At 37.9% G+C, this 72,089-nt stretch overlaps 2 protein-coding genes and 1 pseudogene across 2 annotated transcripts; 2 read left to right on the top strand and 1 right to left on the bottom strand.

Moving 5' to 3' along the window:
* Positions 1–21,213: 21,213 nt before the first annotated feature.
* LOC149142996 (protein NRT1/ PTR FAMILY 2.9-like) lies at positions 21,214–37,725 on the top strand (annotated as a pseudogene).
* Positions 37,726–52,442: 14,717 nt separating this feature from the next.
* Positions 52,443–54,424, bottom strand: LOC149142997 (phospholipase D alpha 1-like). The gene is made up of 3 exons (XM_089451646.1): positions 54,407–54,424; positions 54,155–54,254; positions 52,443–53,747 (listed from the first exon to the last, which is right to left on the bottom strand). Coding segments are annotated over exons 1-3 (1,407 nt in total). The 5' UTR covers positions 54,409–54,424.
* A 3,942-nt stretch (positions 54,425–58,366) lies between these two features.
* LOC149142998 (phospholipase D alpha 1-like) lies at positions 58,367–60,540 on the top strand. Its single transcript, XM_089451647.1, has 3 exons — positions 58,367–58,523; positions 58,931–60,217; positions 60,328–60,540. The coding sequence occupies exons 1-3, from the start codon at positions 58,431–58,433 to the stop codon at positions 60,538–60,540; spliced, it is 1,593 nt and encodes a 530-aa protein (XP_089307773.1). The 5' UTR covers positions 58,367–58,430.
* The last annotated feature ends 11,549 nt before the right edge of the window (positions 60,541–72,089 follow it).

Here is a 72,089-nt window from a genome sequence, read left to right on the forward strand (position 1 = left end):
CAAATGGCTAAAGGGGATGCAGAAAACATAGGGCTCTGTCAACTCACAGAGTCTAACCTTCCTGCAGTTCCATAGCCTATGGGAGAAAGAACTATGCTAAAGAAGCAACATTTACGTTTCATATATCTGCTGAAGAGCGGTTTAATTGTATAGATCTATTACTTATACAAATACGAGTATCACAAATTTCTGAAGAACCCTTTCCTTTTTAATTATTATTTATTTTTATTTTTTTGGATTTTTTTGGTGGGAATAGCATTTCCCCCTAATTCCCCAAGTTTACTGGCTATTTCCTTTTTAGGAATGTTTTTAGATAGAAGCAATCAGGGGAACACGTTGTCTCTAGACTCTGATAATTCAAATTTATAGTATTCTACTTAGGGCTTGTGACTGAGGAAAGATGCATTTGCCCATTTTAAATTTCTCATACAACATGGGACCCAAGTGTTATAGACATTTTTGTGCCTTACAACTCTAAGCATGAAATGTCCATAATCCAAGGGATCCTAAGTCCCTAAATGTGTTTTTCCTACCCCTAGAGGAACAAGGTCAACCAATTACAACTTCTCCCAGAAGTTCTCCACTAGAAACTGCTCAGAATCAGTGAAATCAGGATTATTTCAGCTGCTCCACTAGCTAGCTGCGTTGCATAGCACCCCAGTACACTATCTAGGTGCGTTGCAACGTACCTAAATGCACTACCAGGGTGCACTGAGCGGGAAATGACAAATGGCAGTGTCATTCCGTGACGTGGACAGAGAATGGAAGCTTCCAGAATCTTCCCCAATGACACTTGCCTCATTGAGTTCGACCAAGGATGAGTAAGAGGCTCTCAGTCTCCAAGTGGAAGCAAGAACTGACAAAGAGAGGCCACAAGTCAAATCATAAGCTGACTCATACTCTTTGCATACATCTATATATGGATCCCTCATCCCAGAGATCTAGAGGCTGGAATTTTGTACTTTGCAGAGAATTGTTGCTGGTTTTGAGATAGAGATCAGTGCATTGGGTGATTTATGCTTTGTTGGAGGTGAAGAGGCGATTCCTTTGCTGGGGGGTTGATGCTGGATCAGGAATCATCGGTTGTAACTCCTCCTGGACCTTCTTGTGATATCAATAAAACTATTTGAGTTTCTCCTACATGCTTGTGTATCAATGATGTTTTTGTTATATTTGCATGTTTAGCTTAAATCTGATCCTAAGCTATTTATGAATGTAAATCCATGTCTTTGTGTAGTTTTCCTCTTCTGTGATCTTGCAGGAACTTGGTAAAGCTGGGCAAGTAAGGGAGCAGGTAGCTGGGAGCTGTCAAAGAGGAGAGAGATTGGATCAAAGGACTAGCGCAAGACACAGGTTGGTTCATCCTATTCCTCTTCGTTTACAGTTCATAAAGAAGAATACGAAAGTAGTTTTCCTTGTTTGTTGCTAAGGTACTGTCACACCTTAGTGGGATAGGGGCGTTCTGAGTAGAAACTTTTCCCGTCAACAAAATGACGACTCCGCTGGGGATCGTGTCTAGTTAGTTTGTTTGTGTTTCTCTTGTTGTTTGTTTCATAAACACAGAAGTAGCAATCGAACTGCATTTGCCATTATCAAATGCAAAGTAGACACCTGCTACTTCAATCCTTTCACTGGATTTGTTTATGATTTGAACAGCTGATTCACAAATGATCTGATTAGTGATTACCCTTTGTGATAGCTCTTAGACCTCCTTTAAATCCACCTTCTGATTGTACATTACTGATTGCTTTTACTCGGCCAAAATCCATAGATTAAACTGCAAACCGTGACCCAGAACCCGGATAGAAGTCTCGTTTCTGCCCCAGCGCAGGCACTGTGAAGAGACTCTGCATTTCAACGCAGTTCCCGAGAGGGCTACCTGCGCTGCAATTCAGTTTCTCTGTGTAACAGGTGCGCTGATCAGCCTAGCCCTGTGCAGCTGAGGTTCTTTGCTTCATTTTTTCAGTTTTGTCTCTGATTTTGTAGCCTGTGATCAGTGTGTGTCTGTTTAAAAACCCCTTTTCTTTGCCTTAATTCCGCCTCCTTTGTACAGAAAGACTGTAGATGTTCTTTGTGTGTTTGTTACATCATTTACAGTTTTCCATTGAAAGAGTAGAATATTCATACTGTCGTCCTTGGATTTAGATCTGTCGTAAGTGTCGATTTTGATCTTAGGAGAAAGTTTGTTTGCTGTTGACAGTTGATTATGTTTTTACTTTTACCTTTGGTTTGAATTTGTCTCTTTCTAGTGTCGAAACGAGTGTTTATTTCAAAATCATAAAGTGTCGTAATCTTCTCTACCTTTTGATTTCGAAAAGAAGCTTGTTTGTGTTTTTCACTTGCATCAATATTAAGAAAGTGAAAACAAATACATGCATATGTGCATTTGCATATTGATAGTCTGTTTGGCTTGATTTAGGAAAAGTGCATTTACAGTGTGCTCTTTTCTCTTTGAGAAAAGATTGTGTCTTTCTTTTCCCCTTGTAGCTAGGATTTTCATTGCTGAAAAGAGATAAAAGCTTGCTTATCATCTTTAGATTGCATTTTAGGAATTACATCTACATCTCATGGTGATCCCAAAAGGCAAACTTCTAAGAAAGATCAACTTAAAATAAATTGAATGAATCTAACAACGCTTTGGAACTTAACGCACAACATTTAGAGGTCTAGGCTAGAGACGTATTCCGGCGTCGTAAAGCCAGGTAACTGTTGTCCTCACTGATGGTTGGGTGATTCCTCCACTTTGAGACGATAAGTGCCAGTACGGACTTGTGCTCCCATGTACCGTCGAGTATATATTGGGAGACACCTATAGGCTTAAAACCTTTTATCCATAGGAAGCCGTGTCGGCCGCCCTACTGATCGCAATGCACCGAACACAACATTCGGGAAGATTGACTGCCGTACCGTAAAAAGTATTCTGCAGTTTTGCGATTGGTTTGGTACTCCCTCTACCTAGATCTCTAGAGCAGTCCCTTTCGTTCCTTTTCAGACTCCTTAACGGAAAAGGTCCATCTGAGCACTTGTCACTTCAGGCTCATTAAAAATCGAAGGAGACTAGAGTCATCTTTTGTTTTTTCTTGACTCTTTAAAATTGAAAAAACAAGTTGTGTCCAAGCATCTTAAAATTTATTTTAAACGGAATATTCATACCCTTTTCCTACGTTGATCTTAGGTTGAGAAAATGGAGTCTACCAACCAAGGAATTCCCCTTGGTGGAAATCCTAGTCCCTTCTCCTCTTGGGGAGATGTTGGTGCATCCCATATGGCCACATTGTCGCTTCCAGGACTGACAATTGGCTTGCCGGTCTGGCTCTTCCCAACCAACGTCGTTCAGAACACCACTATTCCTGAACAATCGAATCAGCAACCAGACGAATCCAGAGTTGCCCACCAACCTTCTACTTCCTCTAATTCTTCCTCTCCCCCTTCCTCTTCGCTTGATGAGGCTAGCAAAGCCAAAAGTCAAGTTCCTAAGGAGAAGAAGGAGAAGAAGAAGAAAGAGAAGAAGAAGAAGGAGCCAAAGGCGAATGGGAGAAAATGAGTGTCGTCTAACGAAAATCCACACACTGCACCGACCAGGCCTAAATCGCCATGTGTCATTTGCAGAGGAGACCACTTTCACAGAGATTGTCCTTGCATCCCTCGGATACTAAGGGACTGGTCTCCTTGTTTACACAATCTAGTGTCATCAACCTCTGATGATCATGTTGAAAGCACACCGTCAACTAGCGAAAGTGAAGCCTTAGGACAAAAAGGGAAAGCTAGATTTCCCTGTAAACTGTGCGAAGGCAATCATGCCGTCCACCATTGTCCCTTCTTAGACGAAGCGAAGAGAGTTTTGGCTGATCGTCCGGTTTCACCGTTACAACTTCCTCCTGGATATAAAAAACTATTGCTGAGTCCATCGCTAGTTGAGAATCCAGCTGGCCCGCTCAAGTGGTCGGCTGGAGCGCCTATCATCGAAGATAAACCATCTGAATCCATACCAGATGAAAGTCAAAGGGTCGAGGCGGCAGTTGACCCGGTCTTGCCTCCAGAGGTTTTATCTTCGGATGATACAGTCACTGAAGAGAACAAGGATGACACCGTCCAAATTCTCTTCATCAGCACAGACTCCGACGAACATGGGGGCAATCTACCCATTCCCTTACCGCAGGAGGGAAGTTCGTCAGAGCCATACTCGGCCGTCTACTCGGTCCCACCTCCAAGCAACCTAGTTGTCTCCTTCGACTGGAATCAACTATGCAGACCCCATTTACCAGCGAGCATACCATTCCGAATTATCGTTCAAATATATAAAATGGTCATGACTGGTACCATCATAGATGAGGGGGCTCCTGTGAGTATCCTTTCCTCTATTGCTTGGAAAGCGCTTGGTTCGCCATCGCTGTTGCCTGAGATGAGAAATCTGACAGGCTTTGATAAAGGAACCAGTCGACCTTTAGGGATCCTTCCCAATGTGCCCATAACATTGAGAGGGAAGACAGTTCAAATGAACGTAATGGTAGTTCAAGGACCCTTGGATTATAACCTACTCCTTGGAATAGACTATATTTATTGCATGGGAGCCATCATCTCCTCACTCTTTAGAGTAATGTGTTTTCCACACGAAGGAAGAGTGGTCAAGCTCGTGGACCAGCTTTCATTTCCTGGATCACGCATCGTAAATAGTCATATACCATCCCTAAATGGTCTCTTCACGCAAGAAATGTCTCAATCCCCGGTCCGTCCTCCCGATGAGCGCGAGTAATTCGGAGGGATATGACTGAAACCCAGGGGGCATGCGTCTTGGTCTGCTTCAGCAGGAAAACTTCGGGTATAGGGTAGGTTTTCGCGGGAGAATATGACTAGTCTGTACCCCGTCTGTGATTGGAAGAGGGGTTATTCTAGAACAAGATTCTCTTGTCAAAGTTATGTGAGTTGACAGAACTGAGTCACTCACCCTTGTTTATCTCAGTAGACACCACCGAAGAAGTGTTTTGTTTGCACTGTGAATAGAACAATCTTTGGGTAACCTGTAAGAGGTAAGCTTTTCCTGATAGAACAAATGTTTTGTTTGCAAATTGAGGGGTAACCTTGAAACCATATTTTATACCTGGGGGCATGCAAACCTTTTGGAGTGCAAGCGAGGGGCAGCTATTGATTTTTTAAATTTTTAGGACCTCTAACCCTTTAAACTCGTAGGATTAGTCATCATCTAACTTGCATAAAGAAAGGATGTGGGGCAAAAATCTAAAAGTTGTCGTTTTATATGAGACATTCTTATCATATGACTGGATTAATCAAGCAGTTTTAGCACATAGTTCAAGCTCGTTAAAAAATAAACATAAGACGTGAGCAAGTGTTTCCACCCGCATTTAAGCTCATTAAAAAATGAACTATCCTCCGGTAAATAACCATCGTGAATGAAGATTTCAGCCATTAAAGCCTTGGTCGTGTTTGCACCGTCACCTCCACTTTTCCATTGGCCGATCATTCACCTCCATTTGATTGTTTACCCATTTTGAGGAACAGCTGCGAAGAGTGACTTCACTGGCCATCCTTGTGACACTGCCATGATTGGAAAATTCCAACCCTTACCTGGAATTAGCTGCTACCCATTTTATCACTCGTTCCTCAAAAGATGAGTCTTCTTTAAGCTCTTTTCAACTGACTCATGAAATATGAAAAGATTGCCGAGTTTTGGCCTTCCAGCTCGTTAAAGCGACCGGAAGTGCTATCCCTCCTCTAGATTTTAATCTTTTTGGACCTGAGGGATTATTGCACAAAAAGATCGAGCGCTTGTTTTGTTCGGCTCGTTAAAACTATCGAAAATTCATCCCTTCTATATTGTTTTATACTTTTTCAGGCTTAAGGGATTAGATGACGAAAAAGGAATCTTGGAGTTACCTTTACGTACCTTTTCAGACTCTCTAAAAATGAAAAGGACCGAGTTATCTTTGTCGTTAAACTCGTTAAAAAGATTAATAGTGACAAACTTGTCTTTAGACGAGAACGAGTTTCACTATCGCTAGGCTCGTTAAAACATAGCGATGGGTTTGCCCAAAGGGCAAATTATAGAACAAGCATATGTTATCCTCCTCAAGCTTGACAAAAATCAAGAGGTACTGGTCAGCAATGACTAGGGAAAAATTGGGAAGAAACTCAAAAAATCTTTATTGGTAGCAAGTCGCTCTTGAACATGACACTTCCACTCCGTGCCTGAGTCGGGTTGGGTTGTTTCATTCACCGGTCACATCACCATGGTCACGCCATACCATCCACATTTGGGGTAAATGCTACCAATCCATCACATAAGTGTCGCCGACATGTTCAAGAGAAGTCATCCAGAGAAGTCACCCGTGTTCCATCCACTACCATACATTATACTTCATTCCTTCATGACCGCCATCCTGAACCATATATCTTCAGATCGTTTTCACCTCCATCAAAATCATTTGCTCCGTTCCGTGTCATTGATGCGGGATTCATTAAGGCCCTTCTTTGACGGGTCGCTTCTTGTTGACACTAGCTCATTATCCAAGAAGTTGATCTAGGAACACCCCATTCAGTACTTTGAAGCTTGCATGCCTCAATGGCAAGTTTCTCACTTCCGGCGACAGGTATACATCAATGACCTTCGACCGAAATATTTTGTGTGGTGTTTGATGCCAAGTCCTTTATTCACACCATGTGAATTGTACTGCAGTACCTTGAGGGTCATCATCATTATCGGTGATTCCTCTCACGCTTGTTAATAGTTTACATCATCGACTGGTAATCAAGCGATGTCTTTCCATGTTCGACTTCAAAACATTTCTCACATGGATCGACTTGTACTTCGAGTGAAGATCGGACGAGATTGAAGACCCCGGATCTAGTTTCATCCATCCGGGCTGCGATATATATTCAGGAAAAATAAAAACATTGACATGTACAGCATTGCAACACAGATAGTCATCCTACCAAAAGGATGATGACTCCATCAGAATCATCAGTCTACCATCAGACGATTGTATGTCCTGTGTACATAAAAATGAGTTTATAGAGCTGAGCATGGGAATGCCCGCCTCAGCTAGATCATGAAAATAGTATGAAGATAATGTATTGTATTGTATCTTATTACAGGTCTCCTCCCAACATTGAAAGAACTTCGGATCCTCCTAATAAAGCATTTCACCCGATAAACGGCCTCATACTTTAGGGGGCAACTGTTATAGACATTTTTGTGCCTTATAGCTCTAAGCATGAAATGTCCATAATCCAAGGGATCCTAAGTCCCTAAGAGTGTTGTTCCTACCCCTAGAGGAACAAGGTCAACCAATTACAGCTTCTCCCAGAAGTTCTCCACCAGAAACTGCTCAGAATCAGTCAAATCAGGATCATTTTAGCTGCTCCACTAGCTAGCTGCGTTGCATAGCACCCCAGTACACTAGCTAGGTGTGTTGCAACGCACCTAAATGCACTACCAGGGTGCGCTGAGTGGGAAATGACAAATGGCAGTGTCATTCCGCGAGGTGGACAGACAATGGAAGCTTCCAGAATCTTCCCCAATGACACTTGCCTCACTGAGTTCGACCAAGGATGAGTAAGAGGCTCTCAGTCTCCAAGTGGAAGCAAGAACTGACAGAGAGAGGCCACAAGTCAAATCATAAGCTGACTCATCCTCTTTGCATACATCTATATATGGATCCCTCATCCCAGAGATCCAAGGGCTGGAATTTTGTACTTTGCAGAGAATTGTTGTTGGTTTTGAGATAGAGATCAGTGCATTGGGTGATTTATTCTTTGTTGGAGGTGAAGAGGGGGTTCCTTTGCTGGGGGGTTGATGCTGGATCAGGAATCATCGGTTGTAACTCCTCCTGGACCTTCTTGTGATATCAATAAAACTATTTGAGTTTCTCCTACATGCTTGTGTATCAATGATGTTTTTGTTATATTTGCATGTTTAGCTTAAATCTGATCCTAAGCTATTTATGAATGTAAATCCATGTCTTTGTGTAGTTTTCCTCTTCTGTGATCTTGCAGGAACTTGGTAAAGCTGGGCAAGTAAGGGAGCAGGTAGCTGGGAGCTGTCAAAGAGGAGAGAGATTGGATCAAAGGACTAGCGCAAGACACAGGTTGGTTCATCCTATTCCTCTTCATTTACAGTTCATAAAGAAGAATACGAAAGTAGTTTTCCTTGTTTGTTGCTAAGGTACTGTCACACCTTAGTGGGATAGGGACATTCTGAGTAGACACTTTTCCCGTCAACACCAAGATCAAATCTTATGTTAGTGATCACGCCAAGTAGATGCAATGCAAAATAGTTTAATTTGGTTATTTATGAAGGCATAGTATGAATTAAGAATCACAAAAGTACCAGTTAACCAATGGCAACAATATAACAGCTGAATTGACTCCCAACCAATTTCACATCATCTTGTAGATCATTAAAAAACACACATCGAAGCATTAACGCAAATAACGTTTCAGGGAATATATTGCCAAGGGTCCAAATAGAAACTCATTGGAAATATCAGGGGAAATATTGAAAATTATCCGAAAATATCAGCAAGAATAAACTTGGAACTGAGGAATTCTTAATATATCATTGACAACCTGAAAATCTTGGGAGAAACTGGAAATATCAGGAGAAATATATAGTGAGTCCTGAGCAACAGCAAGGTCTCTACTCTGTTTTTTCTCTTTACCAATCAGAGATATTTGCACCACTGCATTGAAGAAGCCACAATAAAATTATATATATTGCCAAATCAATTAATAACCTGTTTTCCTTCTAGATTTGAAAACCAAGTTATGTCCAGATGGAGAGATATGATAAGATAATTTTATTGATGTCCAACAAATAACAACAAATAGGTCAATGGGACTGCTAAATACATCCGTGAGAATACAAAGTACAAGCACTAAAGGAGCTCCTGGAAAATCATGATAAAAGCATATCTATAATATGCTGAGAATCTAAAACCTAAATCCTGACTCCTAACAGCATGGAGAAGTGAAACAAAGCAATGATGCACATACATGCAAATGCAGCAGAGAAAATTTTCACATCTATTCATCTACCATAATCAACAAAGAGAACTTGATAGTGTATAAGAATGATAGTATTCAGCATCTAGCCAACAAAATAAGAGCACAAAACAATAAGCCGAAACATCACAAGTTGATGTATTCAAAAATGGATAACCAAGACACTGTAACCACAAGAAGCTCAAGTTCATCGAACTTTCCCTAGAAAAGAACCATTCTTACACGCATCTCGATAATACATAGGTTAATCTCTTATCAATATGGAATTCATAGTACATCAGTGATCACCTAAATAAACCAGATTTGATGCAGCATCCGTGCAAGGACTCCCACGTTTGTATTGGTGTGTTCTCATGCTTCCTGTCACCTGAATTGTAACTGATGAGTGCTAAGGAGGATGTGCACTAGATCATACAAATTCCTAGATGGGACCAAACACTGCAGTTACCAGGCTCAGCTCACAAAAAACTTGGCAGAGGCAAAAACGCGAGTTCAAATCAGGTAAGCTAAAACTTGAGGAGAGATGAGCAGAAATCAGGGAAAAATAGAGAAGAAAATGAAGCAAAGAAACTCACTCTCTCAGATATATAAAAGAAGGTGGCGAGTTTTCTGACAGGTCCACAGGTCAAAAATTGTTGACCCATGAAAAACCCACTAAGTACTCATAGGTTGAGTTATTCATAGCAAGTTAAACTTGTTGACATCAAGTTTGACTCACCATCAATTTGAATCCATGTGTTTCAGCAGGCAACCCGACTTTCACCCCCATGGGTGGGTCAAACCCAGTAGGTCTGGAAACCCTAACACCTACAATTTGGGACCCTATCACCTAATAGGAGCCAAACCTTCCTATGGTTCCACGCCTTAGGGAAAAGGAACACTACTAAGGAAGAAGCATTTATGTATGTTTCAGATATCTGTTATAGTGTTGCACTACTTGGACTCAGCAAAAAAACAACAAGGGTTTGAAATCATTAACTGGGTGAAAACTCAACAAAAAGTCGTTGTGCAATGAAAATGAGAAAATCCGCCTTTTAAGTTACTTTTCTGCAGCAGCTGCTGAATTTTTGAAAAAATGGGAAAAAAATGCCTGAATCAGAATCTGTGCTACTAAATCATTTCAGACAGAACCCATCAACTAATCTGTGACTTCCGCAACACTAAACTGTAGAATAGCATCTTATTTTCATCAGATTCAAGTTTCTTCAGCAACAATCAGAATTGATTGGAATTGTATGAACAATTATCACAACATTAGAAACATGACTCTTTATAATTTATAACTGTGCGAGTACTAGCGAGTTGATTCCACTCTCCAAGGTAGTGAGCAGAGTCAAACCTTTGCCAAAACTCCTGGTCAGAGTCGGTCAGGCTCAGTTTCGGTAAATAAGTTTAAGTTCTGCTGGGCTTATATTCCTCATATTTTTTAGTGTGTGTTTCTTGACATTTTTAATAAGACAATTTTTGCCATGTCACCAAGTTGACTCTCCACATTGAATTTGCCAAGTTTTTGCCAAGTCTGGTTCATGTGACTTTGATCAGGATTTTCTCTTCCGTTGAATAGTATAAGGTAATCATTTGGTGAAGGTCCCGGGATACCATAAATTGCATCCATTTCTGGATGTATGCCTAGTGCTAACACCGGTAAGGATTTTGAAGCCTCTATGACAGTTTTAATACCTACAACAGAACAAGCTAATACAAGACATGGATAGATAGATAGATAGATAGATAGATAGCTCTTATCAAACATGGATGTAACCTGAAAAATACAGTACATCTAAATCTTCCCTAGAGACACCTTGGCATGTCTCCTCTTTCCTGCAGAAAAACAACTCCACGGAGGCAGTTTCAAGATATAAAAATATAACATACCTAAAGTGACCAGTGCAGACCAAGCCTCCATGAGAACATGGATAACTAATAAACACGGAGTTGTGATTGAGACTTGAGCTTGACCAAGTCAAAATCAAATTGCTTTTTGCGATATACATTTCATCCAGATGCATCGTCAATGAAAATTTACCCAAATTGAATAACAAATATCAGATATTTCTCTATATTAACCTTAAAAAGAGAAACTAATTATTCCTATGAAGTCGAGCGTTCATCGAACTTTCCCTAGAAAAGAACCATTCTTACATGCATCTCGATAATACATAGGTTAATCTCTTATCAATATGGAATTCATAGTACTTTAGTGATCACTTAAATAAACCAGATTTGTTGCAGCATCCGTGCAAGGAATCCCACGTTTGTATTGGTGTGTTCTCATGCTTCCTGTCACCTGAATTGTAACTGATGAGTGCTAAGGAGGATGTGCACTAGATCACACAAATGCCTAGATGGGACCAAACACTGCAGTTATCAGGCTCAGCTCACAAAAAACTTGGCAGAGGCAAAAAAGTGAGTTCAAATCAGGTAAGCTAAAACTTGAGGAGAGATGAGCAGAAATCAGGGAAAAACAGAGAAGAAAATGAAGCAAAGAAACTCACTCTCTCAGATATATAAAAGAAGGTGGCGAGTTTTCTGACAGGTCCACAGGTCAAAAATTGTTGACCCATGAACAACCCACTAAGTACTCATAGGTCGAGTTATTCATAGCAAGTTAAACTTGTTGACATCAAGTTTGACTCACCATCAATTTGAATCCATGTGTTTCAGCAGGCAACCCGACTTTCACCCCCATGGGTGGGTCAAACCCAGCAGGTCTGGAAACCCTAACACCCACAATTTGGGACCCTATCACCTAATAGGAGCCAAACCTTCCTATGGTTCCACGCCTTAGGGAAAACGAACACTGCTAAGGAAGAAGCATTTATGTATGTTTCAGATATCTATTATAGTGTTGCACTACTTGGACTTAGCAAAAAAACAGCAAGGGTTTGAAATCATTAACTAGGTAAAAGCTCAACAAAAAGTCACTGTAAAATGAAAATGAGAAAATCCGCCTTTTACGTTGCTTTTCTGCAGTAGCTGCTGAAATTTTGAAAAATGGCAAAAAAATGCCTGAATCACAATCTGTGCTACTAAATCATTTCAGACAGAACCCATCAACTAATCTGTGACTTCCGCAACACTGAACTATAGAATAGCATCTTATTTGCATCAGATTCAAGTTTCTTCAGCAGCAATCAAAATTGATCAGAATTGTATGAACAATTATCACAACATTAGAAACAGGACTCTTTATAAATGTGCGAGTACTAGCGAGTTGATTCCACTCTCCAAGCTAGTGAGTAGAGTCAAACCTTTGCCAAAACTCTTGGTCAGAGTCGGTCAAGCTCAGTTTTGGTAAATAAGTTTAAGTACTGCTGGGCTTATATTCCTCATATTTTTTAGTGTATGTTTCCTGACATTTTTAATAAGACAATTTTTGCCATGTCACCAAGTTGACTCTCCACATTGAATTTGCCAAGTTTTTGCCAAGTCTAGTTCATGTGACTTTGATCAGGATTTTCTCTTCCATTAAATAGTATAAGGTAATCATCTGGTGAAGGTCCCAGGATACCATAAATTGCATCCATTGCTGGATGTATGCCTAGTGCTAACACCGGTAAGGATTTTGAAGCCTCTATGACAGTTTTAATACTCACAACAACACAAGCTAATACAAGACAAGGATAGATAGATAGATAGATCTTATCAAACATGGATGTAACCTAAAAATACAATACATCTAAATCTTCCCTAGAGACACCTTGGCATGTCTCCTCTTTCCTGCAGAAAAACAACTCCACGGAGGCAGTTTCAAGATATAAAAATATAACATACCTAAAGTGACCAGTGCAGACCAAGCCTCCGTGAGAACATGGATAACTAATAAACATGGAGTTGTGATTGAGCCTTGAGCTTGACCAAGTCAAAATCAAATTGCTTTTTGCGATATGCATTTCATCCAGATGCATCGTCAATGAAAATTTACCCAAATTGAATAACAAATATCAGATATTTCTCTATATTAACCTTAAAAAGAGAAACTAATTATTCCTATGAAGTCGGGCTCACACATGAGACAAAGTAGATTTAGCCAATAGACATGGAGTCTCTTTGGAGACAAAAATGGGATTCAATCATTAAACAAAGTGAGTTCAGTCCTAAAGCTATGACAATCAAGAAACCTGAAAAGGAACAGAACACGAACTGGGGCTAGAGGATTTGGGAGAATAAAAAATGTAACCCCGCTGATAAAATTGATTAGTAATGTTCTATGTACTGTCAAGATGCGAACTGGAACATGAATGGGAACGGGAATGGAACAAGAAACAGGTCTCCTGACTAAGTTTTTTGGTAAAAGAGGCTCAGCCTATTAATCAACATGTGGCAGCTACCAAGCAAACGTCACAAGTTCAAATCCTACAGAGTCGCCCTATGCCCTAACCCAATAGGCAGATGCAACCTATACCCGAAAACCCAATCCTATTTGAGGGCTCTACCGTATCTATGTTTCCTCTGGATTCATGACATTCAACTTGTCGAGCAATCAAGGGATTCTACCCACCTGTGATCGCATTATGGTCAAGGTATTTCATAGGCTTCAACATGATCTATGTAAGGGAGATTTCATTTAGGTGGAACACAAGTAGTTCCAACATAATTTTCTGCAAAAATAAAAAATAAGAAACTATCGGGCATTGCAGTTTCATTACCTGGATAATGCCCATGAAATGATGATAATTCCCAAAGCAAGCCTTGATGAGCCCCAGATGATGAACTGGTCAGGCATACTCACTAACCCAAATGTTTTCCAAGCCCGTTGAGAACTGAATTCTGTTCAAACACTATCTGATTCATCGTCCCAGACATTATAAACCGTATTCAAATCAGAGCAGCGCCCATATTCCTGACAAATTCACAGTTCCCCATGCTCTCTCTCTCTGCATACATAATCACAATACCCTAGTGCACTAGATTAGGTGAAAACCCAAATACATCACGTGAGGAATAGTCAGAGACTACAGCTATGGACAAACCTTCAATCCATCGGCCGGATCGTGCTTTTTCCTGCCACTGCGTTGATAAATCCCATGTAGCAAAGGCATTTGTCCCGGCTCTCCTCTGCAGCAAACTGGCTATTTGTGTGTGCACGACAGACCAAGTGGGTAGACATACGGCAGATAATTGGATGGTAGATAATTGTTGAATCGTCTAACAATAGATCTGACGGTTAACATTAAGACAGAAAGGCATTTAGGGGAGTTCACTTCAGAGGGAAATGCCTTACGGCGTAATTAGGCTACATCATCACTGCTTCAAAACCTGTAATATTCAAGAAATTACAAATGATTCAAGTCATGGTGTGACCTATTTGTAAATGAATCCCTTCTTGAATATGACTCTGAGCACATGAACTTTGTTATGACAGATGCTAATCTTGTTGAAACAGAAGCGGAATAGCAGTCCGATCAATTTATAGGAAATATAGCCACAATAGACAAGATTTTCATTGACGCCAGCGACCTTGACCAAGTTGAAATATGTCGACTCACAAAAAGGTCGCATGAAGGGATTTTTGTCCTTGGAGAAATTCGTGTGTGAGATATATAAAGTTTATAAAATGAAAATGTACCCTGTATAGGGTAGTTTGCATCCATTGAAAACATGTCAAAACTAGAATCATCATTTCTAAAAGAAAAATATTTTTGAGTGTAGGGTAATTTGCACCAGAAAAACATGTCCAAAGTTTCCCTAAGTAATTTGATTTCATTCATTATTGTGTCTTTAACCTTATTGATATTTGTGCTAAAAGGTTAAAATTATGAAAGAAAATATATTCTTAATGTATATTTACAAATTAATGTGCACTCATTTAAAAAATGCATTCCTTTTTAGCTATTGTGCTTTTTAACCTTATCAACTATCATGTTTTTAACTTCATTGATTTTGTAAGAAGATTAACTTTGTGAATCTAAATTTTGAACTACTTTGACATATTAAGTTCAAAATCAATAGAATAAATGTTGGCATATTAATTTGGATAGAAGTGTTTATCAATTAGAGTTAGTTTTTATTAATTATAGTTTATTATGGTTAATGGTCATTAAGTATAATTTGTTGTTATATTTTAGTTTTTATTAGTTATAGTTAATTATGGTCAATAGGCATCAATCATAGTTTGATCATATTTAATCTCAGCAAATCATGATTTACTAATCTTACCAAGACGTATTGATCGTTAATTAACATAACCACATTAATAAAGTGGTTGATATACACCCATTATTGTCATTTTCTAATTTTCATAAGGCAATTGATGTATATAAAATGAAATTTGTGGAAGTATATCAACCACTTTATTAGTGCATTTGTGGAAGTATATGAACCGCTTTATTAATTGAGTTGAACCTTATTAATTTTACAAAAACGTTGACTTTGTGAGTCACACTAATATTGTTAGGCATAACTTCTATATATTAAGTTCAAAATTAATAGGATAAAAGTTGGCATATGAATTTGCATATATTACTAGCTCAACCATATAAATTAAATCACGCAGATAGACATCAATCCATAATGAGCGTCAAAATGCTTGCATCATAACACTTTATGATACATTTCACATTGTTAAAATAAACAAATAAAATTATAAAACCTAACTAAATTATAAATTTATTATTATTATTATAAAATAATGAATAAATATGTAAGTTAAACATACACCATGGATATTTTTAATTTGTAAATAAACTTTGTTACAATATCATGACTTTATTGAGAAGGTTCTCGACAATAATCACATCAAAATTCATTTGTCGACGCGTTTCGAACAAACAAGTGTGGTTCATCATCACGACAAGATAAAAAGTCAGATCTCTCTAGTTAACTTGTTGTCATGAACTAACTCTTCATCTCATCTTGACAATGAAACACATTCGTTGGTTCAAAATGTGTTGAGAAATGAATTTTGATGTGATTATCGCTAAAAAACTTGTCAATAAACTTATTATTCTTTTGTTCTTTGATTTTTCTTTTAGGACATACCCTTTTTATACTTTTTAATTTTTATAATATGGAAAACATTCGTAGAAAGCAAAGGTCTGTACAATATTACAAGGTTTAACCTTAGTCATTCAAATTTATGACTCCTATTAGTATAGGAACCTAACAGAGTGCTCCAACAACTTCTTTACAAAGATACATTGCCCATACATATGAATCGTAACCCAAACTTGAAGCACTGGGTCATACACTCTTACCCATATATAGAAAGTTGAGATATATTTAGGGAGAAGTCCAAAGATAGGAAGAGTGTACACGCTAAATAATAAGAGGAAAATTCCCAGAATAATGGTACATTTCAACCCTTGCAAAGACATCAACACGAGTTGTCTAGAATGAGTGAACTCGTCCCCCACAATGATGCATTTAGGTACACATCAATAAAAGCAAGAACCCAGAACCAACAATAAGAGAATATGACCTCGAACCTTCTAAACCAAGCAAACCTAGCCCACTAACATTAGAGAAATTTTGATGTATAAAATGGGTTTCCTAAGGAATATTATAAAAGAATAGTGGAAATAATAAAATAAGAATAAATTACTTAATTAAGTTTTGGAGGGAAAATAAATTACTTCAACTTGTCTTTTCCACTTATCTCCCTTTGATTTTACTCAAATTTCGAGCGGAAGCACTGATTGGATGAAAACATAATTTTTCATTCAAGGAGTGCCCATGTTGAAAATTTTTGATGGACCCTACTATACAAAAAATGTGAAATAGATGAAAAAATGTGATTACAATCATGTTTTTTTCATGTATTACACAATTTTCATGTAGTAGCGTCCATCAAAGTATTCAACATGGGTACACCTTGGATGCAAAATTAAATTTTGTATCCAACAAGTGCTTCTGCTCGAAATTAAAGTAAAACTATAGGGAGATAAGTTGAATATACGAGTTGAAAAAAGTAGTTTTTGTTTTCTTTTTACTTTTTTACTCCAAAAATGGTGAATCTTCCTCCATGGTTGACATCATCATATTGAATCCTATTGGTTCTTATAAAGTTGGTTTTTGTTGTACATTTTTGTTTTGAGACTCATTTTTTACCTCAAAATTCTCTAATGACATAAACTTTGACAAACAAAAATACCAAGTGATTTGTCCTCCTTAAGTTGGGAAAATTGTACCAAAAGAAGCTAGCAACCTATGCTATGTTCCTTTTTCTATGGAACTCAAACAACTTCAAGAAGAGAGATTTGGACCCATTTTCTACTCAAACACACGAGCAAATAGAATAGGAAATGCATTCTTCTTGAAGGGAACTCTTCCAACAAGATAAATCTCAAGATTTGGCGATGGTTGTCACTTCTGAGATAAAATATATAGGAAACACATTATCAGAAGATAAAATCATTTGATAAGACCCATTTTACCTCAATAGCTTCTACAAATCCTTTATTTCGTTAAAAAATAATGGTGAAAACTTAGTGATCTAACTCTTTTTAACCAACTAGGGTGTCTAGTTTCAACACTGAAGTTAGCTATCGTAGCTAGGGTTTCTCAAACCCTAAGCATATTTTCAAAAACTCTCCAACAACTCATATTCTCAAAATGCAAGTGAAATAATTGAGAGAGTCTCCTCACTATTCTCTTTTATAAACTTGTGACCACTTTTTCCACCATTTTACCATTTTAAATTTTATAAAGTCACTTTATAAAATTAAAGTAACTCTTCACTTATGTAGTAGTGTCCCCATTTTCACCTTTTAGACTCTTATAATTTTTCCCTAGTTGAAATAAGTCCCCTTATTAAGTTTTCCTTGTTTTACCCTAGGGAACCATGTTAAGTTAGCGAACTTCGTCATATGCTTCCTAAGTGGCGAGGGACATTATATATCTCTACCAGTTCTCAATGATTTATGTGGAAAATTATTTATATACTTAATTTTTTATTTCATAAAATTGTATGTAATCAACAACTTAATAATCAATTATTTTAATATTAATTATTGTTTTGTTTATATTTAGATTTTGATATTTTATTTTTATTATTTAATATATATGAAAATATAAAAAGATATTTTTAAAATTTTAATATAATATATTAATATTAAAATTTAACTAATCTAAAATAATATATTAATTGTGTTTCTTAAAAGAATATTAAAATTAAAAAAAAAAAATGATTATAATTTTTTACTATATTATATTAAATGTGTTTTTTTTAAAGAATTTTAAAATTTTTTATAATAAAATTGATAATAATTATTTACTATATAATATTATATGAGTGGTCAAATTCTTCTATGAATAATGCATTTGATTTTATAGATAGGGGATTTCAAACCAACTCAGAATAGAGATGAGCATAGTTGGGAAAGAGGCAATTGGTACCCTAATAGCCTTGGCTCCCCTGGATCATGCCTCCTCCATGAAGTGAGTGGCTTTCTTCTTGTTCCTTGGTGGGCGTAGATGTTTTTTGCAGGTCCTATTTATGCAATGCTTTTACAGGGTGCTTCAGGCCTTCTATGGGATTAGGGTTTTGAGCACCTTTGTTTCTCTCAACATTGTCATTTGGTTTGGTTTGTCGTTGTGTTTCTTTAGGGTCAAGGGTTATCATTGGTTTCTCGTTGGGCCTCATGGCCTATTCTCTATTTGGGGATTCGCTAGTCACCACCATGTTTATAGTTTCAGTTATTGGTGCCTCTACAGGTCTACCTCAAGCTTTGTGGTTCATTTTTCAAATTTCCGAATTTTAGGTTTTAGTTGTGGCTTATGGATCAACGCCTGCCCTGTCTAAGGTTTTTGACAATGGATCGTTCGAAACCCTTGATGGGATCTACCTGCAAGCCTTGCACCTTTCATTTTCAAGTTTGATGCTAGGGTTATGAAACTCATAATGTAACATGTGTGTGGCTCATTGTTTTGCACATATTTTGTGCTCCCTCTAGGACTTGTCAGCATGCCTGCGCACCCTGTTGAGCTCATTATTATGTTGCATAGTTTTGGACTATCGTTTTTTGGGATTTCACCACTGGTGGGTTTTTCTTACACCTATTCGTGTGATGGTGCCCGTCGGCGCATCTCCATATGGATTCAAGCCAGTGAGAGCATTCTTATAGCTATAGTTTTTGACTTTTTTACATGTATATGTATGATGAAGCCTGTTAGAGCATCTCCATGCGCGTCCAAGCCGGTCAAAGAATCTTCTTGTGTTTTTTCATTTTGCAGGCTTCATGCCATTTTTCTTCAATTTTATGTTGGGATCTACTGACCCACATGATAATGAATGGATATCTATTTGTTGGGCGACTTTAGCAGCTCACTGTAAGGATATTGGGTAGGTTTGTGTGCCCTTCTATTATATTTCTCGTATTTCATGATTCAGACATTAGATTTGAGATATATTTTGGTAATTATACATATGTAAATAACTTTTATATTAATAGAAACCTATTAGTTTTTTGTCTTTGAGAAAAATATAAAGAGTTTCAAATATTAATTTAGTATTTAGTTTAATTTTAACATTATAATTGGTTCCAATGATTAGTGATTGGAAAGTAGATTAGGTGATAAAAAGGTGTTTTATTTAAGCATGTTACAATTTCAAACCTTGACTTATATGTGAAAGGGACATACTTGAATACGATGCTATCGCTTACCTTGTTTTTTCCCATCTACGAGACAATTATCGTGCCATTCTCTAGGCGGATGACCAAGGAAGGCGAAGGCATAACACTCTTGCAAAGAATGGGGGTCGTATTAGTTCTTGCCATCTTGGAAATGGCCTTAGCGGCTGTTGTAGAAATGAAGTGACGAAATGTGATGTTAAGCCACAATTTCATGGAGAAATCGAGAGATGTGATTTTGATGTCAGCACTATGGTTGGTTCCTAAGTATTCTGTGGCTGATATGGCAGAGGCATTCAATGCAATCAGACAAATCGAATTTATGTATAGTCAATTCCCTGAAAATATGAAGATTATAGCGATTGTGCTCTTCTTCCTTTCCACGGGTTTGTTTAATTATCTCAGTGGTCTCATTATCAACATTGTACATATCACCACAGGAAACACCACGTTATTTTTTTTTTCAAGGTTTCTGCCTCAGTGGATTTTTCTTGCGCTTATGTTTGTGATGGGGCTTGTCGAAGCATCTCTAGAAGCATTCAAGCCAGTGAGAACATTCTTTAAGCTGTAGTTTTTGACGTTTTTGCATGTTAGGTATGATGAGGCCTGGCAGAGCATCTCTAATGGCGTCCAAGCCGGTGAGAGCATCTTTTGGCGGTTTTTTAGTTTGTAGGGTTTGGACCTTTTTTCTTCAGTTTTATGCTCGGGGTTTGCTAACTCACATTGTAGTGAATGGCTACCTATTTAGTGTGCTATAATTTAGAAATTAAATTTATGATATATTATAGCAATTACGAATATGTAAACAACTTTCATATTAATAATTTTTTTTTTTTAAATATTAATTTAATATTTAATTTAATTTCACTGTAATTAGTGATGGGAATGTACAATAGTGAATAAAAAAGTGTGTTATTTAAGAATTTTCATGTAAATGTTACACTTTCAAACCTCCACTTACGTATGAAAGGGACATACCTAAATACTCAAAGATAATAATAATGTGTACCAATACAAAACTGATATGGTTCGCTGAATTGATCCATTTACCTTGCTTATTGTACCATAGTTAATTAAAAAAGTGTGTTATTTAAGCATTTTCATGTAAATGTTACACTTTCAAACCTCCACTTACGTATGAAAGGGACATACCTAAATACTCAAAGATAATGATAATGTATATCAATACAAAACTGATATGGTTCGTTGAATTTATCCATTTACCTTGCTTAGCAGGGAATTTAGTCAAAGTCAATGTGTAGCCTCCTCCCTACTCCAGAGATCAAAATTGACTTGACTGATTAGAAAAACGCGTTAGTGGGAGGTAAACTTTTGTATTGAGAAATCAAAGTTGACTTGACTTACTTGTTAAGTACGTCACAAGCACGTGGATTTTCGTGTCGTTTAGATTGATGACAATTCTACGAAATCATGACCATTGACTTTGCTTGACCCAATCTCAATAATTATTGACTTCAATTGTCTTGACATGCTTTATTAGTTTCATAAGTCCACATCCAAGACTTCACTAAAATGGATTGGCCCACCCAGACCAAGCTATTTATGTGGTTGAGCTATTGTGGTGTCTTCCACATCAACGCATTGCTCACCAGTTTGTAGAGTCATGGCTGCCCTGAGCCAGCAAGACTTGGGTTCAGTAACACAATTACATGATCCAAGGCGTCATAAAAATGATGGTAACAATGTTGAGGACGGTGACGATTTCGCAAGTGATCGATGCAGAACCAGAGTGTCGATGGTATCGATCTTGGCTTTCTTGCCCTGCAACCTCAAGAGCTTTTGGTGTGTTCGTTATGACAGCCCAGCGGCAACCAATGCCCAAAGGTCCATGAAAGGCGAGAAAGATGAGGAGGGTTCCTTCCATCACAGAAACAAAGGAGGGTGGAAAACTATGCCTTTTATCATAGGTGAATTACTGGTATCAGATTTTTTATTTTTTATTTTTTTTAATCATGTTGAATGGGTAATTTTTTTGGATTCAGTGAATTATTATTATTATTATTTTTTTAAACTATAGTGAGTAGGTAATTTTTTGGACTAATCTAAGGGATGTGAGCCTAGGTGAATTACTATTATGTTCTTTTTAAACCATGGTGAATAGGTAATTTTTCAGACTAATCCAGAGTATGTCATCCTAGACTCAACAAAAGGCGAGAAAGATGAGGAGGGTTCCTTCCATCACAGAAACAAAGGAGGGTGGAAAACTATGCCTTTTATTATAGGTGAATTACTAGTATCAATTTTTTTTTTTTAATTTTTTTAATCATGGTGAATAGGCAATTTTTTTGGATTCAGTGAGTTATTATTATTTATTTTTTTTAAACTATAGTGGGTAGGTAATTTTTTGGACTAATCTAGGGGATGTGAGTCTAGGTGAATTACTATTATGTTCTTTTTAAACCATGGTGAATAGGTAATTTTTGAGACTAATCTAGGGTATGTCATCCTAGACTCAACTACTATTATCAGTTTTTTGGTATGTCATCCTAGACTCAACGAAAGGTGAGAAAGATGAGGAGGGTTCCTTCCATCACAGAAACAAAGGACGGTGGAAAACTATGCCTTTTATTATAGGTGAATTACTAGTATCAAGTTTTTTTTTTTTTTTTTAATCATGGTGAATAGGCAATTTTTTTGGAGTCAGTGAATTATTGTTATTTATTTTTTTTAAACTATAGTGGGTAGGTAATTTTTTGGACTAATCTAGGGGATGTGAGTCTAGGTGAATTACTATTATGTTCTTTTTAAACCATGGTGAATAGGTAATTTTTGAGACTAATCTTGGGTATGTCATCCTAGACTCAACTAATATTATCAGTTTTTTTTTAAACCACTGCCAATGGGCAATTCTTTTCTTTGGACTAATCTAGAGACTCAACTACTATTATCAGGTTTTGTTAGCGAATGGTTAATTCTTTAGACTAATGTAAAAGATGTCTGTAAAGACTTATGAATAAGGAGAATCTACTCCTTGAGCCAAAATCATAACCATCATATACTCAATTTGAAGTGCCATTTAATTAATTTCACTGGCAAAACTTATTGTTAAACTACGTATCACTGTATTACTACAATCCGTTTTAGTCCCCAAGTTATTCCGTGATTATTTTAGTCCCAAGTTATTCCATGATTATTTGCTTTTGGATATCCCTAAATTTCATTATTAAGAGTCCGATCCACCCTCGGACTGGCAAAACTTATTGTTAAACTACGTATCACTGTATTACTACAATCCGTTTTAGTCCCCAAGTTATTCCGTGATTATTTTAGTCCCAAGTTATTCCATGATTATTTGCTTTTGGATATCCCTAAATTTCATTATTAAGAGTCCGATCCACCCTCGGACAAGCAGGGGCGTTTTTTTTCTGATAGCAGGCTTTGTTTTATTAGCTATTTACGTATATATGCTATCAATTTGGCCGTATATTTTTATGATAAGAATTGAATTCGTGTTTTGAACTTTTGCATCTTGCATTATTTGGTATCTTGGTAGTCTATTTATTTTGGAAGCCATTGTATTCCTTTCTATTAGAGTTTCATTGTCTCAGCTTCAGGTTGTTAGAGGTCTTTTGTTCCATTGCTGGCAGTTTTGGTTTATCTGGTTTTTTTTGGGAGACTTATTGGTGGGACGAGCCTATTCTAGTGATCTTTTGGCATTGGCAAGGTAAGTTTAGAGTGTTGTTACGAGTTTGGGTTGTTGTATTGAGTCACAGAGTTTTGTTTCTCAACCTTCGGTAGTGGCCCCCTCCTGGACTTTATTCTGGTTGTCCTCTCAGGGTCATTGTTTGCTCTTTCTGTGGCCCATTACCTTGTTGCGCTTTATGTATGTAAGAAGCTTGCCGATTTCTGCTAGGCAATTATCACTCTTTTGCTCCTCGAAGAGATTATATTGGGAGTCTCTGCAAGCCTTGGTTGTGAGAAACCCCTGGTCTAGTTTGTACGGTGTGGGACTCTGGGTATTGTCCAGGGCACTGTGTCGTAGAAACCTCCATTTTACTTTGTGGTTGTGGTTGTGTTCTGGTGTTTGGCTTGAGATTTTGTCGGATGAAAGATCTCTTCTGGTTATTGTGTGCGTGAGCGGGTGTTGCCTCTAGTTTCCTCCTTTTGCAATGACTAGGCAACCTATGTGCTATTGACATGGTCCGTCTGGGCGAGGTGGTCGTAATTCTGCTGGTAGGCTCTGTGCACAACAGGCAGCCCCCCATTATCACACATCAACTTCCCTCGACACCAAAGCAGGCATTTGACAGTTAGAGTCCAAGGTGGCATGTGAATGTCAAGCTTATTATGAGACAACGTTTGCTGCTAAACTATCCAATTGGCTTCCAGACATTGGGAAAATCAGGAATGAAGGAACCAATATCTCCATTCTTTTAGTTTGCATTGGGAGATGAAGACTTTACTTGGCCGAGTTCTGAAGGAAAAAAGAGAAGACATAACGACATAATTTCATTTCTCAATGATATTAGGAGGATTTACCTGGCCGAGCTCTGAAGGAAAAAAAAGGAAGACATACGACATAATTTGATTTCTCAATAATATTAGGAGGATTCCGGAGAACCAAAACATTGCTCGAAAAAGATTGTATGTTTATCTAGCACACCTAGAGAGTCGTAGAGAGTCACTTCCAATGTGAGGGAAATATATCAAGCCGGGCTGGAACTAGTGCACAAGATTCAAAACCAATGACCTTGTTAGACTTTTCATGCTTTCTCTTGTTGTCTTGCTACAAGTTTCTAATATGTTTTTGGTCCGGGATAGTTACACTCCTTTTTGGACCTTTTGTTGGATGTTTTGGGAACGACATTGTACTCTACCTTTCTTTGTGTGAACTTGAAGCCAGAGTCCCATTTTTGTGGGATGTATCTAGATATAATTTTGAAAATGGCTGGTAATAGAAATTTAACTTACGAATTCGTCCATTTTGAAATGGCAGGAAACGAGGCATGTGACAATTTGGCAACTCTGGATTTGTCTTCGAACATGATTGTCTACCGAACAAAACAATTCCACATGCCAAATGTGATGGCTTCATATGTTCTTAACGTGTGGGGCGGAACCACGAATTTTACTCCGCTTCTCGGCGCTGTTGGGAATTTTTCAATGGGGAATACCAAAACCAAATAAACATTAACACCACAGAGACAATGCTCTGTTTCCACTATTCACAGGACCTTTTGCACAGGGAAGCCTTTTAATAAAAATTGACTGAACAGAGTATTACACAGCCATAAAATCATTTCCATTCATTAAAATATAAAGCCTGATACATATGTCTTCCTCTTTGTTGAGAGGGATTCACCAAAATTACTTTCACCCATCAAAACTCTGTTTTCACCTGAGAAATTACTGTGCTGGGTTTACTGCAGTAAAACCCATTTTTACATTTGCTGGTGTAAAACTATTTTTACACATACTGCTGTAAAAATATTTTACACATACAGTAATCTTTACATTACATTCACAATCTCAAAAAAATACCTGAGCGCTCTTTTCATTTGCATTTCAATGCAAATCCAACCTACAAAAAAAACTTACTCAAAACACATGCGCTCCACTTCGTTTCTTTTCTTCATGCACTACTGTGCATTTTCTTCTTTCACACTACACCCTCTTTATTACAATGAGCAACTAGCAACTGGTTTTTATGCACTGCTGTGCATTTACAAAAGTCGCACACACTGTGCGTAGCCACCACATAACACCATTACATAAAAGAGTTGTGCGCAGGCACATTACTCATCACCATAAACGCGCACATCACTATATGCTCCCACAGCCACAAAATACCACAACAAAAAAAACATGACTTAACCTTTTTGCTCACGGGCACACCTAAATAAAGACTACAGCACGCACTATCTAAAAAATCCACACCGTATACTTTTATGACAACGTATATATATAAAAATATATAAAACATATAAAAAACATAAATACGTATGTGCCCATACCCATATTAAAGGGCCTCCAACAAAACACTACGACCAACCATTAATTCTTCCATTCTCGGCGGTCAACAAAAAGACTTCCACTCCACGCAAAATTAATTCGCTGCAGGCCCGTATGCAGCTTCAGAGATCGACGGTGGAGGATGAACAGGCAGATCGGACGGCGGTAATAAATATTGGAAGACATCATGTGACTGAACAATACCTCCCGAGAAACTTACGTTGCGTTACGTCAGTGGTAAACCACGTGTCAGCTCCATATTTTCTCGGAGCTCCTTGCCGGATTATTCCTTCATCGGAAAGCTGGTCCGAGAAGTTCCAGGCGTGTATGCTGAACGGATTCTGGCGATGTTGCCGCTGCGTTGAAATTACGATTTCAACACTCCCCTTTAATTTCAACAGCTGGGCATTCAATCTTACCCAAACACTTCCTCACATGGAGGGATTCCCCAACACTGCTGTTACAAAAGTATCTTCCTCACATAGAGGGATTCACCAACTGCTTCTGATGCAGTTCACAAACAAACAAAGTTGTCTTCCTCTTAATAGAGGGATTAACCTGAAACTGTGCTTAAGAGCACCTTCCTCATGACAGAGGGATTCACCATAACAATGTGCTGAAGAGCACCTTCCTCTTGACAGAGGGATTCACCTGTGACTATGCTGAAAAGCATCATCCTCTTGATAGAGGGATTCACTAATGACAATGTGCTGAAAAGCACCTTCCTCTTTAATAGAGGGTTTCACCAAATGACTGTGCTAAAAAGCACCTTCCTCATTAACAGAGGGATTACAAACTGACACTGCTTTACATGCAGTTTCAAAAACAAACAATCATTGCACTGCTGTGTGTGCAAACTCATTACATTGTTCTTTTATGCTGCTGCATATTCTCTGCTGCACTGTTGTGCCATCTTCTTTGCTGTGTCTATCCCACACTGCTGTGTCTACACTTGCACTGCTTCTGCACTTTTCAAAGACAAAATACTCTGTCTTTTCTGGAACAATTACACTGTCCCAACTTACAAATTTACACTGCTGTGTGTAAACATTTCTTACACTCACTGCTGTTGCATATATTGCATTTCAATTCAATGAACAACAAATTCATTACATTTACCTTTACTGCTGTAAGGAAAATTTCTTTTGCATGTGCTGCTGTTCAAAACTTCTTGCTGCTGCATTTTTCACATTTGCATTGCTGTGTGCTTCTCCTTCTTGCCATCATGCTGCTGTCCATAACTTCTTGCTGCTGCATTTTTCATATTCACTGCTGTCCATACCCATAACCATAGACTGTCATCCCTGGGTTTTTATTTGCTGCTGCGTTGCCTCTGCAATTTGCACTGTCGCTGCCTTTTGTTTCATCATACTGCTGTGCCCATACTCTTGGCACTTCATTCTCCACACAAAAAAATAACACAGGCTGCTGCCTTTTCTTATGCACCCTTGCTTCACACAATCTTAGTCTTCATTTTTTTACACAATGCACTACTGTGCAATTCCTTTGGCTTTCTGCTGCCACACACATTCTTATACATCCAGTGTGCATTAAAAATCTGTTGTCCTTGTTTTTCTTTATGCATTTCTTTGCATGTTGCATTGCATACAAAAAAAACATTACATTTTTCACTGCTGTGTGAAAAATTTCATTGCATTCTCAGCCACTGGGCATTTACGCTCTGCTGCGTTTTGCCTTCTTCTCATTTTCTTCTCACTGCTTTGCATTTTCATTCCCAATACAAAACATTTCCATCTGCTGTGTATTATACTCACTCTGCTGTGAGTATATTCTCTCACTTTACATAAAAGGAAAACTACATTCCATTGCTATGCATTTCAATGCATGTGCACCACAAAAAAATTTCAAATTGCTGTTCACTCTAATCCATGTGCTCCAAAATTTTTTTTCCAAACTGCTGTTTTATGTTCTGTCTTCCCACTGCTGTGAGGGTTTCCATGCTTTGCATTTTTCTCTTATCCCGCTGCTGCTCTTTACATTTCAGCGCTGCCATCTTTTCTTCTTTATGCATTTCTGTGCATATTGCATAAAAACAAAGCAAAAACATTGCTGATTTCATCACTGCTGCATATTACCTTTTAGAGGGATTAACAAAGATTTCATTTGCAACTGCTGCGCTGCAATACATCCTCCATCAACAAATGACTGTTAATACAGTTCAACAAACAAAAATTTACAAGCTCCCCTTTAATGTGTGCTTGTCTTCTTTTGGCAGACTCTTCTCAAAATAAACTTAGATCAGCTGCGTTGCTTAAGGGGCTTTCAGGCTGTATTTCTTTTCTTCTCCATACTTGTGTAACTTTCTTCTTTTGCATGGGTCTAGCTTGTGTAAAATCCCATGTTAAGTTACAATCACATGCCATATGCCCAATGTTATGACACTTGAAGCATTCAACATTTTTCATGAATGAGAATTCATGATTTCTTCTTGTGAAATTACTTCTTGGAGATTGTCGGGGACCACAACATCTATCTCCATGAAATGCTCTACAGTCTTTTGCCATATGACCAAAGTTTGAACAAGCATAACAATAACCATAAAATGAACCTTGGTACCTGGAAGATGGAGGTTTCCTTGATGTACTTCTGAAGCCTTGCTGCCTTGAGATCCTTTGATGATCACCATTGCCTCTTGCCTTCTTGCCATCAGCTACATTTCTTCTTGGAGCTGGTTTTCTACTTGGAGCAGGATCTCTTCTATTGCTGCCTTCATTTTTCTCCTTGCCTTTGCTGGAACTAGGAGCAACACCATCTCTTTCTGGCTTCTTCACATCTCCTTTGCTTGAAGCATCTTCATCCTTGTTTGAGGGTTCACCTACATACCCAAGTCCTGATTTATCAGATGGAGATCTGTGATAGCTGAGCATGTCATCCAAAGCTTGAGAGCTCTTCATGATCTTGTTCATCCCTTCAACCTTCTTCCTGAGGAGGACAATCTCTTCTTCTAGATTTTCACATACATCATTTCTCTTTGCTAGTTGTCCCTCAATTTCTTCGTTGCTACGAGTAGCTTCAGCTGCTACTATTTTGAAGGAGATAATCTCTGTCTTCATTTTGGAGATTTCTTCATCTTTTGCTTGACTGCTCTTCATTTTCTTTTCAGCTCCTTGTGCCTGCTTCCTGGCTTCTTGTAGTTCGGACTTAAGGGAGGAGACCTCTACCTTATACTGTCCAATCTCTTCTACAAGCTTACTTACTCTCATGTGTCTTTGTTCAAGTTGACTTGTCAAGGCATCTGCCTACTTCTTTGCTTCATTCAGCTGATTTGTCATGGATATGACTTCTTCATGATGTTTCTTCTTGCATTTGTCAAGCTCCTTCTTAAGCTTGGCAAGCTCTTCATCCCTTTCTCTTACTTGAAGCTTGATGAGGTCAAGCTTTTCATTCTCAGCTTCTATGATGGGTTCTTCTTGACTCATTGTCATGGTCAGTGCTCCCTTTGCATGAAGGTCATGCAGTCTGTCCCATATATCCTTTGCTGATGTGTATTTTCCTAGATTCCTCTTCACTGAATTAGGGAGTCCATCCAAGATAGTCTTTGCTGCTTGTGCATCATACTCCATGGATTCTTTATCCTTCTTGCTGTCATCATTCACTGACTCCCAGACTTCAATCCCCTCAAACATTAGGAAAGCCCTCATCTTTATTTCCCATACATCAAAGTTTCCATCAAACTTTGGGGTTTCAAATAGAATGTATTCTAATGGATTGCCTTCTAGTTTAGTAGAGGAGGGAGACAAATTTTTAGCAGGCTTGGAGGCTTTCTTCTTTGACCTTGCCATTCTTAACTATACTCCAAAATACTTGACTGTGTTTTTAAAACACCTGACTGTTCCTTTAACAGTAACAAAAAAAACTTAAGAAATACCTGAATCCCTTTGGCTGAAACTTCACACTGCTGGAGAAGCTTTACTGCTGCTGCAACAAGAGTCTTTCCTTCAGCTTCCTTGAGTCTTCAAAGAGCCTAGACTAGCTCTGATACCACTGTTGGAAATTTTTCAATGGGGAATACCAAAACCAAACAAACATTAACACCACAGGGACAATGCTCTGTTTCCACTGTTCACAGGACCTTTTGCACAGGGAAGCCTTTTAATAAAAATTGATTGAACAGAGTATTACACAGCCATAAAATCATTTCCATTCATTAAAATATAAAGCCTGATACATATGTCTTCCTCTTTGTTGAGAGGGATTCACCAAAATTACTTTCACCCATCAAAACTCTGTTTTCACCTGAGAAATTACTGTGCTGGGTTTACTGCAGTAAAACCCATTTTTACATTTGTTGGTGTAAAACTATTTTTACACATACTGCTGTAAAAATATTTTACACATACAGTAATCTTTACATTACATTCACAATCTCAAAAAAATACCTGAGCGCTCTTTTCATTTGCATTTCAATGCAAATCCAACCTACAAAAAAACTTACTCAAAACACATGCGCTCCACTTCGTTTCTTTTCTTCATGCACTACTGTGCATTTTCTTCTTTCACACTACACCCTCTTTATTACAATGAGAAACTGGCAACTGGTTTTTATGCACTGCTGTGCATTTACAAAAGTCGCACACACTGTGCGTAGCCACCACATAACACCATTACATAAAAGAGTTGTGCGCAGGCACATTACTCATCACCATAAACGCGCACATCACTATATGCTCCCACAGCCACAAAATACCACAACAAAAAAAACATGACTTAACCTTTTTGCTCACGGGCACACCTAAATAAAGACTACAGCACGCACTATCTAAAAACTCCACACCGTATACTTTTATGACAATGTATATATATAAAAATATATAAAACATATAAAAAACATAAATACGTATGTGCCCATACCCATATTAAAGGGCCTCCAACAAAACACTACGACCAACCATTAATTCTTCCATTCTCGGCGGTCAACAAAAAGACTTCCACTCCACGCAAAATTAATTCGCTGCAGGCCCGTATGCAGCTTCAGAGATCGACGGTGGAGGATGAACAGGCAGATCGAACGGCGGTAATAAATATCGGAAGACATCATGTGACTGAACAATACCTCCCGAGAAACTTACGTTGCGTTACGTCAGTGGTAAACCACGTGTCAGCTCCATATTTTCTCGGAGCTCCTTGCCGGATTATTCCTTCATCTGAAAGCTGGTCCGAGAAGTTCCAGGCGTGTATGCTGAACGGATTCTGGCGATGTTGCCGCTGCGTTGAAATTACGATTTCAACAGGCGCGTTTCTCTCTGATTCTTATGTTGGCAGATACTGGACTATTTCTCTGGGCTGCATAGCATCTCTCATTGTACGTTGCATTTTCCTTGGATCACTATATTCTGGAAATCCATTTTAGCCAATATTGAGTAATTGGAAAGGCATATTTTAAGCTGTTTTCCTTTTTAATAACAATACAAGCTGAGACTGCAGGCAGTAACTCAGTCAGTGTGCCATAAAGTGGGAAATCTTATGTCTCCCCAACGGCCTTCTAATCTATCGGCTTTTATTGTGAAAGGAATGGCTCTTCTCTCACTTACGTCCATATTTTCACAGTTGAGGCTACCTCCATGCAGCACTAATGCAGGAAACCAGTGCAAACTTGCAACAGCAGGTCAAAATGCCTTGCTCTATTCCTCCTTTACAATGATGGCCATAGGAGCAGGTGGTATTAGATTGTGCTTTGTAGCATTTGGAGCAGATCAATTCGATTCCACTAGCGAAAAGGGGAAGAAAACAATGCAGAGCTTTTTCAACTGGTATTACTTTTCATTCGCCATATCGATGATGGTTGCTGTCACTATCATAGTATACATTCAAGATAATGTTAGCTGGAGTTGGGGTTTGGGTATCCCCACCATTCTGATGTTTGTTTCTGTCACGATCTTCCTCCTGGGCTCAAAGCTCTACATTCGTGTTCCACCGAAGGGAAGCTCATTCACCAGCTTCCTGCAAGTAATGGTTAGTGCAGCAAGAAAACGACATCCGAGTACTATGACCCTCCACAGAACGGAGTTGTCGAATCGAGGATTTCTGTTATAGACCAATTCATGTGAGTTCACATAACCAAAAGTATGATGGATTTAGCAGTACACGTGAAGTGTTCGTGTTCGCTCTGGTTAATTTTTCATAAAATATATAAAACAATAATCCCTGTTCTTCATTATGAATAGTTCAATTGACGGAAATATTGGGTAAATATTTTTCAGGTTTCTGAACAAGGCCTCTATAAAAACCCCACAAGATTTCAAGGAAGACGGCTCTGTTGCCCTTCCATGGAGACTGTGCAGCCTCCAGCAAGTGGAAAAACTGAAAACGGTGATTAGAATACTGCCCGTATGGTCAACCACGATTGACATCTTCGTGTGTCTGACACAGCTAAACACATTCTTGATTCTGCAAGCATTGACAATGGTCAGACACGTGGGCAAGCACTTCTAGATCCCTGCAGGATCATTTGGAATCTTCACGATGCTGGCACTTGCCTTGTTTTTGCCCATCTACGACAGATTTATCATGCCATTCTCCAGGCGAATGACCAAGGAAGGAAAAGGCATAACACTCTTACAAAGAATGGGGGTCGGATTAGTCCTCGCTATCTTGGCACTGGCCTTTGCCGCTGCAGTACAAAAGAAGCGGCGGAACTTGGCGTTAAGCCACGGTTTCATGGATAAACCGGTGGATGTGATTCCGATGTCAGCACTGTGGCTGGTTTCTCGGTATTCTGTGGACGGTCTGGTAGAGGCTTTCAGTGCAATCGGACAGATCGAATTTGTGTACGGTCAATTCTCCGATAATATGAGGAGTATAGCTAGTGCCCTCGTGTCCATGGGTTTGGGTAATTATCTAAGCATTCTCATCGTCAGCATTGTGCATAACACCACAGGTGGCCACGCTCACCATCACTGGGTAGCATGTAGTTCGAATAGGGGAAATGAAGAAAGAAAATAAACATTCAGTTATACATAGACCAAGAAAGATTTATAACTGATTTGAAAATTGAAACCAAACACACAAATAAACACATAGGATTTACATGGTAAAACCTTGACAAGGTGTTAAGGAAACATCCACAGGGCAAGGGATTGGAATCTCTATTAATTCAACAATGATTCTCCACGATTACATTTCTAGGGAATTCACTAGTTTTATACAAGCCTCCTCCGTTAATCTCGGGCATTGACTAATTTTATACAAGCCTCCTCCGTTACATAACCGCTGTTTCCGTATAAAACTAACTAGTAGTAACTAATACAATTATTACTCATATTTACATAATTCGTTGTCAAACTTCCAACAAACTCCACCTTGACAACAATTTTCCTAATCCCTTGCCCATGCCCATTCATCATGCTTTCTGCAGGCCAAGAGAAACTAAACACCATCGCAACTTCTCTACTGTCACTGACTTTGTGAATATGTCTGAACAATTCTTTCTCGTATGGACCTTTTGAAGAGCTTTTTTTCCGTCATCGATCACATGTCTCAGAAAATGATACCTTACATCAATGTGCTTGGTTCTGTTGTGATAAGCAGGATTTGTAGCCAAGTGAATAGCACTTTGACTGTCACAAAGTACATTCACTCTCTCCTGCGTCCTTCCAATCTCATCAAGCAAACCCTTTAACCAGATTGCTTCTTTACTGGCATCTGAAGCAGCGATATATTCTACTTCGGTAGTGGACAATGCTACTGTTTCTTGAAGCTTTGACATCCAACTAATTGCTCCACTTGCAAGACTAAAGACATAACCTATAGTGGATCTTCTTTTGTCCAAATCACCTGCATAATCAGCATCTACATATCCGCAGACTGATCCTTCACTACCACTACAGATGATGCAATGGTCACTTGTGCCTATTAGATATCGAAGCACCCATTTCACTGCTCGCCAATGTTCTTCACCTGGATTTGCCATGAGCCTGCTGACAACTCCAACTGCATGTGAAATGTCAGGTCTTGTAGATACCATCGCATACATTAAGTTTCCTACAACATTTGCATATGGTACATAAGACATATACTACTTTTCTTCATCAGTTCTAAGACTCAAAACCGAAGAAAGCTTAAAATGGGAAGCTAGTGGAACATTAACAGGTTTCACATAGTTCATACAGAATGTTTCAAGTACTTTCTCCACATACTTCTGCTGTGATAACCAAAGCTTACCACTTTTCCTGTCTCTGTGTATCTCCATGCCCAAGATATGTTTTGCTGCTCCAAGATCCTTCATATCAAACGTCGTAGAGAGCTGAGCCTTTAACCTGTTGATCTCTTCCATGATTTTGCTTGCAATAACCATATCGTCAACATACAAAGCTAAGATAATGAATATTCCATTGAAACTTTTGAAGTATACACAATGATCATACTCCTTATAAGGTTTTGGCTCACCATGAAGGAATCAAACTTCTTGTACCATTGTCTGGCAGATTGCTTTAGACCATACAATGATTTCCTGAGCTTGCAAACTAATCTTCTGTTGCGACCTTGTACAAAACCTTCTGGCTGTTCCATATATATCTCTTCATTCAAATCACCATGTAGAAAAGTTGTTTTAACATCTAACCATTCTAACTCAAGATTAAGTAACGCAGTTAGTGCCAACACAGTACGAATAGAAACAAGTTTTACAATTGGAGAAAAGATCTCATGAAAGTCTATACCTTCAACTTGAGAATACCCTTTCGCTACCAGTCTCGCCTTATACCTTTCAATACTTCCATCAACTTTCCATTTCAGTTTGAAGACCCACTTGCATCCAACAACACTTCTCCCTTCAGGAAGCTCTACAAGATCCTAGGTATTGTTCTTGGCTAAGGAATCCATTTCTTCTTCCATAGCCGTTTTCCATTTTTCGCTATCTGTATCATCTACTGCTTCCTGATAACAAGAAGGTTCCCCATATTCAGTAATCAAAGCAAAAGATGAAGCAAAATCTTCATACTTTTTGGGAGTTTTCCTTTCCCTTGTAGACCTTGTTAGAGCATCTGGTTGCTGAACTGGTTCAAAAACTTGAACTGGTTTAGAAGCTTCAATGGCTTCCTTTGTATCTTCAACACCTTTTTCTCCAGAAGTCTCTCCTTCCTTTTGACTGTCACCGCAAGGTCTAGCCTCCAACTGAACTCGTTGATTTGGTGATACCTATTCCTGTTCAATTCTTTCAATATTTGATTTTAAAAGAGAAGATTCATCAAATGTTACATCTCTACTAATGACTATATTCCGCAATGTAGGATCCCACAACCTGTATCCTTTCACTGCATAGTCATACCCAACAAAGACATAACATTTCGATTTTGGATCTAATTTTGAACACTGATTTTTAGGAATAAGTGAATAAGCATCATAGCCAAATATCTTCAAATGTGAATAATCACAACACTGACCTGTCCAAACTTCTTCAGGAATTTTACAATTAATTACTACTGAAGGTGATCTGTTAACTAAATAACAAGCAGTAGATACTACTTCTGCCCACAACTCCTTTTGCAAGTTAGTATTGCTGATCATGCTTCTGACTCTTTCCATAAGAGTCTGATTCATACGCTCAACAACACCATTTTGTTGAGGAGTATAAACAACAGTTTTGTATCTAATAATTCCCTCATCCTTACAGTATTGTTCAAATTCAATTGAAGTGAACTCACCACCATTGTCAATTCTTAAACATTTAATAGATTTGCCTGTTCTTTTCTCTACCATTGCTTTAAATTGTTTAAAAACATTGAATACATCAGCGTTCTTTTTTAGCATAAAGACCCAAACTTTACGGGAGAAATCATCAATAAACGTTAAAAAATATAGAGCACCTCCATATGATACAACAGGGGATGGTCCCCACAGATCAAAATGAATATAGTCTAAAATATATTTACTATTATGATTTCCAACTTTAAATCTCTATTTACACTGTTTTCCATACACACAATGTTTACAGAAATCTAACTTCAAGGATTTCAGATCAGGAAGAGATTTACGTTTCATCAGTATTTGAAGACCTTTCTCGCTCATATGACCTAATCGCTGATGCCACAGACAGGTACCTGCTTCTTCCTTTTCTGATGCAACCGCTGCTTCACTGACCTGAGTACTTCCTTTTAACCTGTAAAAATTTCCGACCTTTTCTATTTTCATAACCACTAGGGCTCCTTTAAAGAATTTTAAGATGCCATCCTGACCTATAAACTTATAACCATCTAAATCCAACACTCCCAAAGAAATCAATTTTTTCTTCAAATCAGGTACATGTCTAACACTAGTTAATGTTCTAACTGTGTTATCATACATCTTAATCATGATATTCCCCATCCCAACAGTCTGACATGACACATTATTACCCATAAACATAGAACTACCATTTACATTTTCATACGAAATAAACCAATTTCTTTGTGGACACATGTGATGAGAAGCACCAAGGTCTAACAACCAGCTTTCTAAACCCTAAGAGACATTACATTCAGGTGAAATTTCATCTATCATACATAATCCTTCAGTAGATAAAACTTTGTCTATCATACCTGAATCGACCTGATTCGCTTCCTTCTTCGGGTTAATCATACCTGAATCGACCTGATTCGCTTCCTTCTTTGGGTTATCAAATTCTTTTCATTTCCAACAGTCTTTCTTCAAGTGTCCAATTTTATTGCAATGCCAACATTTTGCCTTACATTTCTTTTCCTTCAATTTAGATTTGGAAGACACACTCGGTTTTTCTCCTCTTTCCTTTGAGCGTCCTCTAGCTACCATGGCTTCTGATGCAGTTGTTTGAGTACTAGATTTCCTTCGTACTTCTTCAGACAAGCGAGCTCCCATGATTGATTCAAACTTCAAAGAATCAGCAGTGCTCAAGATGATTGAAGTTACGAAGTGATCCCATGATTCGGGTAGAGAACACAACAAGGTTATGGATTTATCTTCTTCCTAAATTTTAACTTCCATATCTATTAATTAGCATATAAGTGTATTAAAAACATTCAAATGTTCTACAACTTTTGAACCTTCTTTCATTTGAACATTGTACAACTGTCTTTTCAGATAAATTCTATTGGTTAATGACTTTGTCATATAGAGATTTTCCAGTTTTTCCCACAATCTTGAAGTTGTACTCTCTTCAACAATGTTGAAGCTCCTTCACGCAGGGCAGCAGATGGGCACGCAATAGTGGTGCCTTCCTTGATGTAGTTGTAACTTCACACGCAGGGCAGCAGATGGTTTTTTTGGTTCCTGCGTCCTCCTTTCTCTTTATGGAGGTCGGTGCCTCCTCTTCACGCTAAGCAGAGCAGAGTAACTTCACACGTAGAGGGTCTGGTGGCTGCAACTGCTCCACGCTTCTCACCTAACCAACACGCAGAGGGGACAACACACAGAGGGTTTGGACTACTCCACGCTTCTCACCCAACCAACACGCAGAGGGGACTCCGAACAACATGCATAGTGGTCACATAACACGCAGCAATGGTCAGCTCTGGTCTTCCAACAATGATGTTTGCAGGCAGGCTTGTCCTCCTCTCCTTCACGCAGGCAGATGGGCTTCTCCACGCAGCAAACTAGTCACTTTTCACACAGACGCAGAAGGATTTCTCAAGCAATGAGTTCTCCCTCATGCACAGGCAGATTTCTGAACCTCTTCTTCACGTAGGACTCAACTCAACTCATAAGCTCTGATACCAATTGTAGTTCGAATAGGGGAAATGAAGAAAGAAAATAAACATTCAGTTATACATAGACTAAGAAAGATTCATAATTGACTTGAAAACTAAAACCAAACACACAAATAAACACATAGGATTTACGTGGTAAAACCTTGACAGGGTGTCAAGGAAACATCCACGGGGTAAGGGATGGGAATCTCTATTAATTCAACAACGATTCTCCACGATTACATTTCTTGGGCATTCACTAGTTTTATACAAGCCTCCTCCATTACATAACTGTTGTTTCGGTATAAAACTAACTAGTAGTAAGTAATACAATTATTACTCATATTTACGTAATTCGTTGTCAAACTTCCAACATAGTGCAGAATCTGAACAAGGCGAAGCTCGATAACTTTTACTGGTTAATAGCAGGATATGGCACTGTGAATATGCTGTATTTCGTCATCATTTCTCGCTGCTACATATATAAAGCTACCGTCAACGATTAAATAGCGTAGACATCCATTATGGGAGAAGGCAATCAAATCTTTCCTTCGTAGTAGGTTACATATGCACATTTTTTTGTCTTAGCCTATTTGTTATAGGTTAGGGAAGTTTTGGGCATATTTTTTAGTTTAATTGGCACAAAATCTGATAGGGATTTACTCTATCTATATGTTACGGAAGTTTTTTTGCATTTTTTTTCGTTTTAGCTTGTTTGTTAGAGGTTATGGAAATTTTGGGCATATTTTTTAGTTTAATTGGCACATAATCTGATGTAGATTTACTCTGTCTATACCTTGCTGAAGTGTTTTTGGCAATTTTTTTATTTATTTAATTGGTAAAGGTTTGTTTGAATAACTAGTATAGATTTATTTTAACCATAAATTTAGTAAGAGTATAGAAAGATCAAATCTATTTTAGAGTACAAAAAATGAATAAAATGTTTATATTTCAAATTTGATCTCTTGAAACTTGTTAGATCTTTATATATATATATAATTTTCCTCGTTTAAGTTATATTTTTAACTGTATAAAATTCAGAATTTACTTGAGGATAAAATAGTGAAATTGTTTAAAAAAATTAAGCATAATTTTTTTTTTTTTTCAATTACTCTATATAATGTATATATAACTTATTGTTTATTACTTTTAATTGCTTCTGTTATAAGATTGTGTTGTTTCATATGAATATCTAAATATTTTATTAGTGGTTGAGTGAATTTTTGTTATGGTCAGCTATGAGATTATTGATATCTTAAACAAAACCAACAAATATATATTTTTTGTTTTTATTATATCTAACATTTTTTAAAATATATTATTTTTAAATTTAAAAAAACCAAATATCCACTCTAAAATAAGCACAACCAAACTACATATCTCCCTAATACTAGACCATACTAGACTACCTTAATATTATACTGTAAAATAACTCTATAAACTCAACAAGTTTGAATTTTCAACTACAATTAACTGTTATAAATTTTCTACATTCCATGATTTGTTAAAATGATGCTATTAATGTTTTATGGACTATGTGCATGTTACAAATATTGCATGACGTGTTAAAATTATGCTATTAATGTTTTATGGACTATTTACATGTTACAAATATTGCATGACTTGTTAAAATTATGCTTAATGCCTTATCAAACATGTACGGCGTAAAAGTCTTCGAAGCATCTATCACTATCCATTTGACTATGTAAAGCTTTAAAGCATATGTCACTATCCATTCCAAGCTCTCTGCGCTTGAAAGTCTCGGAAGAATCTGTCACCTTATCATTACAATAATATTGTCATATACATGTTAGTTTTAATTTTAGAAAACAATCTCAGTTTTTTTTAATTTGCAACATAATAATAATTTTTTTCCCTATTCATTTTCTTAGGCTTTAAGTAATGTTATAACGAATAATCGTTGTGTAGATCATCAGTTTTAAAAGTAAATTTTTTAAGTTAACAGTTTTTGAATAAATCTATATATATTTTTAATAGAATTTTAATTTTTTTATTTTAATTATTAATAATTACTAAATGAATAATAAATTTAATATTTATAAAATATTTTTAATAATATTTTCATACAAAAATTTAAATATTTATTTTTAAAGTAGTTATATTTTATATTTTATGTTAATTAAATTAATTAATTAAAAAATGTTATATGAATAAGTGTGCTGTAAAATGAGTGGTGATTTTCTTAGTATGTGGTACTGATAAGTCTTAATAAAGGCTCATAGTATTATAACAAAACCTATTTATGTTTTGAATGTTTTGAAAATTTCTTCAGTAAAGTGGGAGTAAATATCCATGGTTAACAATGCTATTATACATACATAAGTGAGCCTAATGGTGAAGAGCATGCGTTTCCTTCTACGAAGTCACAAGTTCAAAACCAAAGGGGTAGAGTGAAGAACTACTTTATAGGAGGTTGAATTTAATAGATAATAAAATAATGATTTAGTTGAATTTTATGAACTTTTCTAAATATCTACAATTTGAGCTTTATGGTGAAGTAAGTGTTTCCATGTTTCCGAGTCATTTAATTTATATGGATGTGCTATTTCTTTATCAAATTTGAACTATTTATTTATTATTTTTATAGGAGGTTGAATCTAATGGCAAAAGGTTATCATCTCATAAGGTTCAATTGATATGAAGATTTAAATTAAAGTTATGGAAGAAATATTTTATTAAATGGTCTCATGATCTATGCACAAATAATTAGAAGAAAGCTCATTCTCATGTCTTTTAGTTTTATTAAAACTCAAATATCACTAATGCTATGAATTATGAGGATTCATTATGTAAGGTGGCCAAGGCTCCAAATTGGTGATAGTCAATGAGAGACACCAAAAATAATATTAAATATAGTCATGTAAAGGGTTGGGTTCGTGTGGCCTACTATGTAAAATCTTGTTGGGTAATAATGAAGAGGTCTTTAAGTTCTCTTAAAGCACTTGAGCAAGCCAAATATGCAAGACCTATGGAGACAATTTTGGTTTGATGGTAAATAGATGAAGAAAGTGGAGTATAGTTTGTCTTATGATAGTAGAATCACCATAAGAAACCAAGCACACTCTATTTAGATTTGTTCTAGACCAAATTTTAGACCTCTTCATAATAAAAATTGAACTAACTATAGCACCTATAAAATAATGTCGTGTTTCTTACAAGAACATAATATTACTCATGTTAGATAATACCTAGTCCACATGAAATGGACGTAGAATCCATGTAGAATTAATGATAAACAAAATTATAGAAGATAGGAAAAATGGCACTCATATAAAATACCACAACTCCGAAATTATACACAACAGAAACAATAAAGTAAATCATGAGTGTATCTTATATTGTGTGGAAAATATATGGCATTAGAAAAAAGGGTCATTTAGATCTGACCTATAATTATTTTGAAATTATAAAGGTGACTAAGAGGGCTTATTTTAGGGCCTCACATGTTGAGTTGTAATCCAGAAATAACCTTTGTGCTTTTAAATGGTTGGGTTATTGGAGGGCTAACTTGTAATTTTATTTGAAGAAACCCTTTACATGATACAACACCCACGTTTGATGCTACAAGAACGTGTCTTGGAATGTTGATTGATGACTACATGGAGGATTTATGGACAAGTTCTTCAACAATAATGAAGGCCCCAAAATTGAAAATGAGGCCATCATGAACGCACACTTATAGGAATGCATATACATTCTTGGGAACCAAGGCTTGACAAATGCCAAACCACCAACTAGGACACTATATATGGTTCCAAGTATGCATGCCTCAGGAACATGCATGCATTCCTAGTGCAACATATTTTATATACACTTGCACCACTTTTTTTTCCTCATTTTGGATGACACAACATGTTTTTTGAGTCCCATTGAGCTTATATTTCCTCCCTCAGCTACATTGAGTTCCAAATCAACAAGTTTTATCTTATTTATATTTCAGGTAAGCACTCAAATTGAGGTTCTTTGGTTGTTTTTATGTTTTTTGAAAATTTGGTTTAAAGTTAGAAAAAACCTTAAATGATGCCATAAACATAAGCATATTATTGAATTACAAGAAACTTTGTTACCATGGAACATAATGGGAACCCAAACACACCATCATCAAACACCAACATAGAACAACCAAACTCCAACCTAGGCCAAAGAAATCCCAATGTCAAAATCAATTTATCATTGACTACTTTGAGGGTACTCATACAGGGTTCACAAAACACCAAGAGCCCTCACATTTGTCTTTAGTAAGTTCACTAAATTCAATCGTATAATCTATTTGTAATGCCCAAGGCCTATTAACTAGTACTTTTTGATTATAGGGTTAGGATTCATGAATACTATAAAACGTGTCTAAGTAAAAACCAAAATAGAGACTTGAACAATCTCTATCTAGATATGTTATCATTATTCATTGGCCTAAGAAACAACCAACAAATATGAATCAACATGAAACATACTTGTATGGAATAGTGCACCTAACAACCACTTTGAGTCCATTTGATGGATACATGGTTCACTATTTTTGATAAAACTCCTTGTAATAATAGGGAGACATTTCTATATTTCTTGAGAAAATTATGAGTCGAGTTTTGACTAGTACTCCATGTCAACTACTTTGACATGGGAGAATTTAAGGGGGTGGGTTGTGGGTCTGTGCAAGAGAGAGAGAATGATGGGTGCAACCCAACAATAGGTCATCGTCCACCTATACAAAGGGCAAACCCCCTTTCCAAACCTTCTCTAGTAGTATATAGCATTGTTGAAACTCAGATCATAATAGCCACATTGTTTCGCACCCTAGTGCATCATGGCTCCTTGGTAGCTTCATCATGCCAAGAGTGACCATTAAGTAATGTTGTGGGATGGGTTGTACCATTAGATTATATAGCATGGTTTAACCAATCGAGGCCACATCGAGGCTTGTGTGGGACTCATAGATGTACTAGTTATAGACATACTTGCTATGAGCTAAGGGAGGCTAGAAAACAATAGTTTTATGGAGCCAATTATCTTGAGATGGTTAAGAAAATAAGCTCCAACATAAAACTCTCTTATCTTTCAACCTCCATTGGTTCGTAGCATGTTTTTCTATTGTTGGTACATCTATGAGGCCCACATTAGCCTCCATGTGGCCTCTTTTGGTTTAATCATTATATATAGGTTGTTGTGTGTTTCCTTCATATATCTAATTATATGTTATTTATAGATTCTTTACAGTGAGAACACTCCCCCCACCCAAAGAAATGCATCTGTGCTAGTTTTCGTCACTAATGTTGCAACAAAAGCTACTTATTCATTTCATGTAACACATACTCAAGTATGATGAATTAAAATGATCCCTACTTGCGAACGTTTTCATATGTTTTTAGTACATATTAGAGATGCTTTTAATTTGGGTATAATTGTTGTTTTCCATTGATGCTCTTCTAGATTTCAGTGACACTAGGTGAGGAGCTATGCCCACATGGGATGGAAATATCATTTTTGGGTATGTTTTATGTTATTTTCATGATTAATCCCACATGTTGTATGTTTCATTGAGTGTAATGGGGGTGTTGTAAGGGGGTGGATTCCTGTCACCATGAGGCTTGTAGGAAAATGCCTCTGTAAAATGTTTTGGGTAGTTTATTGCATTTGTTTTTGGCAGTTTTCAACACACGAGTCCTCTTTTTAGCAATTTTGTACCACATAGTGGTTTGGCCCACGATTTTCTAATTTTGGTTAAGGAACTATGATTGTACTCTAATATAGGGTAAATGGATTGATGATATATGGATTTTGTAGGATATATATATATATATATATATATATATATATATATATATATATATATATATATATATATATATATATATATATATATATATATATATTTTGTAATATTGTAAAGAAGAATATATTCACAATTTTTTTCTAGTTTCCTTGGTTTGGGTATCTAGGGTAAAGTATATTTGTTGATGTGTGCATTTTCCATTGAATCATTTCTATTTTATTAATAATATATTTGTTACTATTAACTTTATAGGGTTGAAACCTATATTTGGTATCAGAGCAATGTGGGAATTTCAAAAATAGAGATAGATAAATTTAAGGTAAATTTTTGAGTTATGGAAGCCAAAATGGAATTTCTATTAGTGGAAAATGATTAACATATCATTATGGATCCAAGCACTACACAAATAGAAACATCAACAAAAGATTGGTCCAAGTTATATCCAAAGGTAAAGAGTACAATATTACTGAATATTTTAGGAGAAGCTAATATGGAGGAATTGTGGAACAATTTAGGAACTTTGTATTAGTTTATGTCTCTAGTGAACAATTTTTTCCGATAGAAAATAATGTATAACGTAAGGATGAAGGATGGATACTCGATGAAAAAGCATCTGAATTCCTTCAATACTATTGTCATTTAGCTATTATATATTGTTATCAAGATTGTAGGTGGAGATTAGTGTATCAATTTGTTTTTTTGTTCATTAGAACCATTGGATATCTCATTATTTAATAACTAGTAATGTGACTATTATATGTTTTGATGTAATAGTCTCATCCTTTTTGTAGGAGGGGATGAGATGGAGAAACATGGTAATTAATAATACATATGTGTTGTATGTATGAGGATGGTCCCATAATAGAAATAAATTTAACTCCTAAAGTGTAAGGTCTAAATCTAGACAATGATCTAAATATCTAGGAAAAATTGTAAATATACGTTTGATATGTGGAAAAGTATGGTGTTACAAGAAATAATTATATCCAAAATTGTTGAGAAATGGAAGGGATTTGATGATGCTCATTCTACAAAAGAAAAAACCTCCTCAAATAAAAGAAGGATATGTATTTGCATTCTTTAAATACACATGTGGATCATGAGGCATGGGTGGTTGACTCAAGGGCATCCTTTCACATGACTCATCAAAGGGAGTGGTCTTGCGAGTGAAAATTATATGATGTCAATGATGTTTTCCTAAGAGATGACTCAATAAATACAATCATAGGAACAAGAAAAGTCATGTTGAAGCTAAATGGTGGAAGGATTATAACAATCCTTTATGTTTTGCATATCCCATGATTGGTAAAAAAAATTATTTCTATAAGAAAGATGAGTGATGCAAGTGTAATAATAGTGTTAAAAAATGATAAATGCAATATGGTTTGAGAAGCAATGGTATTGTTGAAGAGACTCATATTGGAACTTTGTATAAGCTTCTAAAAGCATTGCTAGTGATGGGTGCAACAATTCCATTTCTTCTAAGAGTGGAGCTAATGAAGGAAAAAAGGCTATGTTGTGTACTAAAGAACATGACATACCAGTGAGAAGGGATTTTATGTACTACTTGGCAATGGCATGGTAAAAGGTATGTGTAATTGCTGTCCAAATTTTGAATTCTATGAACATTATTTATATGTGAAGCAGAATCAAGTAAGATTCTCCTCTGGTGCTATGAGGGTAGAGGGCATATTATAGTTGGTGTACAATGATGTGTTTGGACCTGTGTCCATTACATCACTAGGTACATATATGTACTATGTATCATTTATAAATGAGTTCTCAAGGAATAAATGCATTTATTTTCTTAGAAAAAGATTTGAAGTCTTTGAAATTCAAAAAAATTAAGTCTCTTGTGGAAAATAAGACAAAGAAGAAAATTAAGGTGCCAAGGACAAATAATGGGGAAGAATTTTTAGGGAATGGATTTGAATATTTATGTAGGAAATGTTGTATGGAAAGGTTGAAGGCTACTCCATACACTCCTCAACAATACCGAGATGTGGAAAGAATGAACATGATGCGAATGGGGAAAGAAAGAAACATTCTCAGTTCTGCTAGGTTAGGATAGGAATTCTTGCTAGAGATAATGGATATTGCATGTTACTTGGTAATTATATTGCCCTCGTCAACGTTGGATGATAAGACTCCACATGAGGCATGGATTGGTAAGAAATCCTCTCCAAAATATCTCATGTTATTTCACTGTGGCACTTACATACACATTGCAAAGAGAATATGGGTAATATAATAAGAAAAATGAAAATTATATCTTTATTGGATATAAATATGGTGTAAAAGGTTATAATGTTTGTATCCTAGCAGCTGAAAAGGTTGTGTGTAGTCAAGGTGTAGTATTTAGATAAATCAAGTATGTTTTCAAATATGAAATCATACCAATAGAAAAAAAAAACAAAAAAAATTGAAATGAAGGATGATGAATTAGATTCTACAAAAGAACATAAATAAGAAGAAAAACCATATAATAAGGTGTGGAGAAGGTCAATTCAAGAATGAAGGAACACACAAATGTTTACTCCACTTGATTTCAGTTCAAATCTTGATTTCTTTGTTATTTGTGATGATCCTAGCACTCTTAGGGAGGTAGTGAATTCATAGGATGGAAAACTCTAGAAAAAAAGCCATGATTGAACAAATGGTAGCCATAGACAAAAATGAGGCTAAGAATCTAGTAGAATGGCCATATTGAAGAAAGCCCATTAAAAAAAAAAGTGTTTAAGAAGAAGTTATATGCAAAAAAAAAAATACAATGTTTGCCTAGAATCAAAAAATTATTCTTAAGTAAAGGGAATTGACTTTGTCAATATTTTTCCTCTATTATTTCATTTATTTGTTGTTTTTGAGGGACAATAAATGGACATAAAAACATCATTCATACATAGGTATATTGAAGAACAAATCTACATAAAAATTGCAAACTTACGAATTCGTCAATTTTGAAATCGCAGGAAACGATGCTTGAATTTGGCAACTCTGGGTTTGTTATTGAACTTGATTTTCTACTTAACAAAACAATTCCACAAGCCAAATGCGAGGGCATCATACGTTCTTAACGTGTGAGCAGGAGCGATGAACTTTACCCCACTCCTAGGCGTGTTTCTCTCTGATTTTGATATTGGCAGACACTGGACTATTTCTCTTGGATGCATAGCGTCTCTCATTGTACGTTCTTTTTCCTCAGATCACTATATTCTTGAAATCTAATTTAGCCTGTAGGAGGTAATTTTGTTTGCTATAGAGTGGGAAATGTATTTTATAGATTAGGTTTGGCAGTTACCTATTCACCACGTGTCAAAAAAATAAAATGAAAAATGTATCTACCTATAAAATAGGAAATGTATCTCATAAATTAAACTCGGAAATTACCAATTCACCATGTGTAAAATAAATTAAAATGAAAAATGTATCTCCCCAACGAGATTTTGTTGGAATATTAATTCCAACTGCACAGCGGTTTTGGAAAACCGCCCGGTCTCCCCGCACCGCCATTCGCAAATGGCTATACCAGCAGGAGGGGCTCCGACACAATCAAACGCCGCCACGCGTCCACTGTACATCTGCCATACCGCCTACTCCCCGGACGTTAAAGTCCATTTCGTTTGCCCGAGGATGGCTTGCGAACCTCGTCGGATCAGCTCAGCAATTTGATCGCGCATCCTGAGCCGTCGATTTCCCGAATGTGCATTCCGCCTGCGTCAAATCGAAATTTTGCGTGGAGTGTTTGGTTTTCTCTGTTGACCGCCGCGAATGGAATTAATGTCTGTACGTAGATGTAGGTGAATTATTAAATTTTGTTTACGGCACATAAGTTTTATTGTTTTTCATATACATATGTATGTTTTCCACATAACATTTGAGGGAGCCTGCGTGCTGGAGGATTGTTCATGAGAACAAGGAAAAGAATGTGGAGAGTGCCTACGCGCGGGATTGTATGAAGAACAGGGAAAAGAATGCACTGTAGTGCGGAAAACAGAATAGAGGCGGACTGTAATGTCTGTTAGCCATTGCAAAACCAGGGAATGGCATGAAACTGTGTGTTGAGCCCACACACAGAGGTTGTTCATGGAAATGCATTGAACGCACAGTAGTGCGAAAAATTAAAAAAAAGAACAGGGATGTATTGTATTGGTTGCCCAGCGCAAAACCAAGAAACAGCAAGAAATTTTTTTGTAATACCCACAGCAGTGGAAGACCAGAAGCGAGAGAGAGACAGAGTCTCTCCAGTGAATCCCTCTCTGCGAAGAGGATGAGTTTGTAACAGTTTTTGTTTTTAAGCAATAGAAAATGTTTTATGCTGTTGTAATGGACTGTTATGAGTACATTTGTTTTTAAAAGCTTCCCTGTCCAAAGGTCCTGGAAGAAATGGAACAGAGCATTGGCTCTGTGGTATTTGCTTGATTGGTTTTGGTATTTTCCCATTCAAAAATTCCCAACAGTGGTATCAGAGCTAGTCCAGGCTCTTTGAAGACTCAAAGAAGCTGAAGGAAGGTGTTGTTGCAACAGTCAAACCTCTCCAGCAGTGTGAAGCCTCAGCGAAAATGATTAAGGTATTCCTCAAGCTTTCCTTTGTGTTACTGTTATAGAAACAGTCAGTGATTTAAAAAAAAACAGTCAAGTATTTAAAGCCTAGATAAGAATGGCAAGGTCAAAGAAGAAAGCCTCCAAGCCTGCTAAAAATGTGTCTCCCTCCTCTACTAAACTAGAAGGCAATCCATTAGAATACATTCTATTTGAAGTTCCAAAGTTTGATGGAAACTTTGATGTATGGGAAATAAACATGAGGGCTTTCTTAAAGTCTGAAGGGATTGAAGTCTGGGAGTCAGTGATTGATGACAGCAAGATGGATAAAGAATCCATGGAGTATGATGCACAAGCAACAAAGACTATCTTGGATGGACTCCCTGATTCAGTGAAGAGGAATCTAAGAAAATATACATCAGCAAAGGATATATGGGACAGACTGCATGATCTTCATGCAAAGGGAGCACTGACCATGACAATGAGTCAAGAAGAGACTTATGAACCCATCATAGAAGCTGAGAATGAAAAGCTTGACCTCATCAAGCTTCAAGTAAAAGAAAGGAATGAAGAACTTGCCAAGCTTAAGAAGGAGCTTGACCAATGCAAGAAGAAACATCATGAAGAAGTCATATCCATGACAAATCAGCTGAATAGTGCAAAGAAGCAGGCAGATTTCTTGACAAGTCAACTTGAACAAAGACACAAGAGAGTGAATAAGCTTGTGGAAGAGATTGGACAGTATAAGGTAGAGGTCTCCTCCCTTAAGTCTGAACTACAAGAAGCCAAGAAGCAGGCACAAGGAGCTGAAAAGAAAATGAAGAGTAGTCAAGCAAAAGATGAAGAAATCTCCAAAATGAAGACAGATATTATCTCCTTCAAAATAGTAGCAGCTGAAGCTACTCGTAGCAAGGAAGAAACTGAGGAACAACTAGCAAAGAAAAGTAATGAATGTGAAAAGTTAGAAGAAGAGATTGTCCTCCTCAGGAAGAAGGTTGAAGGGATGAACAAGATCATGAAGAGCTCTCAAGCATTGGATGACATGCTTAGCTATCATAGATCTCCATCTGATAAATCAGGACTTGGGTATGTAGGTGAACCCTCAAACAAGCATGAGGATGCTTTAAGCAAAGGAGATGTGAAGAAGCCACAAAGAAGGTGTGATGCTCCTAGTTCCAGCAAAGGCAAGGAGAAAAATGAAGGCTGCAATAGAAGAAATCCTCCTCCAAGTAGAAAACCAGCTCCAAGAAGAAATGTAGCTGATGGAAAAAAGGCAAGAGGCAATGGTGATCATCAAAGGATCTCAAGGCAGCAAGGCTTCAGAAGTACATCAATGAAACCACCATCTCCCAGGTACCAAAGTTCATTTTTTGGTTATTCTTATTCATGTTCAAACTTTGGTCATATGGCAAAAGACTGTAGAGCATTTCATAAAGATAAATGTTGTGGTCTTCGACAACCTCCAAGAAACAATTTTAGAAGAAATCATGAAATGTCATTCATGAAAAATGTAGAATGTTTTAAGTGTCATAACATTGGGCATATGGCACGAGATTGTAACTTAACATTGGATCTTACACAAGCTAGACCCATGCAAAAGAAGAAAGTTACACAAGTATGGAGAAGGAAGGAAAGGCAATCTGAAAACCCCTTGAACTCTCCAGTGGATCTAAATTTGTTTTGAGAAGAGTCTGCCAAAAGAAGACAAGCACACATTAAAGGGGAGCTTGTAATTTTTTTGTTACTGAACTGTCTTAATAGTCACTCCTTGATGAAGACCTTTTATAAGGGAAAAATATGAAGTTAAATCTACCATAAAAGCAGAGAAGAAAAAGGGGCAGCCCTCAAATGTGAAGTGCAGCAGCGCAATAAGAAAAGTATGAAAAACATGGAAACCCTCACAACAGTGGGAGGACAAAACAAAAAACAGCAGTTTGAAATTTTTTTTATGGAGCACATGCAAAGAAATGCATAAAGAAAAACATGGACAGCAGATTTTTAATGCACATGGGTGAATGAGAATGTGTGTGGTAGCAGAAAATCGAAAGGAATTGCACAGCAGTGCATTATGAAAATAAAAAAAATGAAGATGAAGATTGTGTGAAGCAAGGGAGTAAAAATGAACAGGGGCAGCCCGTGTTAACAGGAGTTAGTGTATGGGCACACAGCAGTATGATGAAACAAAAGGTAGCCACAGTGCAAATTGCAGAGGCAACGCAGCAACAAATAAAAACCCAGGGATGACAGTCTATGGTTATGGGTATGGACAGCAGTGAATATGAAAAATGCAGCAGCAAGAAGTTATGGACAACAGCACAGGTAAAAGAATTTTTTTCTTTACAGCAGTAAATGTATGTGTAATGAATGCGTTGTTCATTGAACTGAAATACAACATATGCAACAGCAGTGAATATGCAGCAGCAAAAAAAAGAACAGTGCAATGAATTTTTATTGTTTTGAAACTGCATCTAAGGCAGTGTTTGGCAGTGATCCCTCCGTGAGAGGAAGATGCTCTCAAGCATACACATGGTAAATCCCTCTATCAAGAGGATGATGCTTTTCAGCATAGTCATTAGTGAATCCCTCTGTTGAGAGGAAGATGCTCTTTAGCATAGTTTGGTAAATCCCTCTGTTAAGAGGAAGATGTTTTTTTATAACAGGTGAATCCCTCTGTCATGAGGAAGGTGCTCTTAAGCACAGTCACATGGTGAATCCCTCTATCATGAGGAAGGTGCTCTTCAGCACATTGTAATGGTGAATCCCTCTGTCATGAGGAAGGTGCTCTTAAGCACAGTTTCAGGTTAATCCCTCTATTAAGAGGAAGACAACTTTGTTTGTTTGTGAACTGCATCAGAAACAGTTGGTGAATACCTCTATGTGAGGAAGATATCTTTGTAACAGCAGTATTGAGGAATCCCTCTATGTGAGGAAGTGTTTGGGTATGTCCTAATGCCTAGCAGTTGAAATTAAAGGGGAGTGTTGGAATATTAATTCCAACTGCACAGCGGTTTTGGAAAACCGCCCGGTCTCCCCGCACCGCCATTCGCAAATGGTTGTACCAGCAGGAGGGGCTCCGACACAATCAAACGCCGCCACGCGTCCACTGTACATCCGCCATACCGCCTGCTCCCCGGACGTTAAAGTCCGTTTCGTTTGCCCGAGGATGGCTTGCGAACCTCGTCGGATCAGCTCAGCGATTTGATCGCGCGTCCTCAGCCGTCGATTTCCCGAATGTGCATTCCGCCTGCGTCAAATCGAAATTTTGCGTGGAGTGTTTGGTTTTCTCTGTTGACCGCCGCGAATGGAATTTAATGTCTGTACGTAGATGTAGGTGAATTATTAAATTTTGTTTACGGCACATAAGTTTTATTGTTTTTCATATACATATGTATGTTTTCCACATAACATTTGAGGGAGCCTGCGCGCTGGAGGATTGTTCATGAGAACAAGGAAAAGAATGTGGAGAGTGCCTGCGCGCGGGATTGTATGAAGAACAGGGAAAAGAATGCACTGCAGTGCGGAAAACAGAATAGAGGCGGACTGTAATGTCTGTTAGCCATTGCAAAACCAGGGAATGGCATGAAACTGTGTGTTGAGCCCGCGCGCAGAGGTTGTTCATGGAAATGCATTGAACGCACAACAGTGCGAAAAATTAAAAAAAAGAACAGGGATGTATTGTATTGGTTGCCCAGCGCAAAACCAAGAAACAACAAGAATTTTTTTTGTAATACCCACAGCAGTGGAAGACCAGAAGCGAGAGAGAGACAGAGTCTCTCCAGTGAATCCCTCTCTGCGAAGAGGATGAGTTTGTAACAGTTTTTGTTTTTAAGCAATAGAAAATGTTTTATGTTGTTTTAATGGACTGTTATGAGTACATTTGTTTTTAAAAGCTTCCCTGTCCAAAGGCCCTGGAAGAAATGGAACAGAGCATTGGCTCTGTGGTATTTGCTTGATTGGTTTTGGTATTTTCCCATTCAAAAATTCCCAACAGTTTCTAATCTATCGACTTTTATTGCGAAGGGAATGGCTCTTCTCTCACTTCCGCCTATATTCGCATAGTTGAGGTCGCTTCCATGCAGCGCTAAAGCAGGAACTTCGTGTAGATCTGAAACACCAAGCTTATCACAATTGCACATTCCTTGAGCTTGTTGACGTGGCTAATGGGGCCCTGTCTGTTTCCGTTTAAGCCCGTTTACATAAAAAGATAAACCCATTCTGCTGCGGAAGTCGGAAAACGGTTGAGAATTTGCAATCTGGAGGCTCATGTCGCCTTGTATCTTTTCACTCTACTTTAGAGACTGTATCTGTACTTTCTCCCATTGTTCGACCGAACACAGCTAAAGCCTTCTAAAGACAAAAAATCGCATTTGAAATCTGAATTTTGAAAACCATGCGCCACATGGACACCGGGTACGCATGTTTTTCAGTGATATGTTTCTTCCTTTTTGAGCTAACCCTCCATTGTAAGCAGGTTTTTTAGCGATATGTTTTTTTTTTGAGCTAACCCATAACTTACCAAGAATGAAAGTGGAACTCAAATTGTTTTTTTGAATATTCTGAATAACTAAATAGGTCATATTGTAAATATCAATAATAAATAACGGAGTAGTCTACCTAGGCGGTAGAATGGCCCTTTTTCCGGCACCGGCCGGAAAATCGTCCGGCTCCGGCTACCGGAAATCTCTCCCTCTTCCGCCACCATCCCTCAGCTCCACCACCACCTTTCTCCGCCACCCTCCCTGACCGCCCTGACATTCCCTGACATCCCTGACCGATCGCCTGACATCCCTGATCGATCGGGGAGTAATTCCTGCGGGGAGTAATGAGCTGGAATTCATGCGGGGAGTAATTCCCTCCATTCGAAATGGTCACCCGCGCCCATTCAAGCTCTGCGCTTCAGCTGTGCTGGCTTACCCCTCTGCGAACTCCTTCCGCACTGCAGCTCGGAGGCCAGGTACTCCTCGCCGGTAAATCCTCAAGATTTAGGAGCAGTGTGGGATCGGCCTGTTTTGTCCAGCGCTGAGTAAAATTGGTGACCACATCGTAAGCAGCAGGGCCTTGGATCTTAGAATGGGCATCATGCCATGGCTCCCTAGGGCCTCCGTGCTGAAGATCTGCTCCCTTGTAATTTATCTGATGAAAATCATCCCTGTAAACAGTATCCAGAGTCCTAAACAATGGATGGATCTCGTTATCATACCTTCCATCGCAGAGATCGATTCCTCCAACGAAGCTCATGACCTCACGATTCTCAGAGCCATGGACGCGGGCATCCAAGCACACAGTCTTCTGGTGATGGGTAAACTCTGCAAAAATCTCCGCGGTTTGGAATGCACTCATCGAACGATCTACGTATCTGGGACATTGAAAGTAGTAGATGTTGGTGCCCTTGAAATATTCAGATGTCTCGTCACAGTGGGTTTGCATGAGTCCCTGGTAACTGAGAAGCTCCATGGCCGTTATATCCTCCCAGATAAGGACCAGAACTCTTACTCCCTGATCCGCTTTCTTCTTCAAAAGTTCACCCAATGTCACAGTTTCTGCACCAGGGATCATCCTTTCCTTGTCCCTCACAAGCGTAATCTTGGTATTTACAGACCATCCAGCAATGTATATAAATTGCTCGGCTCCATCAATGTACTGGTACACTTCCTCCCACAGTCTCGGAGGCCTGTATAAGGCGCGCTCCTCGCCATGACCCAGCTCGATCCTGGGACGATAATTTTCTGATAAGTGAGAATTCTGATACAGATTGACTCTGCATCCTTTCCTCTGCTTGAAATACACATGCTGGACTCCTGGGAAGTTTCGATCTCGAATCCCGGAACCCCAGTATGGATCTTCTGAGACTTGTTTGAACTGGAGGCGGGCATGGATCTGAGATTTCTTCAGCTGTTCGGAAAAGTCTTCATTATATAAGTCATACCAGCCCTCGATGACCTTGCCGCTGAGGATTTCTGAGATTGGGATCTTGGCTCTTCCAACCACTTGTGCAGAGATTTCCAATCCCTTCTTAACGCTGATAACCAGAGAAGGCGATGTGTAGGCGCAGAGTATGTGAAAAGTTTCGTTCCAAATTGGGTTTGTAGGTTCACGGGACAGAACTCTGGTTCTTGCAATTCTAGCAATACCAATATCTATGGTGGCATATAATCCAATGTGCTCATCTAGATGGAGAAGCTCCTTAACTTCCTCCCCCACCTGCTCAATAAAAAATCATTAGTCCTACTTCAAAATTTTTACAAAATGATATGAATTCTTAAACAAAAGACCAAACTTGGGCTTCAGCAAGGTCCTCACAATCATTAGTCCTACTTCAAAATTTTTACAAAACGATATGCATTCTTAAACAAAAGACCAAACCTGGGCTTCAGCAAGGTCCTCACAATCATTAGTCCTACTTCAAAATTTTTACAAAATGATATGCATTCTTAAACAAAAGATCAAACCTGGGCTTCAGCAAGGTCCTCACCTTGTAGAGAAACAAGAATCAATAAACCAAAACCAAGATCTTGGAAAATTCTCCACCTTGTTTCTCAACAAGATGTACTACTGTTCAGTAAACATCAAATACAAGATCCATAATCAAAGGTGGTTGACGTCATTACCTTTCTCAGCAACCTGGGTAAGCCTCCATGACTGAGGTGCCTAGCTTCAAATATAGTGGCAGTAAGTGTACCATGAACTACTTGGGATGCCATTGGAGACCTGTATTAGAAATCTGTAAATCACAAAAGTAATGCAATCCACTGACTATGGAGATGTTTCAAGCTACACAAATTTATAAGAGTACAGGGAATTTGAAGACCAGCAGGTTTTTAGACCACTGTTCATTGGAACATGTTTTTCTTGAAAATTACATGGAGGTTACTGCAGCTGTTCACAGACCTAAAGTGAAAACAAGTTTAGGTTCTTACTAATGAAATCCTAAATTCCACATATCACAATCTCTCTCATGATGAAAGAAAGTAAAATTTAGAATTATCTTTACCCCTAGAGACGAAATCCCTAGTAAAATCCCCCAATATTTATCAAGTATTTTTCTAGAGCTATCCAGACAAATTATTTCTATGATTTTCTCACAGTTATGTTATGACCATGACTAGAAGTTGATTAATGTATTCTAGGGTTCCTATCTTATGTTTCTCCCATCAAAAGATCTTCTGCAATATTCCAATTTAATCAGTATCTTTCAAATGCTATAAATTACCAACTGGAAGATTTCGATATGTTTATATATTTTAGATATCAGTCAGCGTTGGTTCACTTGTTCATCTACTTTCAGGAGGAAACGTTTCACAATATTAATATCAGAAAGCAGGATTCAAATGGAGGAGCATTTTCAGTGATTTTCTGGACCTCTCTTCTCAGAAAGTATGCTTGACAATTTACATTTGTAGATTATGTTAATTAGTTCTTCTCTATTGCATATGGAATAATTCATGACCTCAATCCACCTCCTAGAATACTTCGAGAGGTTAGAAGATGGATACAACTGAAGTATAATATAAGGATGGGCGACTGGTATTTGTACAAGGATTTAATTGAAATTAGAGTATATGGGTGCGAGCCAGCTCCTTATATGCTCCCAACTTTCCTTCCTCTCAGAATATTTTCACCAGAGTATATCAGATAGAATTTGAACATTGATCAAATTCACTTTTTACCTAGAAATACCCAGTTCTATTTAAATTGAAAGTTGAAGTGGGCCCTTTTCAGGTAACTGATAGAGTGGCAACATAGGAAGTTGAAAAAATGTTATAGGAAATGAGCTTGTCTCTAAGAGAAGTTTGGAAATAGGAACTCAGGGAAACATTTCCAATCTAAGGGTTGAACAAGCATAATATGCATATCAACATGTAGCAAAAACATTAATTGAAATATATGCTAACAAATATGTTTGGGAAGAGAAAAAATTAATGGATATTATAGGCGAGGGAGGAGATTTCAAATTAACTGAACCTAGAACCTTGGATACATAACCACCCAAAGAGAAAGAGCTGAAAAGGAGTAGCCAAGATAGTCATAGCGAACTTTAGAATCATAGGTACAATTCAAAATAATGAAAAGGCAGAGCGTGGAAGAACAAGGATAGAGACATGGATAATCAACAATTGAAGCAACTTATAATGAAATTGAAACACTCAGTGAAACAAATACAACAAGCAAGCTTTCTTTCAACATGAAGTCTTTTCCCTTGGCTGTCACCGAGGTCCCTTCATCCTCTGCAACTCTAGCTCCAAAAAATGATTTATTTTCCAAATTCATGGAAATCAAAAGTAAGAATGTAGAGCTTAAAAAGATTTCTTTCAATGAGTTATGAAAACAAGGTCCTTCTACAAGCACTAGATTATTAACAACAATGGATTTTGGAAAGAAGCAACTACAACTGGCAGTTTTAGAGCTGAAGACACAAAATGTTAAAACTCCTTATGACTACAAAGCAAGTAGGCTCACTGTTAACTTGGAACAGATACATCCAATGGACTAGATGGACCTTCCTAGGCAAACAGGTGAAATGTTGTGCCATTCTTATAACAACTCAGTGGCTACTATGGAAAAATTGGAGAAATCTTTGAAGAAAATCACTAATCAGTTGAGACAGGAGAAGACATCCACTGAAGCTAAGGAAAATAGAAAGCATGATTATTAAATTGGAACCTGACCCAAACAATATCAATGCCATCCAATCCCTCATGGATGTAAGGGATACTGCTATAAATGTCCTTAGGAGAAAATTGAACATGTTCAAACAAAGGAGTTAGATTCTATCACTAAGGAAAAAGAGATATTCTTCTCATTGATGATTGAGCAGAATAAACAATTGTATCAACTAGAAAAACAAGTAGAACAATTGCTGAAAGAAAGAGCTAGTCAAACTATCTCTGATACTCCTATTGAAACACAACAGTTAGAAACTGAAAAGTTGACTAAGGTAATGTAATCACTCAAACCAAATGATCAATACATTGATAATTTGAAGAAAGAATTAAAGGATAAATAAACCTCTCTTAATATTGCATCTAAAGAGAAGAACGCATTTTCAGACATTGAATGGTTTAAAAAGCAATTAGTAGGTGCTCCGTCTCTAGTTGATGCAAGAAAAAGTTTATGGGATGACATTATTTCTTATGTTTCAAGGTAATTAGGGAAGAGGAAAAATTATTCCACTTAAATACAATAGTTGCACAACAAATCCATGAAGAATTAAGACACAAGCCAACCTTAGGCAACAAGATTGTAAAATTTTTAAATTCTAGAGGCAAGGAGCAATTAAGGGTAGTAGGCATCAGAGATAGAACTGGTTTAATTATAAAGATTAAGAAAGTCCAAAAAGAAAAATAATTTTCATAAGAATGTATAAGAAAAATGCAGAGAAGTTCAAAGTGATTTGGATCATTTTCACACCAAATTTAACATCTTGAGAGAATTAGGACTACCTACATCCTGGACAACACCAAATAAATTGATTTCCCGGTAGGCCCACTAAAAAATATTGATTGAATGAAAAGGGGATCACAGTAAATTTGTAAATTTGAAAGAGGAGATAGATGGTAAAACACTCATCAGTAAGTTAATGAATGATTTCTACATCCATTGCTAGATCAAATACCTGTTTCCAGTTTCTCTTACTTATAAGAAATGCTCAGATTTGGATGTAGCCTATAGGAAGATGACATCTTTCAGTTATCCAGTTGGTGAAAATTGCGACAAATAGTTGCAATCCTTCCTAAAATTTATTAACTACAACAGAAAATTCCAAATAAAGAAACATAACCGGAGCTTTTGATTTAATTTGTAACAAACTATTTATTTTCTATTGGTTAATTCTATTTTTATAATTTTTCATAACAAATTGTTGTTATGGAAACTTTTAAATTTTAAGAAGCAAATCGAGAGAGGGGTTGGATTTTGTAATCAGAAAATACTTTCATATATATTTTTTGTAGGCCTCAATTTTGAGATTTAATCAAAGCTTTCACATATTGGTTCATGGCAGTGTGTGTTTATCTGTGAGTAGTTTTCTGTCATTCTTTTCTATTCTTCAGTACAAAGCAGGATTGTCTAGAATTATTAGAGAGGAAAGATTGAGGATAAATCTCCCTTATTTCCATGATAAAGTTATGATATTTATGAGTATTTGATTTCTACTATTTGCTAATTTCATTCCTCAAAGTATTTGAATTACTGTCTATGATTCTGGTTATTCATAAATTTGTTTTGTTAAACCTTTTGGGAGTATTGCAATAACATTTTCTACATGTATTGTATTAGTAAAGTTTATTCAAGTTGAGTAAATTATTTATTCAGTAGTCTTAGTATCTTATTTCAATTTTCTTAAGCTAAGAGATCTGCCATAATCAAAGGCCTTCCCTTTTGATTAAGGTTAAAAACAAGGTTCCAAATTTTATTGAATCTAAAGGCCACCACCTCCTTTATAAAACAAAATTCCCATATTTTGTTTCCTTGGCATAATTTTTTATCCAAAATCTGTTTGCAATGACTAGAAACAACAGAAGGTACCCAAGCCCTCAATTGATGATATTCACGACACATTGGAGGGAGTGAAACTAATCAAAAGAATCTACTTGAAGTCCATTTATCACTAGATACCTGTTGATCCACAAGATGTGTGGAAGACATCATTCAAAATAATTTTTTTCCTTACCAAAGTAGAGTTAGTTTTCATGTATCAATACCATATGACAGAATGTTCACAGACCTAAAGTGTTCAAGAAAAACATGTTCCAATGAACAGTGGTCTAAAAACCTGTTGGTCTTCAAATTCCCTGTACTCTTATAAATTTGTGTAGCTTGAAACATCTCCATAGTCAGTGGATTGCATTACTTTTGTGATTTACAGATTTCTAATACAGGTCTCCAATGGCATCCCAAGTAGTTCATGGTACACTTACTGCCACTATATTTGAAGCTAGGCACCTCAGTCATGGAGGCTTACCCAGGTTGCTGAGAAAGGTAATGATGTCAACCACCTTTGATTATGGATCTTATATTTGATGTTTACTGAACAGTAGTACATCTTGTTGAGAAACAAGGTGGAGAATTTTCCAAGATCCTGGTTTTGGTTTATTGATTCTTGTTTCTCTACAAGGTGAGGACCTTGCTGAAGCCCAGGTTTGATCTTTTGTTTAAGAATGTATATCATTTTGTAAAAAATTTGAAGTAGGACTAATGATTGTGAGGACCTTGCTGAAGCCCAGGTTTGGTCTTTTGTTTAAGAATGCATATCGTTTTGTAAAAATTTTGAAGTAGGACTAATGATTGTGAGGACCTTGCTGAAGCCCAGGTTTGGTCTTTTGTTTAAGAATGCATATCATTTTGTAAAAATTTTGAAGTAGGACTAATGATTTTTTGTTGAGCAGGTGGGGGAGGAAGTTAAGGAGCTTCTCCATCTAGATGAGCACATTGGATTATATGCCACCATAGATATTGGTATTGCTAGAATTGCAAGAACCAGAGTTCTGTCCCGTGAACCTACAAACCCAATTTGGAACGAAACTTTTCACATACTCTGCGCCTACACATCGCCTTCTCTGGTTATCAGCGTTAAGAAGGGATTGGAAATCTCTGCACAAGTGGTTGGAAGAGCCAAGATCCCAATCTCAGAAATCCTCAGCAGCAAGGTCATCGAGGGCTGGTATGACTTATATAATGAAGACTTTTCCGAACAGCTAAAGAAATCTCAGATCCATGCCTGCCTCCAGTTCAAACAAGTCTCAGAAGATCCATACTGGGGTTCCGGGATTCGAGATCGAAACTTCCCAGGAGTCCAGCATGTGTATTTCAAGCAGAGGAAAGGATGCAGAGTCAATCTGTATCAGAATTCTCACTTATTAGAAAATTATCGTCCCAGGATCGAGCTGGGTCATGGCGAGGAGAGTGCCTTATACAGGCCTCCGAGACTGTGGGAGGAAGTGTACCAGTACATTGATGGAGCCGAGCAATTTATATACATTGCTGGATGGTCTGTAAATACCAAGATTACGCTTGTGAGGGACAAGGAAAGGATGATCCCTGGTGCAGAAACTGTGACATTGGGTGAACTTTTGAAGAAGAAAGCGGATCAGGGAGTAAGAGTTCTGGTCCTTATCTGGGAGGATATAACGGCCGTGGAGCTTCTCAGTTACCAGGGACTCATGCAAACCCACTGTGACGAGACATCTGAATATTTCAAGGGCACCAACGTCTACTGCTTTCAATGTCCCAGATACGCAGATCGTTCGATGAGTGCATTCCAAACCGCGGAGATTTTTGCAGAGTTTACCCATCACCAGAAGACTGTGTGCTTGGATGCCCGCGTCCATGGCTCTGAGAATCGCGAGGTCGTGAGCTTCGTTGGAGGAATCGATCTCTGCGATGGAAGGTATGATAACGAGATCCATCCATTGTTTAGGACTCTGGATACTGTTTACAGGGATGATTTTCATCAGATCAATTACAAGGGAGCAGATCTTCGGCACGGAGGCCCTAGGGAGCCATGGCATGATGCCCATTCTAAGATCCAGGGCCCTGCTGCTTACGATGTGGTCACCAATTTTACTCAGCGCTGGACAAAACAGGCCGATCCCACACTGCTCCTAAATCTTGAGGATTTACCGGCGAGGAGTACCTGGCCTCCGAGCTGCAGTGCGGAAGGAGTTCGCAGAGGGGTAAGCCAGCACAGCTGAAGCGCAGAGCTTGAAATTTCGAAGTATCAGAGCTTGAATGGGCGCGGGTGACCATTTCGAATGGAGGGAATTACTCCCCGCATGAATTCCAGCTCATTACTCCCCGCAGGAATTACTCCCCGATCGATCAGGGATGTCAGGCGATCGGTCAGGGATGTCAGGGAATGTCAGGGTGGTCAGGGAGGGTGGCGGAGAAAGGTGGTGGTGGAGCTGAGGGATGGTGGCGGAAGAGGGAGAGATTTCCGGTAGCCGGAGCCGGACGATTTTCTGGCCGGTGCCGGAAAAAGGGCCATTCTACCGCCTAGGTAGACTACTCCATAAATAACTGAAGTAAAACTAGACATCATATTTCCCATCTATGGAATAGAACTGAAGTAAGAAATAAGACTAAACTGTTTATAACACCTAACAGGCAAAAAAATCAATTCAAATAACACCTAACCAACAACTAACTAACAATGAGATTAATATCTCAACCTAGAGAGTGAAAATATTTTATATTTTGGGTTTTATTGCCAAAGCTTGGGTGAGCTCTTTCATTATTGAAAACAATTGCAAATACAATCTGTGTCTTACATTGCACCCTGGTGGACCACCGACATCCAGGTTCTCCTCGGCGGGATGAATCTAATGTTTTTTACATGTACTAAATGGGATAGAAAGACCATTGACGAGGCCAATACTATTCGTGTTCCAAGCAGAGGAGATCATGGACTGTGGTGTTAGTTTTAAGGGTTTAAAGAAAGAAAATATCCAAGATGGGTAGATCTCCTTGCTACTCAAAAGAAGCGCTCAACTGCGGGGCCTAGATTGCAAATAAGACATGATTCTGCCTAAATACATTTCATGGTGATGTTGGATGGAGAAATCTTCCCAGAAAGAAAGTGAATCTCAACAGATATGTATTAATGCCAACATAAATATTTATTGATAGACTAATAATGCTATAAGAATATGTATTAATACCAACATAAATATTTATTGATAGACTAATAATGCAGTAAGAATATGTTTTGGAGGTATCAAGCAGTGTGGATAAAGTTGTAGATTAGTTTGGGTGTCCTATCTTCGTCCAACCTTAAACACATAAACATTTATCCCAATGAGGAGGAGCTTGTTATTCGGCTACATCATGACCGCTTCAAAACATGTAATATTCAAGAAATTACAAATGATTCAAGTCATGGCGTGACCTATTTGTAAATGATTCCCTTCCTGAAGATGACTCCAGCACATGAACTTTGGTATGACAGATGCTGATCTTGTTGAAACAGAAGCGGAGTAGCAGCCCGATCATTTTATAGGAAATGTAGCCACAATAGACGATATTTTCATTGACGCCAGCGACCTCGACCAAATTGAAATACGTCGACTCACAAAAGGTCCCATGAAAGGATTTTTTCCCTTGGATAAATTGGTGTATGAGATACATAAAGTTTATAAAATGAAAATATATTTTGCACCCATTTAAAACATGTCAAAACTTGAATCATCATTTCTAAAAGGAAAGTATGTTTTGAGTGTAGGGTAGTTTGCACCAAGAAAACATGTCCAACCTTTCATCGTTTAAGTAATTTCATTTCATTGATTATTGTGTCTTTAAACTTGTTGATATTTGTAACATTAGGAAAGAAAATATATTCTAAATGTATATTTAAAAATTAATGTTTACTCAATTAAAAATGCATTTCATTTTAGCTATCATGCTTTTAACTTTGTTGATTTTGTAAGAAGATTAACTTTGTGAATGTAATTTTTGAACTATTATAATATATTAAGTTCAAAATCAATAGAATAAAAGTTGCATATTAATTTGCATACAAGTGTTTATTAATTATAGTTTTTTTTTATTAATTATAGTTTATTATGGTCAATGCTCATCAATCATAATTTGTTGTTATATTTTAGTTTTTATTAGTTATAGTTAATTATGGTCAAAGGTCATCTAGTTTGATCATATTTAATCTCATTCAATCATGATTTACTAATCTTACCCAGACATATTGGTTGTTAATTAACATAACCACATTAATAAAGTGGTTGATATACACCAATTAGTGTCATTTTCTAATTTTCATAAGGCAAATGACATATAGAAAATGAAATTTGTGGAATTATATCAACCACTTTATTAGTGCAGTTGTGCTAGTTGATAGTTATGAAAAAAAGGTATTATGAATGAATATATTTAAAATTAAAGTACTACATATGTAAAAGCATATAACATTTTTTTATTGTTTTATGTTTTTTTTGTTACCATATCTTTAACCTTATTAATTGTACAAAAATGTTGACTTTGTGAGTGAGACTAATATTGTTAGGCACAACTTCTATATATTAAGTTCAAAACTAATAGGATAAAAGTTGACATATGGAACGAGGCTCTGCGAATGCCGCGCACTGCTCAGAACGAGAAAACCCTAATCCCTGCATACTTCTGGTTTTCATAGCTCGCGCCACAGCGCACCTACTGACCTCTTTCCCATGGATGTGCCCTCGAGAGGGGCAGGATCCGCCCCCCCTCCTTTCAACGCTTCCGCCTCTGACATTTCAAAGCCTGCAGCACCTCTGTCCCCTCCTGGCGGTTTCCCAGAAATAGATCAGGGATCCAAACATGTCAACAATGAAGCTGACCCCTCAGCAGCACGTGAAGCGGATGACAAAGACAAAGGCGTGAACCAAAAGTCCCCAACGTCACAGCCAAAGGCGACCTTGGCAACATGCATCCTGAAAGCAGCAGAACGAATCAAATTCGACCTCCCTAGTCATCGAATCAACAACGAAATCCAATTTATGTAGGACCACGCGCTCATAGGCAAATTCCTAGGATTTTGGCCAACTGAAAAGGTTTTGTAGGGCTGGATAGTTTCAAAATGCAAGCCCAAAGGACAAGTCACTCTGCAACTGGGCCCCAAAGGCTTCTTCACGGCCATTTTCCACTGTGTGGAGGACAAATCTTGCATATTTGAAGGCGGCCCATACTTCTTTAACTCCTCAGGTCTATACCTTTGGGACTGGAAAGCTAGGTTTAACCCAGATAAGGAAGATTTCAGTTGGGCTCCAGTATGGATACGTATGTACTCCCTTCCTGTGGAACACTGGAAAGAGGAAATGCTAGTGGACATCGGCAACAAATTGGGGGTCTTCATCAAAGTTGTTGAGGAAACCAAAACCTGTCGATACACCTCATATGTCAGGATCTGTGTCCAGATGAACTTGACCAAAGCTCTTGCAGACTCGGTAAGTCTCTTTCATGATGATTTTGAATGGATCCAACCATTAGACTACTAGCATATCCCTTTTCGTTGTCCGAAATGCCATGAACACAACCATATCTTCTGGGATTGTCCTCTGAATTCCCAGCCCAAAACCTCTGCTAATGAATCTAGCAAAGACTCTGAAGGATTCATTAAAGTCCCTAATCTCCGGAGGCATGCAAAGAAAAATCCTGCTGCCCCAGAAAGCCCCAAAAAGCCTGAGACCCAGAACAGATTCATTTTACTCTCTTCTCAAGATCCCTTAGAGAATGAAAGCTCCGATCCTCAGGCGATCCCCTCCCCACCCTCATCTTCCCAGATTATCAAAGTTTCTTGGCTATCCTTCGCCTCCGATCCCTCCAGCTTACTAATATCCTCTGACTCGGAGAAAGCGGTTCCAGATTCTGGCCTAAATCCCTCTACCTTAGAGAAAACTGTTGCAAAGTCAGGCCAGCAGTCTTCTTCAATGGAGCTAGATGTAGCTCTAGCTCTTAGTTTGCATGACATCACATACATGGAAGATCATAATACTCCCACAATAATGGATGAGGATCCAGAGAATGTTAGCTTGGATGGTTTGGACATCCTCAAATTGGAAATGGCAAGCAAGAAGAAAGAATACAATTCAATACCCCCATGGAAAATCGATAGGCTGGAAGGAGTTCTCACCAAATATCAGCACAATAAATGTCTAGGTATACATGCAGGAAGCCCCTAGGATGGAAAAAAAATTCTAAAACAAACGAAGAAAAGAGGGGGCAAAACAGATTTGCAAAGGACCATTATCCTAGGAGAAATACTTATGGAATCCGGGCGATTCCCTAAGTTGACAAAGTTCTACAAACCCAAACCCCACTGTTTCTCATGAAGCTCATCTCTTGGAATGTGAGAGGGCTCAATAGCCCCTCAAAACATAGAATGTTAAAAAACTTGATCCAGCAAGAAAAACCATCACTAGTTTTTCTTCAAGAAACGAAAAGTAATAATACTGCTATAGAAAGAATCCTCAATAAGGTCTGGTCAGGCAGCTGCTCAATTTCAGTAGATGCCTCTGGGGCTTCTGGAGGACTGGCAATTATGTGGAACCTGCAGGTTCTCACTCTTCAAGACTTTCATGCTACCCATTTCCTCATCCAAGCGTCCTTCCATCTCATAGGAACAAACATTCATGGGCATCTCTCTAATGTATATTTTCCACAAAATTTACAGCAAAAACTGGAACTATTGGATACTCTCACCATTCTAAATTCCAATAGGAAATTCCCCCTCTTGATTGGTGGTGGTGATTTCAACATCATAATGTCGCTGGAGGAGAAACACGGCGGCAGATCAATGTTAGAAGGTGATAACAGCGGCTTCAAAGAATTTATTCAAAGTAATCAATTAATGGATATTCAGACTTCCAATGGTGTATATACCTGGACCAATAAGCGGAGGGGCACTCAACATATTGCTTCCAAGCTAGATCGATTCCTCATCTCGGACAATGCCATACACCTGGGAGGGGACTTTCATGCTTCCATATTGCCCCAAGGAGGATCCGATCACTGGCCCATTATGTTACAATGGTCACGGCCAGGTACAAGATGCAACAGACCTTTTCGATTTGAAGCCTTCTGGTTCTCAAATCCTAACTTCAAAACAGTGGTCAATGAGGCCTGGCAATCCTTTATCTCACCTGAAGGAGCCAAAATGTTTCAATTCCAACAGAAACTAAAAAACTTGAAACAAGTTCTCAAAGCTTGGAACCGCACTCAGTTTGGCAACATTTTCGAGAATCGAAAAAAGTTGGAACAACAAATGAGCTCACTTCAACAGACTATCATTTTGGAGGGCAGGACAGAAGAGCAGGTGCATCAGGAGCAGAACCTTTGGACTAAAATTGAGGCTTGTAGGCAGCAAGAAGAAATTCTGTGGTGACAAAAGTCCAGAATCCGGTGGCTCAAGGAAGGGGAGAAGAATACAAAATTCTTCCATAGATCGGCCATCCAAAGAAGAATGCACAACAATATTGCATTCATCAACAACAAACAAGGGGAAAGATTAGAAGTGCACGAAGACATGGAAAAGGAATTTAAAGATTACTTTCAGGAAATTCTCAGGGAGCCTCCAGGAAGCAGAGATCAAGCCATTAGAACCATCATGCAGCATATCCCTAAAATTATAACGGAGGATCATAAAAATAAACTGCTCCAATCTATTTCACTGCAGGAAGTGGAAGCTGTGATGGCCCAACTCAAGGATGGTAAGGCACCTGGTCCTGATGGTTTTACAGCCAATTTCTTTCACGAGTTTTGGGAGCTCATCAAGATAGAGGTATGGGAATTAGTGGAGGAATCAAGATCTATGCATTGGATTCTCCCCTCCCTAAATGCCACTTTCTTAGTGCTAGTACCTAAAGGGGATGAACCATATACGCCCGACAAATACAGGACGATTGCATTATGCAACGTCATCGACAAGCTCATCTCTAAAGTACTGGTGAATAGGCTCAAACCTCTCCTCCCTCTTCTCATCTCGCCGGAGCAGACTGGATAAGTAGAAGGGCGTCAGATAATGGACGGCATCATTCTTTCAAATGAGGTAATCCATTTCCTGAAGATTCTGAAAAAGGCAGGTATGATTCTAAAGCTTGATTTATCTAAAGCTTTTGACAAACTTAGCTGCAACTATATTCATCAAATGTTATTGGCATTTGGCTTCAATTCCACCTGGACAAGATGGATCATGAACCTCATGAGTCATCTCCTCTCCCTATTTCTCGGTCCTGCTCAATGGCACCCCCTCATCGCCCTTCGACCCCTCACATGGTATTCGTCAAGGGGATCCCCTATCCCCCTTCCTTTTTGTCCTCATGGCAGAAGGGCTCAGTCGTTTGCTTCACTCTGCCGTTTCCTCTCAAGCTCTAAAAGGCATTTCTCTCCATGGTCTTCATCCCTTATCCCACCAACAATTTGTAGACGATACTATGCTTTTTGGCCACCCCTCCTCTCAAGAGGCTAAAGCCTTCAAAAATCTGCTCTCTCTCTTCTCTGAAGCCTCAGGTACCTCTATCAATGCCTCCAAATCCCAACTCTTCTTTTTTAACACCCCAACCACCACTCAAAGGAACATCGCTCGTATTCTGGGATTCTCTACAGCAGCGCTGCCCTCGAAATACCTGGGAGCTCCTTTGTTGGACTCAGCCATAAAACATGCCTCCTGGAGGACTCTTCTCGACAAATTGGATTCAAGGCTCTCATCCTGGACTTACCACTCTCTCAATATAGCCGACAGACTCATTTTGATCAAATCTGTTCTCCAAGCCATGCCTCTGTATCTTTTCTCTATCCTGGCAGCGCCAAAATGGGTCCTTAAGGAAATTCGCAATCTACAGAGAAACTTTCTGTGGGGATCTTCTGGTCTCAATAGGAAATGGGCTCTTGTTAATTGGAAGGAGGTCTGCCAGCCAAAATCAGAGGGAGGGCTTGGATTAAGGGATCCTCTCCAAAGCAACAATACAATGGGTGCCCGCATTTGGTGGAATTGGATCTCCAAACCACAAATACCCTGGGCGCGGCTATGGCAAGAAAAATATGCACCAGGAAGCCAAGGGAACGACCTCATAAGAATTAGCACTACAACCCCAGGCTCTTTGATCTGGAATGCTGCCAAGCTCCACAGCGCCTTCATTCAAGAGCATAGCTTCTGGGAAATTCATTCAGGCACCACAGCTAGGTTCTGGGAGGACTCTTGGCAACAACTCCCAAAACTAGCCTCTCTCTTCCACAAGCCAATCTGGCAGGTTTCGATGCAGCAAGCAAATCTTACCCATGTCCATCAATTCTGGCAGCAACAAGCACCCTAAGACTTTCACCTTTGGAAACCCGCCAGTACTTGGCAAGCCAATTGGCAAGGGGAAACCTTCACCGAGATCGATCAGGAGTTAAACCATAGAAGAATCAAATGCTCAGATCAGCAGGACAAACTGAGATGGGGACATACACCAAGGGGGATGTTCACCACCAAGGAAGCTTACCAGCTTCGCTACTCAGCCATTCAGATAGACAAGGATCAGCTCTGGGAACAGATTTGGAAACCACGAATATGGCCTAAGATCTCCACCTTTCTTTGGCTGTTAAGAAAGAGGTGTATCCTCACTTGGGACAATTTGCAAAAAAGGGGATTCATTGGCCCATCGAGATGTCCCAACTGCAATCTCAACTCTGAATCCATTACGCATCTCATGGAGACCTGTCCTCTAGCTACTCAGTTATGGGAGAAAACTGACCAATGCAATCAAAGATCGGGAGAACGGATGGGAGATATAATAGATACCATCAGAAAATGGCCAATGAACCCTTTTCAAAGCCCTCTTTTAAACTCTCTGTGGACTCTAATACCGAGCTTTCTCTATTATATTCTTTGGAAGGAAAGGAACAACTGAATTTTTAACAATATCAGCAGGCCTATTGATACTCTATGGCTTCTTCTGAAGCAAAATCTCCAAGAAAATCTAGCTATCAAACATTGGCATGACACGGATCTGCCAGAATCACCTCAGGAATGCCTCATCATGAACGGCTGGAATTTGGATCTGTCTTTTCTGGCCCATGTCAAAGCTCATCCTCCAATTAGCTCTGCCTCTCCTCTCACTTGGTCTCCTCCAGCATCCAACTCCTTCAAATTGAATTTCGATGGCGTAGCCAAGGGCAATCCTGGGACGACGGGCTTTGGGGGGGTCTTCAGGAATGATGTGGGCGCAGCATTGCATGTCTACTATGGAACCATTGGCAAAGATACCAACAACGCTGCTGAATTGGAAGGACTGTGGAAAGGGATTTGCATAGCAGATCAAAAAAACTTCTTCCCATTAGAGGTCGAGGGAGACTCCCTTATCCTAATAACAGCAGCTATCAGGATTCAAGCAGGCACCTCGGCAGCCAAGATAGCTTCTAGCTGGAGGCTACTCAGCAGATTCGAACTATTGGAGGATTGGCTTCGGAACCCCCAAAGCATCATCTTCAAGCATGTAGGACGCAGTTCCAACAAAGTAGCAGATAGACTGGCCAATCAAGGGGTTAACCAACAGATCCCTTACTTCTCAGGTCCTCTCGGCGACTCAGATGATGAACAACTTAAACATGAATGCACTTCTCTAGTGCAATAAGACTACTCACTCTCGGATGCGGGTGATTGATAGTTACAAGGGTACGTTGGAGGCGCACAAGATGGGCAAGTGGCAGCCCATCTGCGTGAAGCGTATGACTCTTGGCATGGATGACAGGCCTCGCACATATGCATTTAAGGCAGCATTAACTCTGCCTACCCTGCTTTTGGTCATAGGCACGATGGCGCTCCGTCTCATTCTCATTGCTGCTGTTCTTTGGTTTGCTTTCGGCTCAGTCCAGGTCGCGGTCTTGGGCTTCTCTCCAAGCGAAAGTCTGCCTGCCTGCTCCCTTTCGGCACTGGTGAATGCCGAGAATTCTTCCCGGTTGGTCTTGCTCTGCAGAGCTATTTACGCCTTCATCTTCTCCGGACTCCCTTCAGCTCCAATTCCTAAAGCTTTCTGCTTTTCACGGGCTCAGTTTCCTGCTCTCTCAGTGATTTCGTCCCTCAGTCGATCATCCGCCTTCCCTCCTCCGTTTAATTGTTCCCATCCCATAATCATGCCGAAAGAAAGGCTGAGAATGATCAGCAGGCGCGGCGGTTCACGTGGTCGAGCCACCGCCCAACATACCTCCACCTCTCTGGACCCCTCTGAAGATGCGTCGGCCTACCCAGCAACCAGAAGTGGCAGAGGCCGAGGTCGAGGGCAGGATAGAGGTGAAGCCTGTCTGCATCATGTGCATCCCACTGCCCGCTATCGCATTCCCTGTTCACTGGCAAATTCCTCTTTCATCGTATCTGTGACCATCGAAAGATGTGAGCACAACTCGGGTCCGGGTGCTGTTCATCAGAGGGCTACGGAGGAACAGAAGGTGGCAAGTCAAACTGCCACCCCGCGCCAAGGCACCGGAAGCATGCCCACCACGCACTCTGAGGCCAACGTCGGCCCAAGCACGAGAGGAGAGCCTTCCAGCTCTGCAATCCGCTCCTCTGACTCCATGGACTCCGGTCATTTTGGGTGCAGAGTTTTAGAGGAACAGCCATCCACTTCAGATGAAGATTGAGACAGTCAGCGCCTCTGGTTCTATGGTTTTGCCTCCGAAGTTAAAGCTCTCCTCCTTTTTGATCCACAGGGTTCATGCCTGTCTCAGGCTTTTGTTTATGACACAGGTCAGGGTCTTTTTATGCTTATATCTATGTAAAAATCGATCCTTGAAACAGCAGTGTTTCACTCAGTCCGATATCGTTGTTTGGGTCAGTTTTTTGTGTCTGTCTGGTATGTTCAATGTTCTTGGAAATTATTCTCACTAATGTAAGTCATTTTGACGGTTCTACAGTCAGGATGTCAAGTTTTTTTGCTATATGCCAACCTCATGGCATGAAATCTTGAGGCCAGCCTCGCTGTAACTTTTTTGTATGAATATAGGAGTAGACTAATTGAGAAAAAAAAAAATTGACATATGAATTTTGATATATTACTAAGTCAGCCATATAAATTAAATAATATAGATAAACATCAATCTATAATAAGCCGCAAAATGCTTGCATCATAACACTTCATGATACATTTCACATTGTTAAAATAAATAAATAAAATAATAAAGCCTAACTAAATTATAACTTTATTATTATTATTATTATAAAATGAATTAATATGCAAGTTAAACATATACCACGGAGATTTTTAATTTGTAAATAAACTTTGTTACAATATCATAGGTTTTCAGCGATAATCACATCAAAATTCATTTGTCAATGTCTTTCAAGCCAGCAAGTGTGGTTCATCGTCAAGACGAGATAAAGAGCCAAATCTCTTTATTTTTTTGACGATGAACCACACTTTCTAGTTCGAAACGCGTCGAAAAATGAATTTTGATGTGATTATCGCTGAAAACCTTCTCAATAAACTTGTTATGGATCACAAAAGCCTAAATTCAATAAACATCGTGACTTTTCAATAACACATGCCTAAAATACCATAACTGGTCCTACATGACACTTGTTCATATGAAATTTTGATTTAATTAATCAATTTAATTAAAAGAGTGAAAATAACATAACTACTTTGGAGATAAATTTAAAAAATTAATTGGTGTATACTACTATAAATATTCTATGAAGATTAACTAATGATTATTGATAATTAAACTAAAATTGTGAAATCCATATTCCAAAATAAACATGTATACAGATGTAATTAATGCTTATAAAGTATGAAGTGTGTATTATAAATTTAAATATTTTTCTAAAAATATCTTCTAGTTAATTAAGATTTTAATATTATAGGAAAAATATTTACAATAATATTTATAATGATTTTATTTTATAATGTTGTACTTTCTTTTATTAAATTATAGTTTAGCTTTTTAAGTAAAATGTATAATTAACTTTTTAGAATGTTTTGAATAAAAAAAAATATAAAAAACCTAAGTTTTTATTATAGATATGTTAGTTTATATTGGGTGTGTGTGCACTATACTAATCCATATAACATTACCATAACCGCTTATTATATAAATTGACTTCAAGCCTTTGTGTTGGTAAGCCTTCTTCAAACAAGTTCCTTCTGCCCATAACAAGCATTGTCAATATACATAAAGAATATTAAAGTGAAATTTTATGTCATCAAAACTTTTTCTTTTTCTTTTTTTAAATACAAGGATTTTTGTCAAAATATTTCCTATTAAATTAGAAATGAAGAATAAAATTGAGTTTACTAATAAAATTAAAATTGGAAAATGAAAATTGATATGAATAAGAATATATGAAAAATCATTAGAAAAAAAATATATTATATAGATATAAAGGTTAAGAATACATAAATATTTATTTAATGGGAAGTTTTTAGAATTCTTGATTTTTGAGATGAAATATCATATTTATTGATTGATTTTAGCTTTGTATTTGTTTAAGAAGAGGTACTCTAAAATCACCAATTTTTTCAACTTATTCTTTTCATATTTAGAATCTTTTTAGTCATAATGTATCAATAATTCTTTTTATCCAATGTTGTTTTTCGAAAATTTCACAATTTTTGAAAATATTTATTGTTTAATGTTGTATTTTATTATTTTCTTGGTGAGTTGTTTTATAATGTAAAGCTTCTAAATTATTCACATTGGTAGCCATAGTCTTCACATTTCAAATCCATACCAAGATTCATCATTAAGAGAGTTAAAGAATAAGATAATGGATTTGATAAACAAATCACTTATATGTATTGTTGGGATGGAAGACACTTACATTTACTAAGTAAACCAATAAATTGTAAAACACTAAAAAGAGTTGTCTTGTTAATAATATAATGGCGATGTTAAAATTATAATTAAAACTAAAGTTATGAGCCTTTAGTAAAGATATAATTAAAAAATTATTAATGTATTAAATGATATAATATATGTTGCATTAATAGTAAATATTATGTTATATCCATTAATGTGTTAGTAAATATATTATTATAACATTTATTGTGTTATCATTTATGCGTATATTATATTAGATGATGGTGG

Source organism: Pinus tabuliformis, chromosome X (genome assembly GCF_031772625.1).
Source record: "Pinus tabuliformis cultivar Carrire ecotype Pingquan chromosome X, CPIR1, whole genome shotgun sequence".
NCBI lineage: Eukaryota > Viridiplantae > Streptophyta > Pinopsida > Pinales > Pinaceae > Pinus > Pinus tabuliformis.

Excerpts from the sequence above, each read along its gene's own strand:
- LOC149142997 (XM_089451646.1), bottom strand. Across the intron at positions 53,748-54,154 it reads TACCCAGGTTGCTGAGAAAG|GTGGGGGAGGAAGTTAAGGA; the intron begins GTAATGACGTCA and ends TTTATTGAGCAG.
- LOC149142998 (XM_089451647.1), top strand. The coding sequence starts at position 58,431 with ATGGCATCCCAAGTAGTTCATGGTACACTTACTGCCACTATATTTGAA. Across the intron at positions 58,524-58,930 it reads TACCCAGGTTGCTGAGAAAG|GTGGGGGAGGAAGTTAAGGA; the intron begins GTAATGATGTCA and ends TTTGTTGAGCAG. Across the intron at positions 60,218-60,327 it reads CGGAAGGAGTTCGCAGAGGG|CTCATTACTCCCCGCAGGAA; the intron begins GTAAGCCAGCAC and ends CATGAATTCCAG.